This window comes from Gossypium hirsutum, chromosome D11 (assembly GCF_007990345.1).
Source record: "Gossypium hirsutum isolate 1008001.06 chromosome D11, Gossypium_hirsutum_v2.1, whole genome shotgun sequence".
Lineage (NCBI taxonomy): Eukaryota > Viridiplantae > Streptophyta > Magnoliopsida > Malvales > Malvaceae > Gossypium > Gossypium hirsutum.
In genome coordinates, this window is record NC_053447.1 from 15,078,453 (window position 1) to 15,144,879 (window position 66,427).

General features: G+C 33.2%; 5 protein-coding genes, 1 long non-coding RNA gene and 2 other non-coding genes across 9 annotated transcripts; 6 read left to right on the plus strand and 2 right to left on the minus strand.

The window, feature by feature from the left end:
- Positions 1–4,270: 4,270 nt before the first annotated feature.
- Positions 4,271–4,377, plus strand: LOC121223983 (small nucleolar RNA R71). Its single transcript, XR_005921447.1, has one exon. It is a non-coding gene; the product is annotated as a small nucleolar RNA R71 (small nucleolar RNA).
- Positions 4,378–9,266: 4,889 nt separating this feature from the next.
- On the plus strand, positions 9,267–11,772 carry LOC107912523 (dCTP pyrophosphatase 1). Its single transcript, XM_016840732.2, has 3 exons — positions 9,267–9,655; positions 10,269–10,524; positions 11,325–11,772. Exons 1-3 carry the CDS (start codon positions 9,527–9,529, stop codon positions 11,402–11,404), a joined length of 465 nt encoding a protein of 154 aa, XP_016696221.1. The 5' UTR covers positions 9,267–9,526; the 3' UTR covers positions 11,405–11,772.
- Positions 11,773–22,708: 10,936 nt separating this feature from the next.
- LOC107912522 (ylmG homolog protein 1-2, chloroplastic) lies at positions 22,709–23,656 on the plus strand. Its single transcript, XM_016840731.2, has one exon. The coding sequence runs from the start codon at positions 22,815–22,817 to the stop codon at positions 23,496–23,498; it is 684 nt and encodes a 227-aa protein (XP_016696220.1). The 5' UTR covers positions 22,709–22,814; the 3' UTR covers positions 23,499–23,656.
- A 6,462-nt stretch (positions 23,657–30,118) lies between these two features.
- On the plus strand, positions 30,119–33,953 carry LOC107912521 (uncharacterized). Of its 2 annotated transcripts, XR_005921137.1 has the most exons (6): positions 30,147–30,619; positions 30,734–30,894; positions 31,218–31,248; positions 31,410–31,512; positions 32,648–33,011; positions 33,159–33,953. XR_005921137.1 is itself a non-coding variant. In XM_016840730.2 (5 exons), exons 1-5 carry the CDS (start codon positions 30,308–30,310, stop codon positions 32,746–32,748), a joined length of 708 nt encoding a protein of 235 aa, XP_016696219.1. In that variant the 5' UTR covers positions 30,119–30,307; the 3' UTR covers positions 32,749–33,038. The 2 variants fall into 2 exon arrangements, 1 of the variants encoding a protein (XP_016696219.1); XM_016840730.2 differs by lacking the exon at positions 33,159–33,953 and having other exon boundaries at positions 30,119–30,619; positions 32,648–33,038.
- Positions 33,954–35,833: 1,880 nt separating this feature from the next.
- On the minus strand, positions 35,834–37,609 carry LOC107912520 (uncharacterized). The gene is made up of 4 exons (XM_016840728.2): positions 37,385–37,609; positions 37,025–37,228; positions 36,283–36,450; positions 35,834–36,201 (listed from the first exon to the last, which is right to left on the minus strand). The coding sequence occupies exons 1-4, from the start codon at positions 37,388–37,390 to the stop codon at positions 36,148–36,150; spliced, it is 432 nt and encodes a 143-aa protein (XP_016696217.1). The 5' UTR covers positions 37,391–37,609; the 3' UTR covers positions 35,834–36,147.
- An 11,367-nt stretch (positions 37,610–48,976) lies between these two features.
- Positions 48,977–49,897, plus strand: LOC107912519 (uncharacterized). Its single transcript, XR_001688195.2, has 2 exons — positions 48,977–49,591; positions 49,668–49,897. It is a non-coding gene; the product is annotated as an uncharacterized lncRNA (long non-coding RNA).
- Positions 49,898–59,933: 10,036 nt separating this feature from the next.
- LOC107912518 (uncharacterized protein At5g48480) lies at positions 59,934–61,440 on the minus strand. Its single transcript, XM_016840727.2, has 2 exons — positions 60,949–61,440; positions 59,934–60,351 (listed from the first exon to the last, which is right to left on the minus strand). Exons 1-2 carry the CDS (start codon positions 61,212–61,214, stop codon positions 60,132–60,134), a joined length of 486 nt encoding a protein of 161 aa, XP_016696216.2. The 5' UTR covers positions 61,215–61,440; the 3' UTR covers positions 59,934–60,131.
- Positions 61,441–62,885: 1,445 nt separating this feature from the next.
- Positions 62,886–62,958, plus strand: TRNAK-UUU (transfer RNA lysine (anticodon UUU)). Its single transcript has one exon. It is a non-coding gene; the product is annotated as a tRNA-Lys (tRNA).
- Positions 62,959–66,427: the final 3,469 nt, after the last annotated feature.

Here is a 66,427-nt window from a genome sequence, read left to right on the forward strand (position 1 = left end):
AATTATAGTGTGGAAGATCTCGTGGAATTTCTTAGCTACACGAGTTAATTTGGTATTTAAAAAGCTAGCGAATACAACAGTGTGTCCCCGGTGTGGCTTAAGGCCTGAGAATACGAATCATCTCTTCCGGGAGTGTCCTGTGTCAGAAGATGTATGGAGAGAATTATCATACCATCAGTGTTTAAATGCTAATCAGATGGAGTTTTCTTAATGGCTAACCTGGGTATTTTTGCAGAGCTCGACTTCCCAATGTAGAATATTTTGCTATACTTTATGGGCTATATGGGGAGATAGAAATTCTAGGGTACATAAGACAGGGAGCAAATCTGGAAAAGAAATAGGGAGATATGTTCAAAGATACATAATAGAGTTAAACGAGATTGATAAAAAAAGACCAAAAGCCCCCATAACTGTCAAGAAATGGAGAAAGCCACCTGACCGGATGATTAAGATCAACTTTGATGCAGCATATGATGGAAGAAAAAATAGATCGGCAGTGGGAATAGTAGCCAGAGATAGTGAGGGCTCAGTTCTCCTTTCATGCTCGGAGATACATCACCGAATAACTTCAGTTTTTACGGCGGAGGCAGTAGCATGTTGGAAAGCTCTCCAAACAGGCATTGGCATGAAATGGGAAAGTATTATTTTAGAAGGTGATTTATTATCAATAATAAGAAAATGCAAGAAAAAGAACCCAGACGAGTCTTGGGTAAGTGCGTATATCAATGATATTCATCAGTTACGGCAAAAATTAAAAGAGTGCAGTTTCGAACATGTACCAAGATCAGCGAATAATCTTGCTCATATCATTGTGAAGGAAACATTGAGAAGAAATGAAGGAATTTACCTGGTCGGGAAGGTCCCTGAAGCAGCAGAAGCTCAAGCGGCATGTGAAAGGGAGAGGGAACCCGATTGAACCAGAAATGGGAAGAAGCGGAAGGAGGGGAGTCTGAGATGGTGGAGAGAACATTGATTAAAGAATGCCATTGGAAGGATGGAAAACGTCTTGGAGAAGAAAAGGCAGATTTGAAATGAAAAGACGGTAAAGGATTTGACGCTGATTGGGCAGGTAGAACGGCAGCATTTAACTGCTTCAAATTTTAGTTTCCTCTTTTACGTTGTTAGGAGATTATGTTTTTTTATTATTTTATCCAAGTTTATTTAGGACGGGCCAAGTTTGATAACTAGTGTCCTTTTCTTTAGGTTTAAATAATTGTTTGTGTAAGTGTGAATTATAATAAAAGCCCAATCTGAAGTTTATTTCAAAAAAAAATTACTTAAACACAAGACATAATTCAGGGATTTTATAATAATTATATAAATAACCTCCCCACACTTAAGATGTACATTGTCCTCAATGTACAAACATATATAATCACAGTATAAACAGAATATCATAAGAGAGGTAGAAAATTGAAACTGCCCTGAATATTGGATGAAATCCCCAGAATAGTGAAAAGCAGAATTGTAGTCAAATCTAAATGTAACGCATGATTCCGAGTAAACTAATAAAAAAATAAACACAAATAATAGAGAAGATTAAGGGGTTATAACTCGATTAGAAACAACCATAAAAATATATTTCAAAAGATAGTAATTAAAATAAGTTTAAGAAAATAAAAAAAAGCAACTAAAACAAAATAAATAATAAAGATAAATAAATAATAAAATAAAAATAAAACGAAAAAAATAAATAATAATAAACTTAATGATACCAATAAACTTAAAGGTAATTGTAATAATAATAGTAAAAATACTAAAAATAATAGAAATAGCTATTAAGTTAAAATAAATTTAAAATCTAAGTATAAGAATAATAAAATAAAAAATAGTAAAATAAAAATAAATAATATAACAAATAATAAAAAATAAAATAAAATAAATTGGGTGGCTTGGTTGGGGAAGAAGAAAAAGACAAATTGAGAAAGAAATTCTAAGGTTTAGGCCACATAGTCGTGTGTCAGGCCATGTGTGTTTTCCTTCGCTTCTCGCACGCCCATGTGAGATCCCACACGCCTGTGTATCCTGATGTGTGTTTTCCTTCGCTTCTCCCACACCCAAGTGGGATCCCGCATGCCCGTGTAGCCAGGCCGTGTAACTCACTGTTGATTACTCCATTTCACACACGGCCTGCTACACGCCCATATGTCCAAGCCGTGTGGGTCAAAAACACACCCTTTTTTTATTTTGAAAATTAATTAGTTTTAAACATAACATGAAATAAAATTAAAAGAATTAGCAGTGTTAACACTCGGGTTGCCTCTCGAGAAGTGATTATTTAAAGTCTAAACTCGACTTACCTCGCTTTCGTACGGTCACGATGGTTCACGGAGTCGAAACTTCTCTTTCTCGTAATTAATTTTATTATCAATATAAGGTTTAAGTCCAGTACTATTTAACTTAAATGTGCCAAATTTAAAATGAGTTACCTCAACTGTACCGTATAGGAGGACATTCAATACCGTAAAAGGATTTGATCCGTTTGCATCAAGCTCCGAAGTGGCAATTCGAGGATCCGTTTTATCTAGAAGTACCTTGTCTCCAACCTTAAATTGTTTCGTTCCATCCACATGCTTATCATGATGTCTCATTAACTCTTCATCGTGCTTTTTTAGTTTCTTCCTAACATGTGTTCGCCATTCATCTAGTTCATCGATTTGCAACATTCGTTCATCATGAATCGTTCTGTTTCTGTCGCATGGATTGGAACGTGGCTCCATCACGTTTTTTCAAAGGGTATCCTGCAAAGAAGTTTGAGTCACATGATTACTCATATTAACAGAACTTGTAAAATCATCTCGATCATTAGATGTCTTAACAGAATCACGAGCTTGGAGAGTAATCGTTTCGTCACCTACACTAAGTACTAACTCACCTGTACCAACATCAATAATAGTTCTAGCAGTTGCTAAAAAGGGTCTTCCTAAAATTAAAGGTATTCATTACTCTCATCCATTTCTAAAACAACAAAATCAATTGGGAATATGAATTTATCAATTTTTACAATAACATTTTCAATAATACCCTTAAGAAATCTAATGGTTCTATCTGCTAATTGAATACCCATCCTAGTTTGTTTGGGTTTCTCAAGACCTAATTGTTTAAACATATTATAGGGCATGACATTAATACTCGCCCCTAAATCAGCCAAAGCATTATTAATATTCAAACTACCAATTAAATAAGGAATAGTAAAACTCCCTGGATCTTTCAATTTGTTGGGTATTTTATTGCGACGAATCATCTAACTTTCTCTTGTTCGCCAAAAGCTCCTTTAAAAGTTTAACGGAATTAGGCATCTGCGAAAGTGCTTCAATAAACGGTAAGTTAATATATAATTTTTCAGAAGTTTAAGAAATTTACCAAAATTTCCATTCGTGTGATCTCTCTTCGTCGCGTTAAGATAAGACACTCGAGGTTTATATTCTTTACCAACCGATTTTTGCTCATTCTAGCTTACCTCAACCTTACCGTTACTTACCACACTTTCTTACCTCGGTTCTGATTTAGATTCAACTAACCCTTCTTCATTTCAAACAGTAATTGCATGAAGCTGCTCTCTTGGGTTAGTTTCAGTATTGCTAGGCAAACTACCTTGTGGTCTTTCTCAGATTAGCTTAGCAAGCTGACCTATTTGGTTATCGAGCCCTTGAATTGACGCTTGCTAATTTTTAAGTGCTACTTCAGTGTTTTGAAAGTGGGTTTCTGACACCGAGATAAACTTCGTCAACATGTCCTCAAGGTTCGATCTCTTCTCTTGCTAGTAAGGTTGTTGTTGGAAGCTTGGAGGGGATTGTGCTCTCTGATTTCCTTGACCATCCCAAGAGAAATTGGGATGGTTCCTCCATCCTACATTATAGTTATTACTATAAGAGTTATTTTCAGGTCTAGAATTATTACCCATATAATTTATTTACTTATTCTCCATTCTAGGATCGAAGGGTAAATATTCTAGATTATTTATTCCACCTCCATTTACATCGTATTGCATCACTAGATGTACCTATGTAGAAATAATAAACCACCAATTTTCTTATTTAAAAGTTCTACCTGATTTGATAACATTGTGACTACATCCAAGTTGAAAACACCGGTTGCTTTCATCAACTTTGTCCTCATGACTTGCCACTGATAATTATTCAGTGACATCTACTCATAAGCTGCTTCAGGTGTTTTATTGTTCAGAGTACCACCAACTGCTGCATCGATTAACTATCTAGTTGAGGGATTCAAACCATTGTAGAAGGTTTGAACCTGTAGCTATAGAGCTAACCCATGGTAAGGGCAATATCTCAATAAGTTCTTATACCTCTCTTATGCATCATATAAAGTCTCTAAGTCGATCTGAACAAAGGAAGAGATACGATTCCTCAACTTGGCTGTCTTAGTCGGTGGGAAGTACTTAAATAGAAATTTCTCAGTCATTTGATCCCATGTAGTGATAGAACCTCGTGGTAAAGAATTCAACCATTGTTTAGCTTTGTTCCTCAACGATAAAAGAAAGAACCGTAAGCGAATGGTGTCGTTAGAAATGCCATTTATCTTGAAAGTATCACAGACTTCCAGAAAATTAGCCAAATGAGTATTTAGATCTTCGTTTTGCAAACCATTGAACTGAACAAATTGTTGTACCATTTGAATAGTGTTCGGCTTTAGTTTGAAATTGTTTGTAGCAATAGTGGGTTTCACAATACTCGATTCAGCCCTAGTTAGAGTGAGCTTGGCATAATTGTACATAGTACGATAAACATGATCTGGATTTGCAACAACTGCATGAGGTAGCTGATTATTCTGATTATCACTCATCTCCTCAGTAATAATAATAACATCATCTTTGCTCGTTTACTATACTCTATTGACTTTGCCTTGCTTCTCTACGATTTCTGCGAGCTTTACTTTCAATCTAACTGTCAAATAATAATGGTCTTGATGGGTTTCTTCTAGTCATAAACTAAAAGAACCTGCCAGAAGCAAATAAAAGAAAATTTAGAAAACAAAAATTAAACTAAAAACAAAAATAAAGTGCAATAAAAATAAATGGCTAAATTAATAAAAATCAAGTGTTCCTAATATTTTAGTCCCCAGCAACGGCACTAAAAACTTGATGGTCACTAAACTAACTATAAATATGACTAAGGCAAGCGCACCTATCGAACAATAATATAGTTATGGTGAGTAGGGAATATCATATCCATGAGAACTAAAAGTACTAATAATTACCGTTTTTCTATTATTTAGCCAACAAGTTGGAATGATTGTTTTTAATCTAAAATTACAAAATTAATTTAACTAAGAACGCAACAGAGAATGAAATAGGAAAATAATCTAAAATAACCAATAAGATAGACAATACCAAGGAAATAATCCACCTAGACTTCACCTATTATTATGAATCTAAATTAAACAATTTATTCACTTATGTCTTGATCCGTAGAAATCCCTAAATTATGTTAATATCTCTTTCGAGAGTAATAACAACTGACTCTAGGTCGATTAATTGAAATCTCTTTCTAATTAAAACCCATATTGTCGCATTAACTCGATCTATGGATTCCCCTATTAGATTTGACTCTAATCCGGTAGATTTATGACGTCCTATTTCTAGGATTGCATGCAACTCCACTCAATTATGCTAGATCTACTCTTAAACATGGATATTTGCTCCACTAAAATAAGTACATTAAACTTGAATTAATATCTCAGAAATATTAAAATAAGAAATAAGCACACATAATTGAGAGCAAAAATCAAGTATTTATCGTGTAAATCAGAAATCAAATAATAAGATTCATCATAGGTTTCATCTTCCCTAGGTATTTAGGGAATTTAGTTCATAATACTAAATGAAAACATCTCAAAGTCAGAATAACTACAAGACTTAAAGAAACTCAATAAAACTTCGAAAGAAATTAAATTGAGATCTTCGATCTTGAGGGAGATCCGCTTTTGAGTTGAATCTGATGGCGTTCTTCTAGTGCTTTCTTCGATCTTCTCTAAGTGTCCCCTTAGGTCTTTTTCTAATTGGTATTTATAGACTTTAGAATGCTCAAAAAGCCTAAAAATTGGGTTTTTCCACGTATTTGGGAAACAGGGTGCCATATCGACACGGGCTAGCACACAGGCGTGTGGCCAGCCCGTGTGAAATTGCCCAAGCCATGTGGATCCTGAAAACAGCTCTATTTGTCCGATTTTGGCTCGCTTTTTCACCCCTTTCGCTCCCAAATGCTCTCCTGAGTATAGAGACATGAATTTAACTGATTAGGAGCATCAAATTTACTAATTTACATAATTAATAATCCAAAAACGCATTAAGAATAAAATTAAAACATGTTACTTTTACAGCTTATCAAGCTGCAAGATATATGTGGAATTACCTCCATGAACAAATAATACAAATTACTACCAAAATCAAATTGCGGTTAAACCGCCAGATTCGCAGATTGTAGTCTGCCTGAACTTTCTCCATATTATACATATCCCAACCCCAATGCACATACACAAATCAGACATGCTCAAATACAAGTATAACAAATTAGAATCATGCCATTAGCATATATAGTTTAACATATTAGAAGCATGCTCATTGACATATTTGACCAACAAAAATATGGAAATAACACATTTAGCAACATAGTTAGGGGCACACATGCATTCGACTAACCCATACTAAGGCATACTCACCTTTGATCATGACACCCAACTCACTTGTCCATATTCGGCCATAACAGAAACACACCCATAGTCAATCGGCTAACACTCAGATTCATAGTTAGGGGATACTTACATTTAGCCACCGCCGGAAAAACACTGATCACAATCGAACGATTCCAAATAAATCACAAAAACATTCAGTTATCATCATACACACACAAGTCACGTAGGGTTAGGACACACACCTGATTGCTTTGGAAATGTCAGCACTACAATAACAACCTAAGCTCTGCACACGACAACAAACCTCAACCCATTAGAACCCACACACAACCCGAGCTAGGGCATTTGACCCTTTGCTCTCTCTTAAAGCATTCGGCCAATGTATGGCTAAAACCAACCAGCCCTTAAAACTAAGGCATTTTGTTACTTACCCTTAAAGAGAAGATTGTCGAAAACTCAATTCGCAAGAGGGAACTTACACCACTTCTTAACAACTAGGCCAAAGCCTCATACATGATAACAAACATACAAAATTTAAAGAAAAACTAGGTATGGCAAGCTAGATTTTGGGCCAAAATTAATGAAAATTTTAAGGGAAAGGAATTGAATACAAAACCTCAAGCGCATCACCAAAATACTTAACCACTAAATCAGATCAATTTTATTAACATAATTAACACTTAATAATTAAGAAATTTAGAGTATTACAACCAGAATTCTTAAGAAAATAAAAAATAAAAATCATAAAACCCTTTTTCCCACATTAGTTTTATTGAGTAAATAGTGTATAAAAACAAATGGAGTTTTATTTTAATTTTTATACAATAATTTACATGTGCTTTCACGTAGTCAAGTCCACGGAATCATTAGTGGACAAAAGAAAATTGTGGGACTTGAAACTTGAAATAAGTGAGTTGCTTATAACATCACCATTTGGAAGATCTTTAAAAGACATACAAGATAAGCCTACTTTTGCTCCTATAAGGATCCATTCAAATCACCATCATAACAATACAATTTCAATAATAAGATACCAGTGGAGGAAAAAATTGCGGAGTTTGGAACTCTATTTAGATTTCTTGGATATTATATTTTAAACATTAGTTAATTTAACTTTTCCTTAGTGCAGTTTAGGGATGTGAACTACATATTTGTCCAAATTAAATTATTCGGGTTTAATTTAAAAAAAAAATAATTTCAATTTAATTATTATAAAGTTGAATAAATCCAACTACCAATCAAATCAAATTGAAATAAATTCAAAATTAGGAATTTTATATTTGCATATCTCTATCCTAATTAGATGAAACATGTCACATTAAAAGAATTTTTTTTAAATTATTTAAAACATGTTATACGTCAATAACTTGAGACCTGAGTCTTAGAAATGATTCGAGCCTCTGACCCACGACCCGACCACGAGAAGACAACAAGGCAAACCAGCTCGCGGGAACTTTGCGCGAGCTCACAAGGCAAGGTTGTAGGACCAACGTCCGCGAGTCCAGCTCACAAGGCAAAGTTTTAGACCCAGCTCGCAGGAACCTAGGGAAGATCGCAATCTCACTTCGCATACACCCAAGGAACTCATTGAAAGGACCACGTACTCTACAAGCCATCCAGACACGTGTCCAGTAAGTACGGAGCCATCCCAGAGCGCCAGTCCCAAGAGCAGAAAGGACCGCGTGTTCCGTAGACACGTGCCTAACAAACTTGGAGTTTGCAAAGAATATCAGTATTAGGGGCAGCGGAGTCAAGACAAATATTGGAACTCTATCATAAGCTGTAATAATATCTGTAACAATATATATAAATACCTTAATATTTATATCAATAAGACACAAGAGAAATATTACTCGAGTTTTTTTTTTCTTTATATAAAAAAATCAAAATCTTTCAATGGCGCATAAACAATAAAAACAAAATAATTTAAATTAATGAGATTACCAGAAAAAAATAAAAAATAAAAGGAAAGGACACTTGAGTTAAAAGTTTTATATGAACTTAGTTGGCATCATGATCAGCTTGCAATTGTAAGTAAAGTGGTTTCCATTATAACAAAGATATTATAAACATATTTAAGTGCAATTATCCTTAATTATATAAACTTCACTTGTACTTGCTATTCTATTTGTTCTTCTTTCTCTCATTCAGTCATTGGCGTAAATGGAAATTACCTTAAAAATTTGCAGGTGGAGCTGCCACCCACTCAACGCTTGATTTTTGATATGGGATTTTAATTGTAAGTTTATGGTAATAAATTCAATTCCACCAGGCCTACTCCTGGATTTTGATTCTACATCCTTGGTGCCGGTGCCGGTGCCGGCGAGGGGCAGATATATTAGCATTGCCAAAACAAACAAGCCCCAGGAAAGTAATGAGGAAGAAAAACACGTGGTCCCTACAAATACATGCGGTGGCCCAAAGATTGAGGCGGGATTCCATGTGGGAAAATGACACGTGGTATCACGAATTGTCAGTACTCGGTATAGGTCGTAGCTGTACCCCTGTAGGCTCAGCCCTGCTAACTCTGTCTTGTATTTAGACATTGTACGAGTAGAAAGATACATGTATGTGGTTATGTACCCACCCTATATATATTTAGTGAATTAAATTCATCAACGCTTTTACACAATAGAACATCCCTTTGTTTTCTGGTTTCCTTCCCCCACTCTATTTTTTCCCCTTATATTAGCTTTATTGCCCTTTTCCAAGAAAACTGCACTTGCACTTGTCGCTCTACTCTTTACCCTTATCTCTCAAGCATCATTTTCATCCATTTATCAGTCTATCTTTAGCTTCTTTTTCTTAGTCCTTTCTTCTTTTTCTTTTTCCGCTTAGACAAAGGGACTAAAATTTTCAGGCTAGAAAAAAGATGACTGGGGGAGTTGAGGAACGTGATCAAAGCGTGAGTCTCGATCTTCTTAAGCAGAAAATGGCTAACTTTGCCAAAGAACGGGACTGGGATCAGTTTCACAGCCCTAGAAATCTCCTTTTGGCCCTGGTACATATCTCAACCTAACCTTCATGAGGCTTGCTCTTGCTCTTTCTCTTTATTATTTTTCGGGGTTTTTATTATTATTAAGTTTTGTCTTTGAATATTTGATGGTTTCCATTTCTATGGGACATGAAAGATGGAAGGGTTAGCTCTTACAAGCTTTTTTTTGGGGGGGGGGGGGCTAGTTTCTTTGATTTTCTGTATGGGAAGATTTGAGTTTGACCAAGCAAAATACAGCCTATACCAGTTGGATTATTAGATATATTAATTGTTTTGTCGTCAAGCCATGTTTTCCTTAAACCACAACACTTACTTGCAGTGGCCCTTTTCCGGAATTTTCTCTTATTACTTAAGTACCTTTCTTGACGTCCAAGTTAGGGTTTTTAACTTTTTCCAACTTGGCCTGCCTGAAATGCTTCTTGCGCAGAGTCAAACTTGACAAACTGTCCCTGCAAAGTTCAAACAAGTTTTTCCCTTTTTATTTTCTGAATCACAGGAAATCCTTACCCTTTTCTCTTTTGTTGCTATTATTATATACATGTCATAAAGTAGATTCATGATTATTGTTCACTGTAAAAGTTCAAACTCTTGACACTTTTTTGGTGAAAATTCATGTAAGGTGGGTGAAGTGGGAGAATTGTCGGAGATATTTCAGTGGAAAGGGGAGGTCCCAAAAGGGTTGCCTGATTGGAAAGAAGAAGAAAAAGTTCACCTTGGTGAAGAACTCTCAGATGTTCTACTCTACCTTGTAAGGCTGTCTGATATATGTGGCATTGATCTGGGCAAAGCTGCTCTGCGCAAAGTTGAACTTAATGCCATCAAGTATCCAGCTTCAAAGAAAAACTTCAATACCAGCAATGGCACTGCACACACTGGTTGATCATCTTTTCCAGAAAAAAGTTTGCTAAACCTTTTAGTTTTTTTTTTCTTAAGAACTTGTATTTATATTCCCCTCACAGGTCATAGTCATAGCTGGTGGCTACTTTAGGTGCATTTATTCCCCTAGATTTTCTTTCTATTTCAGCAGCTGAATCCAATCTTTCCGATATATATATAGATATGATAAAAAAAATTGTTCGCTTTTTTTGAGTATCTAATTGAAAGTTGAAACCTCGAAACGAAAGGCAAGGTAAAACGAATATGTTAAAAAGAGAAAGCTAATTATTTTTAAGCGATAGAATATTTCGTTCTTTGAATTGGGTTTTGGATGAACTGGTTGGTAAAATTATTATATAAAGATTTGATTCAAGTTTGGCGGAAACCTTTTCAAGTAAAGACTTGAAAAGACGAGGCAATGTGGCTTTTCGTTGGGGGTTGCATCATAAACCACCACTCACTTGACTTTAAACATGCTTAAAGAGGCTTTTTTTAAGTGTTTTGGCAAGAGGGATGAGTACGTAAAGCCAAATCCTGCAAGAATATTTACCAGTACTTGATACGTCTTGATGATGTATTGATGATCTTTATTAGCCAAAACATGATGCTTACATCAGAAGTCTCACCTATTTCTCCATGGGATTTTTTTCTTTTCACAAAGATTTCTTCAGCTAATCTTTAAATTTTAATTTACATTAATCTCGAATTTAATTTCTAAATAACCTCTTACCTTTTAGGATGTCCTATGCAGAGTATGATCTTTGTGTCGTATCTAATATTCAAAGTTTGTCTGGGTTAGGTACCACTGCCGTGGAGCGCACAAAAACAGTGGTTCATCCCTTTAACGTCCAATCAGTTGCAGCACCTAAGCCTATTTAGGGAAGAACAAGATAACTGTGGTTCGAGTGGCATTTCATCTCGTAACTTTTATACAGACAGGGTAATAGTAGCATAGGTAAAGATGTGTTCCTCGTCATCAATAATATTTTTGCTTGCAATAATTATGTCCTTTTAGCAGCATCGATGATAGCTACTATGAGGCATTTGTTTAGTACTTTCAAAGGTCGAGAATGAAGTTTGTTTCTTTTCACAACGGGTGTGTGGGAATAAAATAATTGTAAAAAATATGGGGTTAATTAGCTAAAAAAGTCGATTTTAGAAGTTAATGAGGGATTGGGTTTTTTTTTTCTAAATTTAAATAAATAGGTCGATTTTAGAGACAGAAATAAAAAACGTGTCTTGTTGGACGCATTCTTCTTTCCAAAAATTATTTATTTTAGTTGGAAATTTGAGGAGAAGGATTTATTTGTATTTGTGTTTCAGGGAGAAATTGTAATAGTTTTAATGTATGTTTAAGTTCATGGTGATGCGGTGGCGCTCTTAAATCCACACATTTCATTTCCCATGTGGGGAGTGGGGATATGGCGAAATTGGTAAACGCTACAGACTTAATTGGATTGAGTCTTGGTATGGAAACCTACTAAGTGACAACTTTCAAATTCAGAGAAACCCTAGAATGAAAAATGGGCAATCCTGAATCAAATCCTATTATTTTATTATTTTACGAAAATAAACATGAACAAAGGTTCAGCAAGCGAGAATAAAAAAAAAAGATAGGTGTAGAGACTCAATGGAAACTATTCTAACAAATGGGATTGACTGTTGGTAAAGGAATCACCTTAGAAAATGTCGCATTGGAACTCAGGCTCCTGGTTCATGGTGGTTATACAATCACGGGTTTAAGTATAACTAGGGCTCCCAGTTGACGGTAGTTATGCGTCCACGGGTTCAAGTATAACTTGGGCCCTTAGTTGGTGGTGGTTATGCGGTCATGGGTTCAAGTTTCATGCTCCCAAAAGAGAATGCTTTATAAATTCCATACATAAGTTTGAGATCATAATCATAGGGAAAAGGGGCTCACCAGTATTATCAACTTATTCTTTTTCTCTATCTATGTAGTATCATTAACCTCATTGTCCGAAACTTTTGTCGGAGATGGGGGCAAGAAGACTTTTAAGGGGGAGTGACTGTGACAGTGGAGAAAAAGCTAAAGCACGAGTCAGGGCGATAGCGGTTGTAGTTATTAATAAGTTATATAATCATAGCAACTATTGCCGCCCCGAGTCATGTTTCAGCTTTTCTCCACCATCATAGTCACTCTTCTCCCTGAAAGTCTTTTTGCCCCAACTCTGTCACAAATTTCAAACAAGAAGGTTAAGGATACTACTTTGATGGAGAAAAAATAAGTTAATTATACTGGTGAGCCTTTTTTTCCCTATGATTATGATCCTAAACTTATGTATGGGGTTTTTAAAGTATCCTCTTCTGGTGGAATGAAACTAGAACCCATGACCGCAAAACCACTGCAAACTAAGAGCTCGTATTCCAAATACGTAATGTGTGTTCCAACGTGTAAATTTTGTCGACATGTTGTGTACAATCGACCTGGGCAAATGTACATACCGCAATGATGTGTGTACATGAGTACCAAAGAGTTTGGAACCACTCACGGTTGCACCCCCTATTAAAGAAATCAACTCCGTATAACCTAGCCGAGATACCTACTCACTAGCCGACGAACTCTATCACTTGGAAAGTTTCTAGTTGCCGATAATATAGTTGTACATACATCGACCTCATCTTTCATGTGTTGACTGCCACCGCTTTCTTCATCCCCTCGTAGTAGACGTATCCCGCCACCATTTGCTTTGTTTGTACCCCCTCCCCAATTTTTAGCTTCAAGGTTGCTAGCTTGTAGAACGTAACTAAGAAAACAATTAAAATGGGCAAATGTCATGTACACTTCAAGATGACATTAACAGACTCTACGTACGTATTTTCACAAGTCGTGTTATCATTTCTTTGTGTTTCTAATGTATTCAAAAGATAAAAAAAAATAAGACTATTGAATTACCAATGTTCACAACTTGTTTACGCGAATCTGTATTCTTAAAGTCCTTATGAAAGTTAACTGCAATGTTGCAGATGCAGTATACAAATTTCCACTGTGACACCCCACACCTAATCTAGTCGTTGAATCCGAATGTGTGACATCACATTACGTTGCCGAAGCAACTCAGACTATTACAAATAAATAAATCAAAAAATTTGTCATTAATTCATAATAATTTATATACAATCACAATTATACGCATAAACACGATAAAGTAATGATAAACAATCTCATGTAAAATGTTTCCGGTTCAAGCAGGGTCAAACACGGAGTTAGGATTCAAATCCAAATTCAAAGAGCCAAATTTAACAATATGTCTCGAGACACTAAAGTTCATGTTGTAACGCCCCTAACCTATATTCGTCGCTGGAATAGGGTTACGGAGCATTACCTGAGTTTACAGAACAAGTATAATTAATTTATGTTATTTACTATTCATATCCGAAACCAATCATATTCAACCAAACTATCTCTTAAATGAATCCTTGAGGTCCAATTTATGCATTTGAAACAAGTCGGGACTAAATCGATAACTCGAGAAAATTTTACGCAAAAAATTTCAAAATTTTTCCAAGGTACAGGGGACACACGCCCATGTGGTCAGGCCGTGTAAGCATTCGATGTGAGGCACACGACCGTATCCTAGTTCGTGTCCACACCTGTGTAACTCTCTGACTTGGGTCACACGACCAGCCACACGCCCGTGTGTTAGGCCGTGTGTATAATTTAATTTTTGAAAATTAAGTGCAGGGGTCACACAGCCAAGCCACACGCTCGTGTGCTAGGCCGTGTGTCACATACGGCTGAGACACATGCCCGTGGCTCTGCCCGTGTGAGTAATCCGAAGCATTCTATTTCTCAAATTTTTAAGTTGCATCGGACACACGGCCAAACCACACGCCCGAGCGCATGGCCGTGTGTCACACACGAGTCAGACACACACCCGTGTGGACAAAATAAGGCCATTTTTAAGCCTTATTTCTCACCCAAATTTACCTTGCACATACATTAACATTTTAACACATTCCCAAGCCAATTCAGAACAATTAAATCAAGCCAAAACCAATTTTTATGCATGACATATCATCACATATTTTCAAGCGTTCAAACTTACCAAATACACATATATGCATTTGGGCACATTTTACCAATTATGCTATCACAACCCATTCATCAATAGGCCTACATGCTTTCCATCTTTAACCATTTCAAACACACATATCAAACATGTTTAGGTCATAATTATGTATACATACTAAAATATACCAAACACAAGCCATACCAATAGCTAATTCCAACCAAGCATGTACATGCCATCATTTGGCCAATTTAACTTATACATGTCATTATAATATCGAAATTAACTTGATTTATATACTGAGAAGTCCAAGGGATAGTGTGATGTGGCTCCGACCTAGTTTCAACCTTTACGAGCTTCTGAGTACTATAAAACAGAGGAAATAAAATAAAGTAAGATATTATGCTTAGTAAGTTCGTATAATGGAAAAATCCACTTACCAATCATTTATATTTAAGATAAGTATACAAAATTCATCCAAAGAAATTTGGCAATTTTCCTAAACACATATAATCTCAATAAACTTGTTAGTCATATATTACATGTAAACATCAAGAATCAAAGATGAGCTCATCATGTAATAACTTTCATATACATATGTTTTTCATATCATATTTCCATATAACATGTGCATTCCCATGACTAATCATCTTAAACTCAGTTTAACGATGTCAGAACTTTGCTCGTTGAATTTATTTGAAATATCGATGGATACACATGTAATACATTCGAAGTGTACAAAACTGTAATCCGTCAACTCATATTCAAGGGTACCCATTGGGGCACATAATCAAGAAGCACTCTCTCTCGCCATATAATAGGATGCTCATGTGAGCCATATAACAGGAAGCTTATTCGGGCTATAACAGGAAACTCATAAGAGTTTAAAACAGGAAGCTCATTTAGCTTAATAGGTGACTCCGAAGAGTTATTATTAAGGAACTCCAGATAGCTATATAACAGGAAGTTCAAGCGAGCCACATGAGGAAGCTCACAAAGAGCTTATATCAAGATGCTCATAAAGAGTTGCGGTACGTCCACAATACATGTAGGATCAATACCGATCATATAACAGGGCGCTCACAAAGAGTTACGGTATGTCCGCAACACATGCAGGATCAATATCGATCAGGATGCTCGCAGGAACCATGTAACGGGAAACTCGAGAGGGCTTATAACAAGATGCTCGTAAGAGCTATGGTGTGTTCGCAACATATGCAGGACCACAACCAATATGGGAAATCCTGTATCCATCAATTTTCACTTATTCAAACAAGACTTAGCACTTGTCAAACATTATCGGATATATGATTAATGTTTATAAAGGGCAATAATGCATTTCACAATCATAACATTCAATTTAAACATATCAACATACATTTTAATTACACGAACTTACCTCGCCACTTGCTCGTATATAGAGATCTACTAATCCGATACTTTTTCTTTTCCTCGATCTAACTCTTTATTTGATCTTTTTGGATCTATATAAATGAATTTAACATCCATTTAACACATTTCATATTCAATTCAATCCAACTTACATCTTATGCAAATGTACCATTTTTCCCTATACTTTTAATTAATTCTAATTTCATCCCTAGGCTCGAAAAATGAAATTCATGCAATTTAATCCTTATTCCAAGCCTAGCCAAAATTTTCATATAACATTTACAGCCCATTTAACTTATAAAATTTAGAATTTTTTCATGAATTTTACACCTTTACAATTTAGTCCCTAAATCATTATTTCATAAAAAAATACTTTTTATAAAAATTTCAAAATTTTCAAAAAACTTTCATTTTCTACCATAAATTTCAAAATTTCAGCATACTCATCCATGGCAAACTTTTAATACTTTGATAAATTTACAAATTAATCCCCAAAATAGATATATTAGGTTACTATGATCTTGGAAATATAAAAAATACTAAAAACGGGACAAGAATTCATACCTAATTGAACCAAAACAACTTGCTTGAGCTCACTTTCTCTTAGCTAGGGTTTCCATGTATTTTAATTTGGGGAAGATGATGAAATAAGATTATATTAGTTTATTATCATCTTTAATTATTTCAATTTCCAATTTAGTCATTTTCTTTTTCTAATTTTCCATGGATGAATCATCATAAATATCTACTAACTACTCTTAATGGTCTACTTTTCCTTATAAGGACCTCAAATTTTGAATTCCATAGCTATTTAATCCCTCTAGCTACTAGAATTCAACTTTTGCATTTTATACAATTTGGTCCTTTCTATAGAATTAAACATATAATCGATAAAATTTTCATAACAAAATTTTCATATGTCTTTCCTATCATAATGCAGACCATGGAAAAATATTAAAATAATTTTTCGTTTGTGCTCGGATTTGTGGTCCCGAAACTACTGTTCTAATTTCACTAAAAACGAGTTGGTACACATGTTTTTGAGACTTGGTCACTTATGTCTCGAGATAGGTCTCGAGACACAAATCCCCTGTTTCACATTTAGCTTTGATGTTTGGATATCTCGAGACAAAAAGGTCTTTGTCTCAAGATTTGTCTCGAGATTGAAAACAAGAAAAAATCTAATTTAGGTTCGATGTTTAGTAGTCTCGAGACAAAGTATTGATTGTCTTGAGACCTAGCCATGTATGTCTCGAACATGGCCAGCCTGTCTAGAAATGGATTTGCACAAATTTGACGAAACTGGAAATTTGTATAATAGTTTGGACATCCTCCTCCCACAACGTCGAACGATTTTCGTACCAATCTTTTGTTTGATTTCATCAAGTTTTACACTATTATTAAACCTTATTCCTATTTGATGGTGCAATTCAAATATACAACCAACTTCCGTATGACAAATTACCCTATCTAAATGAACATATACGAAGAATTGATTATTCATCTTTTATACAAAACCTATAAAAATAAATTAAAACATATATATTAATTGCTATTAAAACAATTTATACCATATTAAAGCAATGAAAAAACTTTGTATCAAACAAAATAATTTGCATGTCATACTAAAAATTATTATCACTACATGGTCACATAATTATACATAATAGTAAAATAAAATGAAATAACATAAAAATAATTAAAATCTAACCTCGTCAACTCAAACTTGATTTCTGAAATGATAAAAAATTATTCTTGATCTTCAATCTTGATTTCTAATAGTTGTAAGGACCCAAGTGTGAGACTTTTACAACTATTTAGAACTTAAGATTTCTCCAGTTTAACTTTAACAATTCAATTTTTTTCTCCCTTAGTTTGTTTCAATAAAAAACCCAAGCAGACGTACAAGTGACAGAAACTGGTGTTGCCACCTTATATGGTGACACCAATATTTTTATACCAAAATATAGCATCAGCAAAAATGGGAAATTAGGGAAAAAAATTAAAAATTTCGGTGTCACTAATTAGGATGACAACACCAGTTAAAAAATAATTTTTTTCAGCTAGAATCATTGGGTAATGATGAGTGTACTTTTGGGGGTGTTGTTGTCTGACAACATGGTAACTCCGTGTTTCACTGTTCAAAACAATTCATTCTTGTAAATAATTTACAAAGCACCCCATCTTCATAATTTTTTTTTCGTATTATTAATGTAAAAAACTCTTTTTATGTATTTGGTTAATAAAGTGTGGTTATAGTTTTTCTAATTGGGGGATTTCACTTGCACTGGTGTAAAACTTAATTGGTTTTAGACCGTTTCATAACTTTTTATATGTTTTATATTATAACAACCCAACTGTCATATTTCATGATTCATTCATGTAGATCATGCTTCATTCATTTTATGTAAACAAGTTTTAATCATTAAACATATATTAATATAGATAATATTTTCGATCAATATGATAGGTATATTGGATCGATTAAAAATTTTATACACATGACAAGTACAAATATATATACACAAATTCAACAGTTGGACTATTAAAATATTAAATATAAAAAAATTATGGAGGAGCATACCGATGTAAGCAGATCCCTCCTTTTTAAAAAAAAATTATAAAATAAAATAAAAAAATTGAAAATCACCATGACTAATTGCCTTGTGTAATTTCCCTACTCAATCCCTTCAATAAATTTCCTACTAAATTCAATGAGAACTATTGATTACAATAATTACTTAAACATAACATGAAGGTAAAATTTCAAATAATTACTGAAAGTTTATTGATTTTGCTTTCCAATTGCATGTCTAGATGCAACTAGCTTTATTACCTAAGAGATGGTTATAGAAGTTTAGTTAGGAAGTTTGAAAATTTTATTTATTTGTGAGACTTTGATTAAAAAATAATTCACTATAAATTTACTTGTCCAAGTAGGGGTGTGCATAGTTGGATTAAAATCAATTTAATAGACTGAAACAAATTAATTTGATTAATTGGTCAAGGTGAATTAAAAGTGTTGTAAAAATTTAATTGTGGATTAATTCAATTTGAAAGCAATTAATTAACAAATTAATCAAAATTAATAATAATAATAATAATAAATACTATATATAATATAAAAACTTAACATATATTAACCGAATAGACCCAATAAAATGTGATCTAATGAGTCAAAGAAAAAAAATATTATAAGTTAAATTAAAATTAAAATATAATTGATGGAATATGCCATACATACATAATTGTATCCAAATTCAAGTATCAAATCACTTTAAATTATGAGTGACAACAAAAACAGAAAAAGGCCCAAGAAAAGGTCAAGTATTCAAGGCTGCAAAGTCATCTAAAAGCCCACTACTCCCATAGCCCAAATGGGAATTTGATAAAATACCATTGAATTACTTTACAAAAAGAAACCACAAAATAAGATTAAAAAAGAAAAGATGCAAATTGATGAATTAAGCTATGATTTGGGCACAATAATGATAGAAGATGAAATTAAAGTTTTAAGTACCCAAAGTGAAAAGTTGAACAAAAAGGAAATTAAAGAAATAAGAAGACCCTATCCTATACTTGTGATAAGGCATAATTGGATTCCTCAATGATTGGTACCTCTCACCTACTGGGTTTTCTTTGAACTCATTTTGAAGCTTTGATCAATAAATCCCCATCTCTTCTAATCATGACCACCACAAGCCTCAATTTTTATAAGAGAAGGAATGAAGACAATTTTTTATTCTACTTATTTTAGCATCAGGCTTCGAGTATGATGATTATTATAATTGCCAGCCATTATGACCATCATGATTAATCAGACCCTTCTCCATCTTTACAATCGCTATATAAGGAATGGAGATGCAAGTTGACTACAACACACTTGAGCATTAGCAACCAAGAGGCCCCTTTTTTTTAGAAAAAGGATGCTGAAAAGAGGTTCCATAACCGTATCGATGATTCCAAACTCGACACTGTTGATGGGATGGTGCCGGGGAAGGAAGCGGGTGAAGAGGAGGCGCAGAAGCACCGTACGGCTGGGGAATAAGGCTAAACGTCGAGGGTTCTGGCTAGGGTCACGTTCAGTGGTTCAATGGGGGGTCATGGTTGGTCCTCTCAGAATGCTGAAGAAGATCATTACGGAAATCACAGTGAAGGAAAAGTTCATAGAGGCATATTATATGTACTTACCTTTATTACGCCCTCAATTATTTCCCTTATGTTGATATATAATTTGGATACTTTCTTTTCTTCTGTTAATAATGTACTCTTTAAAAAGTACATGACACTCTTAACCACCGGTTCTTATAATGTTTAAGACAGAACATCCTTCCATAAATGCTTTATGTAAGAACTTTAAAATATAGCAAATATTCTTCCTCCCTCTTGCACCTCTTTTGCCTTTTGGTTCTATATCCATTGTGGTGTTAGTCGATTCTTGTTAATTATGTACCTGGTTGGTTGAAAAGAGATAGCTGTTGGGAAGATTGTTCGATGACTTTGTTCCTTTCTCAATGTGTTTGAATTCAGGCATGAATATTTGATATGATCCTTATAACGTTAACATTGGAGACCTGAATCTAAAAACTAAATCCGAAGTTAAAAAAACAAACGTTTCTATTTTCTCTTTTAGGTAAAGCAACTTAGATCCAAACTTGAGAATGCTTCGTCTCTTAGAAAAAACTCAAAACAATGATATTTTACATTTATATATATGTCTAAGGGGAGAAACGATGACATTGATTAGTCAAGAATTAAAGTACGATTAAAACAATCATATTCTTTTATAAGATGTTTTTTCCAAAAACAGACAAATATGTAAAGACGATTTTGAGATAAATAAGTGATGATAATTCATTACTTGTGATATTATTCAAAGGTTTTGAGATAAATTTAATTATTTATTTCATCTTAGGGTGGGTTTGGATGGGCAGTGAATTTACTTGCAGTTAGTGTAAAAACAGTAGTGGCGGTGAGATTAGATACTGTAGCGATACTATAGAGTGAGACAAAAAGTAAGCTAAACGCACTGCACCCAATCGCCCATCCAAACTCACCATTAACCTTTATTTTATGTTTTACTACGTCATCATATTCTAAACTTTCATAATAAAAAAACACTTACGAATAAATCGTAAGCAAAGGTAATATTTTATTTTCATATACAATCATTAAAATGTAAAATTTGGATTCATTATATTTTTATAATATCTATTCATTAATTTAAGTTTAATGAACTAAGCATACTTCACCACTTATTTAAACAAATTCTTATTGTCGTTCATTAAAGTCCTAAATTTTAATTGAAGTAACAATTTTCTTTTTCTTTTTAAGCATTTAACATTTCAGTCGGAGATTGACATGCAAAATGATGTGATAAAAACTTGCTTATTTGAAGAAATTATTTTTATAAATTAAAAAATATATAATATATTTAATGTAAGTAATATTTAAAATAATTAATATTTTATAAATAAAAAATTAAGAATAATAAAAATTTAGAACTATACTATAAAATAAATTATATTATTAAAATAAAATAAAATAAAATAAAGGTAAAACAAATAACATGCATCAATTATAATAATGATTTATGATAACTACAAAAAAATATTTACATTAATTTGATTAAATATGAAAAGATATATTTACGTTAAATTAATAAATATTTTTAATATTGATGATTAAAAATAATGATGATTCATTATAAGTACTTGCTTTGCAAGTAATAAACAATTTATATATATTTTTAAAATAACATAATTCTAGATTAATTTCTAAATATTTTTATAAAAAAATCTAAAATTACTCATAACCCTCTCTCAACTCTTAAATAGGAGAATAAAAACATTTCAGCACACTCGAACTCAGGGGCTGGCAGGGGCTCTGGCCCCCCTAAAATGGAAAATTTATATTTAGGCCCTTAAATTTTTTTTAAAATTTTAAATTAGTAAAGGTAAAATTGTACTTTGACCCTCCTAAAATTATAAAAATTCGATTTAATCTTTTAAAAATTATAAAGATATAGACTATAAAAAATTAAAATTTCATTCGATTTGTTCTGGCTTCACCCCTGCTTGAACCCACACCCTCCTATATTAACAACAATAACGATGCCAATTGAGCTAAGACTCAATTGACAAATTATAAAATATTTTTAAATGTCAATTCAGTAGTATGATAGAAAATAAATAGTATTCTTATAGATTCAATGCAAAAAATTCAAACTCATGCTTATATATATTACAGATTATAGATATTTTTTACTTTTACTCGAGATTTTATTTGCTATAACAAAGTTAATTTAAATTTACCTATGAGGTCATGATTTGTTGATTAAGGAGGAAGCTCTATGTCTTTTGAATCTCACCATTTGTAAATGTGATATGTAGGCCTTACTCTCATCATATGCTTGTCTTCTTTTCACATTGGTTTGTAATATGCGAGACCTACCCCCACAATGTGTGTATGCCATTGCCATGTGGATTTTGTCATTGATTTTTCTTGTTTGCTTGGGTTTTATTTGTTGGATTTTATATTAAACTTGGTTAGACATATATTTGTGCAATGTGCATGTATTGTACTTAGATAGAAAATTAGATTTTTTATTTTATAAAATGGATATTTTATTTTGTAATTATTTTCAGATTTTACATTGTGATCAATTAAGAAAAATTAAAAAGTTTATCACTTAAAGATTAAGATAAGGAATGATAAAAAATAATATAAAAGGTTTATTTAACTAAAAAAAAATTATTAGGCTTAAGTTAACCACTTTTCTTCCTCAAAACATAACCTCTCAAATCTTTATCCTTTCTCTTCCCTTTGTTTGTCGAGGAAAACGAAGAACGAAAATTTTCCCAAACATGTCGTTACTCAGCAGCCATACCATCCTTCCCCGACCTTTACTCCACCTTCCTCCCCGAAACCCTAACTTCCCAATCTTCACCTTCAAACCCATCTTCCTTCCCCTTTCTCCTCCCATTAAACCCTCAAACTCCGTCTCCAAACCCCCCAAATTTATCCCTTTAGCTTCCATTTCTGCACCCCCGGCAACACCCTGCAAATCTCCCGAAATCCCAGCTCTGTCCCCACTCAACGGTTCAACTCGAACCCTCAAAACCCTTTTCTCCTTGGCCCTCTCCGCCACCATCGTCTTCACCAAAATGATCCAAAATTATGCTCTCAAAACAATCTCCCAGAACCCCAACGCACTTTCCACCGTGGGCCCTCTCTTCTTCGCTTCCTTAAAGGACCGCCCTAGCGGATACCTCAACACGCCTTTGACTGTGGTTGCGGCGGGATTAGCTAAGTGGCTTGACATTTACAGTGGGGTTTTGATGGTTAGGGTTTTACTCAGTTGGTTCCCTAACATTCCCTGGGACCGGCAGCCCCTTTCGGCTATTAGGGATCTATGTGATCCTTATTTGAATCTCTTTAGGAATATAATTCCGCCGATTTTCGACACCTTGGATGTTAGCCCGCTTCTAGCTTTCGCCGTGTTGGGGACTCTCGGCTCGATTCTCAATAACAGTAGAGGAATGTATTGATTGCTTGCGCCGAGGGAGAGTGAGTAAAGAAAATGATAATTCAAGTTTTAGCATTAGATTATTTATTTTGACTATTTAAAACTTTTATTCTCGATTATCTTACGGTATAATTCGGAATTCTTGAGCATGGTTCCTATATTAAAATTTTGGTTGATTTATTGGAATGCTTTGTTTTTGTTCTGTTTTATTGAATTTATATGGAGGAATGCAATAGAGCTGCTGTTTTTATTGAACTCTAGGATTGTTAGAATGAATGATCTCTGTATTCAGTTTTCGTATCGGAGTAAAACGCCACATCCTGACGATAGCAGCTAGCGTATAATTTTAAACCTTGCCAATTGTTTCATCAGTTCCATCCTAAGTGTAGATGTCGAGATTCAAATCTCACCGGATATCACAAAAATGATTTTATGTTTACATTGGGTCACTTTTGAATGTTGTTATCAACATTTAGATGAGTTGAACTCTACATCTGTGATACAAAGAGTTCAAATGTGCCAACACCAAGCCAAGGAGCTCTACCAACAAATGCAAAATGCAGGGTACTGTTTGCTCCGGAAATCATACATGTAGACCCTGCCTACCCTTCAAAATACATCCTCCGCCATAGTTAAATCGTTCATTGGACCCAAGCTACATTTGGAACCAAAATCCAAAAACTATCACTTTTAGGTTACCAAGCAATGGATAGAAATGAGTAATGATAGAAAACTCGTTTATCGTTTCATAACTATTATTCTATTTTATAGCTTAAATATTTGGTAAAAAAATATAGCTATATAATTTGTGCTCCAATTACTTGGGTTTTCAGAATTGTTGCCGGTTCCATTTGGTGCCGCTTGGTACGCTTCATTTTGGTCATAAAAATGGAATCATAAAGCTTATGTTTTGCTTCATTTTGGTCATAAAATTGGAACCATAAAGCTTAGGTTTGGCGGTAACTCATTCAAATTGTGATTTGTTTTTGTTAGTTCAACCTATATTGGTTTGTATTGATTTGTATGGGTCCATATATATTTTTGATATTTTAAATTTTTTTTTTTGTAATTATTCATATTTTACCAATAAGTGTTTGGTATAGTGATAAGGTACATTGTACTTTCAAAAAAAAAAACTGTGGAAACAATATTGTTAGGATGGATAGTCATGAATCTCAAATATGTCATAACCATAAAATAAGTTTAGCTCAGATGAGTAACAAGATGTGTTGTTATAAAGGTTTAGCTCGAATGGATATCCTGATATATATATTTAGTTCGGACAAACAACTGGTGTGGTGTAGTTACTTGTGTATCCGAGTCTGTTTATTAGGGTTCATCATGCGAAACGATTTATATGAAATTGGGAATTTGAAATGGGACGAAATGAATTTGTTATCCAAATGGAAGGTCATTGAATATGAGTCTATTTGATCTTGGTATATTAAAGAAATGAGGTAAGTAAAATGACAAAGTTGGTGCATAACTAGAAATGGTATATTTGATTGTCTTGCTTGAGTTATGCATTTTGATTGATTTGGTTTTTTAGGGTCATGTAGGTTTTTTTGATAATTGAATTGTATATGTATGTATCCATGGAGCTTGAATGAACATGGTTGACATAGTTTGAATTGGATTAAATAGACTTAAATGATTAATAGTTGAGTTGTAAAGTATTAAATGAATTGGTGAAATGAATTCATACTTGAATTGAGTTAGTTTGGCTTGGTAAAATAACTTTTTATTTGGTGAGTGATTGTGTGGTAGCAATTAAAGTTGATTTAAAGGTAATTGGATTGGGTTCAAATGTGCAAATTTGCCAAAACATGGGCAAGTCTCGACAACCAACTTCTTTCGTCGCAACGATGGTCAACAGTGACATCGCGATGTTAAAAGATATGAAGTCGTGACGTGACATACTGGTTGGCATCATCACGACGTGAAATTATTGAAGTTGTAACCTCAGCTCTAATTTTTCAAAACTTAGCAATTTAATCCTATTTCATGTTCAGGTTAATAGAATGGCTTTCGTAAGCTCGTATAAGATTTGGAAATGATTGTATAACATAATTTGAATATTATTGACATTTGATTACTTGTATGATTAAATATTGCCTAACTGATTATAGTTGCTTCGACAATGAATGTAGCATATTGTAGTTCGGACTTGGCGGTCGAGTTGAGTAAGTGGTGTTGCATTATTTAACTCTCTGATTAGAGTATGACATCCATTCAAACAGTAGTATAAAATTATAAATTTCATTACGTACTTAATATTAAATTTCAAATCTTTACGCAATTATTATCTAATAATATTTTTAAAAATTAGCCTTGACTTTTGAATGTTGGTATAACAATAACCAAATATTTTCAAGCTTATTTGGTATACTTACATGACTAGCATCATTATTCCACCTGTTCAAATAATATGTTATTCTAAAAATAATAATAATAAATATGATAATTATATTATTAAATGATTTTATCTTAGTACGAGTGGAAATTGATAAGGGAAGTTTACTCAAAGACATAAAAATGGTAAGCGATATTATGTCTATGATTAAAAGAGGAGTATATATCCATCAATTTTAATTTTTTTTATGCTTCAGTTGCCCAACTCATCTCTTGGTACAATGTAGCCAAGATAGTTTATCCCTAACTAAGTCATTCAACTTCTTTTAGGTCAATTAGTTGTAGGAGCCATTTTAAATGTATCAATTTCGAGATTTGTTTGGCATTAGAAAACCCCCGATCAACCTTATTATGAATGTTTGAGTGAATTGTTGTCTTTCAACTGCATTAGAAGAGTTGTCAAAATGTGAGAAATTATCTTCTAACCATTTCATATCTATTCGGTTACTACTAAACTTATTCAGCATATTGCCTAATAGTCGGTGGCAAATTGGCCTTCAATCCCCATTGTGCAATGCTCCCGTAACGACTACCACATTTGTCACGCCCTAAAGGCGATAAATCCAAAAAGGGTGAGTAAGGTATGTATGTAAACTATTTTGGCGCACTATACTAGTATAATATGCCACCCTAACTTGCCAACAAATTAGAGTATTGGTGTGTTCCAGCGTTAATCTACCCGTTAAAGGTATCTAAGGATTTAATTATATGGCCTCTTCAAGTGAAGAAAAAGTACGCCTAAGGGAGAGTACGCCCCAAATTTTTAGCTGAGCACTAAAAGCCTACCAACTGTATGAGAAAGCTATAAGTGACTTAATTCTCTTTAAGATCACGCCAATCATCTCTAAAGTATAATATGCTTGGTTTGCATGAGCATTGTTCAAGTTGGTTCTTGTAATGAGATTAGTTGGAAGTCAATTGGATTGTTTTGACCCTTCCCATGACTAGTTAATAGTAGAGTAAATCTTCACTGGATTTTTTTTTTGCCTACCCCTGGATTTGGTGGGGAAATTTGGGGACCAAGAGTATATTTATTGAAGGGAGGGGAACATTCCAATAGTTTTTCCTTCTACTCAATTTTCAATTTCTTCTTTCTAACCTAAATGTTCACTTCTTCTTCGTTAAGATAGAGCTAAGACCTCGTGTAATCAGTGGATGATTCAACCTTTTGGTAAGTCATATGGCTCTGTATATTACGATTGTTGATGAGTAAGGATGTTAAAATGTGTAAAAATAATAGGGCGTAAGTGAAAGACCCTATATAAGAGTTGCACGTAGTTGAAACATTAACAAACCATCTGTAAATGAAAATTCTAATAAAAATTCCATGATCTTGTAAGCAGTTGTTGCTGTTGGATTGGAAAGGATAATCGAAACAAAAGTTTCAAGTTGAGGTAAAGTTAGATCTTTCGTTAGTTTCTAAACCCGACTTCTGCATGATATTTTATGATGATTCCGTGTACGGTCGATGTTCATATAGATGCACATATCTTAAAGAGTTGTATTTATGTGTGCATGTGTGTGTGTGTCTGTGTGTGTTCTCTGTGAATCATTTGTATGTATGTACTAAAGTGTACGATGTGCTATATGAAAATAACGATGTGTGGTAAGCATGTATGAGAAGTATGATTCTGTTAAGGGTATTAGTGAAGTCTATGTAAATGTGTCCAATATGTTATTAGAGTGATGTATATCAAAATTTGGTTGGTGACAAGGGGGTTCGGGCGGAGTGTCTGAAAAATATGCGATATGACAATGAACCCCGCAGTAGTGTTTTGATGATGTTCGCCGGGACAATAAACACAAATGCCAATATGACAAGACTGTAGTCCACCGAGACCGTAAACACGAGGTCCATCGACACAGTAAACATGAGAAAATGCCATTATGACATATATGTGGAAAGACCATGGTCATGGCACATTCTGGAAATGATGGATGAGTCGCATTTGTCTACTAAGGTTTTTGTGTGCCTTAGGGTGATGATGGGCAAACCTCAGACAATGCTAAGTTTCGGTAAATCTATATCGTCAAACACGATAATTTATGTGGTGTCTTGGTGGCAAGCCAAACCAAACCAAACTAGGCCTTTTTGGCAAATTATCTGAAAGCGTATTATTCGAAAAACCTTAGTGGCAAATTATCTAAAAGGCCTTTATGGCGTATCATTCAGAAAGCCTTAGTGGAAAAGTTATCTAAGAAACTTTTATAGCGAATTATCTAAAAAGCTTTTGTGGCATATTATTCGAAAAGCCTTAGTGGCGAAGTTATCTGGGAAGCCCTTGTGGCGAATTATCTGAAATGCCTTTGTGGCGAGATCTGGGTATGCCTTTGTGGCATTTTTTAAAAGAGTTTTTGGCAGTATACATGACTAATGAATATGCTATAGTAACTCGCCAGGATAAGGAGCTTGGCATATTTGGAATTATCGGTGGGGTAAGTGCCCGCCAAACCTAGAAGTTCTCACGTTATGTATCGAAGCCATCTGGGATTCTATTGGATGATCTAAAACATTGCATTCAACGAAATAAGTTCGCTATCTAGATTGACTTAAAAATGCGGTATGACTGGAATTTTTTCAGCTACTAGAGCCAACGTAAGAATCTTCCAAGAGCAGTATCTGCATGTATAGCATTCCGAGAAATGTATCCAAATTTTATTTTCAAAAGGGATTATGAAATAAGATCCACATTAAAGTGTGAAGCTTGTGATCCAATGATGAGACAAAATGTGTATAAAGTGGTTAAGTATAGAGATTGGCGTATAATTATCCGCCAAGGTCTAAAAAGAAGCCCAAAGTCCTTAAGTCGAAGAATTTAACAACATCGTTTAAAGGTAATATTGGTTGAGATTGACTAAGTTCCATTGAACTTACAGGCGTCTATTTGTTATGCAGGATCTTGAAATTGAACGAGTGCACCAGGAGGGACCAAGCCAAGAGTGCGCCAAAGTGGCGGTTCATAGAGCGATATTATGCATACATAAGGGCATTTTTAGATATTTGGCGTACAATACTCTACGTCGTGATTAAATGGGTTTTAACAAAATTTTAAGTGGTAATATATTAAAGTAGTTTTGAAAATCTGTTGTATTTAGTAAACGCCTCTTTTAAAATCTTTTGATTTAGGAAGAATCTAAAGAAATGAGAAGTGTGTTCAGTATGATTTTCTCCTATTGAAAAATTTTGCTAATTAGTTTATTTTGGTGGCATCCTGTATCCCGATCCGGTAAATCGTGTCGAATAGAGTGTTACAACATCAATCGGTAGACCAAGTTATTATGCCACATCCTTGAGTGTAATCTTACACTTACCGCATGGAAGATGAAATGAGTGTTTCAGATCGTCATTTCTCTAGCAAAACACTGATAAGTGGCGGGCTCCAATTTAGTCCTGCCTCTTCTAAGTATTGTTTAATAACATGTGGTGCTCTTGCACTTAAATTGTGTATATATATATATATTTCAATAATTCGATCTTCGTCTTGATTATATAAATATAAAAGATTTTAAAATATAATTATTAAGTATGACTCCTATTTCAGTCAAATTTGAGAAATAATCTTCTAGTTAAACTCTGTTTATTTGTTTCAATCAAACACTGATTAGTTTAGATTATTTTATTATTATTTGACATATGAATTTATCCTATAAATAAGCTCTTTTACAACCTTAGAAAATACACCCATTAGAGATTAGAACTCATAACACATTTAAAGAATTCTGTGTTTACGTTTTGAGGGTTCATTGTTTTCGAGTTTTTGGGATTTAGTTTTATCTCCATCTTTTGTACTATTCATTCTTTTTCCATTATTGTAAAATTATCATTGCCCGTGATTTTTTATCCTCTTTGGAGTGGTTTTTCCACGTTAAATTTGTGTGTTCAATTTCTCAATTTATTCCGTTATCTTTTGTTACTTGTTGCTTAATCGGGTCGGTCCCTAACAATAATAATATTAACAACTTAATAATGATATTAATTAGAATAAAAATATAATAATATTTTCTTACCATTTGTAAATGAAAGTTGAATACGTGTTTGTGATCCAAACGAATTAGAAATGTTTGACATTTTTAAAATTTGTAACGTTTATCAAATTAAATAAAAATTATTTAATTTAGATAATGAAGTAAATGTTATTAATAATTTATTTAACATTAAAAAAATATGGTTAAACTTATTAAAAAATAAATTACCTTATTTCTCTAAATTTTGGGAAAAAAAATCTCTTTAAATCAGCTACTTTTTTCAGTCTTAATTGATATTTGGTGTATAAAATTATCTGGGAAAAATGGGTTTCGGAATTTGGAGAACCAGGAGCAGTCCAGAGTCTGGACTCCAGACTCTAGAGAGTAGACCTAAAGGGTAAAGACTTAACATAGCGAAGATACCCCAGCGCTTGTTTCCCTAATTATATCTCCATGCTCTCCTTTTCAAAGCGACTCCCCACTCTAACCCAATGCCTCCGCTCCACCACCCACCAGCTCCGCTTCGCTAGAACCGACCCCGCTTCCTCCAAGCGGCGCTCCAAGCCCTCTGGTTCTGGGTTCTCCTTCAACAAAACCGGAGACATATCTGAGTGGTGGGTCGTGGACGGCGAGATGCATGAGATCGGCGATCATGTGCCCCCACGTGAGCGCTTCGTCATCCCCAGAGACAACATCCCTAACAAGCGTCGTAAGCAGCTCAGGGAACAGTTCATGCGCCGCACTCGCCTCGTTATTAAGGAATCGGTTAGCGCTATAACATAACTACAACCACAATTATATTTTTAATAACCTAAAATATACGGAAAACTGCTGCTAATAGTATACTCTCTTTCTGGGTTTTGTTTTGTGTTACTGAAGGAGCATGAACCGTGGTGCAAAAGGTACATGGAACTGTACAATGAGCTTAGAGAAAACTGGGAGAGGTTGTATTGGGATGAGGGTTACTCTAAAAAAATCGCTAAAGATCATGCCAAGTATGAGTCTGCTGAGGACGATGATCAAGATTTTAACCCTTACAGGTTTCTCCTTGCTGGTTTCTTCATATTCCTATGTTATCTAATCATGACAATAGAATACTTAGAAAGACATATATATTTATAGTACCTCCCTTGCCATTTGTAAATGCTAGATATCTTGATTGAGGAAGTATTCATTTGGCATCACTTGTTATTGTTATGCCAAATTGAACACCCATAAACAGCCTTACAGAATCAAGAAGAGTTTATGTTCAGTTATTACCTTTTTTTTCTTTGGTTTCTATTATTCGAGCCTTGATTTGTCTGCCTAAGGATTCAACTAGAAATGTGATGCCTAATCATACTCCCTTTGTTTTGCCTTATAGGAGCAGGGGAACCCGTGCTGATCTCACTAAGGTGTGACTTTTTTACACGACTTGTTGGTGGCTTAATTTCAGCAGAATTTGGCCATTCCATGTTGTGTGCATGGAACTTTCTCTTTTTATCATTATTATTGTTATTATTTTGGAACATATCTTCCTGTGGATACTACATTGAATTATGCATTCTAACTGCAGGACCAAGGTTTTGGGAGGACTAGGCAAGCTGATAACTCTGGGAAAGTCAATCAACTTCGGGATAAGTTTGAATATGATAGAGAGAACAGAATGAGAGAGAAAGGTATGCTCAGTTCTTTCAACTTTCAAGCTAATTTATGCTTTATACAGATCATGCTGTGCGTGCTTCATTCTATAGATCTAGGGCAGCAAAAGCTGAATTGCGGCAATCAACTTGTGCAGCATGTATAAAATGAAACGGAATTTACTACTAGGACAGTGTCTTGACTGTCATGCCCTGACTGAAAACTTTAAATGATATGAATCCAAACGTGATCAATACATGTGTGTTGTGGATTAAAATGCATCAAGTGTTTTTCCAAACTCAAAATGTCAATCTTATATGTCTACAAGCCAACCTGGAATGACTTATAAGCTAGCTACCAAGACTCTACCAGAAACAACCCAAATGCCAAGTTACTGCCCTAGATAGGTCCCTTGGTCTCAAGGCTGAAGGGTGCCCATATCAATTGAAGAAGGCAACTGGAATTATAACCATTGGTTGTTTGAGCTACATTGTTTGTTGCTTGTTAATGAGGTGATGAAAGATTTAGCCCATGTTCTTTACTAGCTAAATGAACTGAGATTGAGCATCTCATAATTTGGCTCTTGTAGACTTGTAAAACATTTTTATGCCACTGAAGAACGAAATTTTATTTTGGGTCCATCTCTGCGTTCTAAACTTTAACTGGAGTTTTGGGGCTTCTTAGGGTCAAAGTTTGGATTGTTATTTCACTTAACTGATGGAAATGCATTAAACTTGTTGCCAGTTGTTTTATGTGGAGTGTTAAACATAAGCTGCAATTTTTATCAATATGCACTTCCAACTCTCTGATAAATTGTACCTTGTGATTTATGAAGATTTTCATTTACGGTGTGAATATCTTTAATATACTGAAATTTGGAATCCTTTCATTGTATTTTCTTAAATGTTGGAATGGTTAGGCTTACATGAGTAAACTGGAGCCTAAAATGTATCCATGAAATCCCCATATGGCTTATACTCATCAATAAAGTTAAACAAATATTTTTCACATCATGTCATGTAAAATGCATGAGAATTTCATGAATGAATTACATACAGATATCATCTCCAATGGATTATTTTGCTCACTTCTCTGTTGTATAATTATAGTTTAAAATATGTAAAATCATTATGTTGTCTTTACATGGAACACTCACATGTATGTATTATGCAGCATTTGCTCCAATAAATGGACAAGATACCTCGAGCAGCTACAATACAAACTCTAAGAATCAGCCGTTTGACACTCAGAGATACTTTTCTGATAGTGACTAACAGTAAGATGAAAGAAAGGGAAGTAGGAAGTGATAACATCAGAAATCTTTAGCTAACTGCAAAGAATCAGTTTTACTGTTTGCTTTGGTCACCGTTGTTAGGCATGCTGCTTCAGATTCCGACTACTACCCTCAAGCAGCCGTTGCCTGTCAGATAAGGATGCAAAGGTTTTTCGTATTCACGTTGCGGAATGTTGTATTCGTTAGCAAGCTGGATATTAAGTTACGATTTTGTTGATCTTATAGTCTGACTATTAAAGAAAGGTATGGGAGACATTCAAGATTTGCTGATTTTCATTTTTGAACCAATTGAGTGAAGACTCGAGTTCCTTTTTTTTTTTTGAAAATTTTGTATACATGATGTGGTTGTTTTGTTCAAAGCTAATGGTGGATTGGGAAATGCTTGCTTAGGAATGGCCTGAAATCTCACCAATTTGCTGCGTTCATCAACTGAGCTGCCATTTGATGAAAGCTTTAATTCCGGTCAAACAAGGTCCAAGGACAGGGTGTAGAGCTGTCTGTGTACTGTTCGGGTGTTCTGAAAATTTTTTAAAATTGTTTGAAGAACTTATTTTATTATTTAAAAAATATAAGAATATTTTTGTAACAAAAAATAGTAAAAATATTATTTTAATAATTAAATGGTAATTTAAGTCAGGTTGAGGTGGCTAGAATAAAAAATTACTGGTAAATTATTGATTTTGTTTTATTTTGTTAACTCAACTATTAATTTTTCGGATTTAGTCAATTAAATATTTTTGTCACCTTTCCTTTAGTTGCTGTGAGTGACAAAAAGTTAATTTAGATTTTTTTTATTGGTTTAATAACAAATTTAGCCCTTTAATGTTATTAATTTGTTTAAAAATTTTAAAATTTAATAAATTTAGTTCTAATTTTAAAATTTTTAAAAATTATATATATATATTTAAAATATATATTTTTAATCTTTTACCTCATCCCTTGAAGTATTCTATTACTTTTACGAAACAGTTAAGCGGACTGTCCTACCATTTGGATGGAATATTGCTAATGAAGAACAGATGTAGTGTTTTCTTTCATTTATTTGGGGGTTATTTCCTCATATAGTTATGTCATAGATCAAGAGTACAAGTTCCCCTAAATTTGCTTCTTCCTTTTTGTTGGTTAACTTATGAGTACTTTGTGGAACTACAATTTAGAGCCATGGCAAAACATAGTGTTTTTCTATTTAATTATTGCTTTTTAAAATTTGTTTATTGAAATGTGGTTGTTTTGGAATTAGATTCTATGCAATTTTTTATTTAAATAATATAAATATAGTAAAATGTTACCAAAATAACATGTGTTACAAGACATCATAAAGGACAACGCCATACAGGAAAAAGAATGAGACGATATGATGAGGGCACACAGTAGGCGCAGTGAGTTGGATTGGTTTTTATGAAGTAAATTCAGTCCAAATATTTGAGAAAAACCTCTTTCAACTATTTATTTATAACCATTTTCACTTCATTAAATTATAAAATTTGAGGTATTCTCAGTGCATGTGTAGATTTAAGTCCAAATCATCCTTGATTCTATTTTATAATTGTTATTATATGAAGAACATGCAAGATGGGAAATCAATTAAAAGCATTGCAGAATGAATGGAGCACCCGTTTTACATATTTACAACCTGGAATGTTGCAGATCACAGGCATTAATGTTAGTCAGACTAGCTTGAGGGAGGAATGGATTCCAGTTTCATGTAAGGACTGCCCTACACAACAGGGACAGATCAATTGGCTCATTGACTGTACCCCAATAAAAGACTGGGAATTTATAACATACTGATAGAGATTGATTGCAACTGTTGGTACTGATACACAGTTCATTATTTATTTTTAACTTTTTGACTTTTTTGAGTTGCAGCGGTACTGGCTCGATTATGGTGTCACCTGCAGCAAACAGAACGGCAGCCTTCCTTTGTTGCACAATACGTAATGTAATGCAATTAGCTTAACCCACCATCATAATAAATATTCTAATACAAACCACACCATCCTGAATTTGAGATCACCAAACCAAAGATATACTGTGAGTGAGTAACCATATCAATCCTTTCAATGAAAGAAGTTGAAGCAAAAAAATTAAAATCTGCTTTGGAAAAGAAGATTGGGCTATCTCTGGACCCTATATACAGTGGTAATGCTTCATGAAAAGAACAAATGTGTGGGTTTTTTTTTAAATTAGCACGTCCATCGCATATGTTGAAGTGATTTATCTTTAAATCATGATTAGAGTCTCACTTTTTTCCATTCCTTTCCACAGTTTCTTTCTCTTTTTCCTCTTTAATGCAATGGCACGTACCTAATTGGTTTTATTGATTTATTCAACTTTTGTATCCACTAACCCCCGTTGCTTTCCTTTAATAAAAAATGTATTATTCAATGAAAATCAATTAATTGATTTAAATTTTAAAAAATATAATTATTAAGAATAGTTGAATTAAAGAACATAGATAAATATAACTTTAGGCGCACAAGATAAAACGGGGTGTGTTAAAAGTTGTAATTTTTTAGAAGGCTTAGGCAACATGAAGGGGCGTTAGTGGCTGACATGTTGAAAATTTTTTGCAAGTGGTTAGTTGGGAAATTAATGATAAATCTGGTACATATCATCGATTTGATTTGGGGATATGGCCGTGTCCTTCATTCGGTTTTTGCTCTTTATTTTAACCTATGCGAGCTTCTTGTTCCTTGTTTTAGGGGACAAGTCGAGGTAATGTTGAATTTGTTGCAAGGTTATTGAAAGAAGGAAGACGGAGTAGAATAACAAAGTCAAATCTTATCTCAAATATAAAATTCACAGATTCAGACATAGCCCCTGATATTTGCAGAAACCAAAACTTTTAAACAAAGAACGTAGACGGCTCTCACCTCTCAAAAACTCCAAATGCTAATGCTCTTCTTTCTTCCATTTCATAATATAAAATTTTAAAGTGAACCCCTCATCTGAAAGGTCCAAAGCCAAATGAATTACCTCAATAGTTTGAATTTTGATTGCTCAAAAAGGCAGGTCACAACTCTTTTACACAATAGTTGAAACTTGAAAGGATCAATACACAATTTTACCGAACTTTTTTCATTCAAAAACCTCTAAAAGATAGCTTTCCAAAACAAGGAACTGTTAATAATAAAAAGAAGACTTCAAAAAACAAGATTCAGCCCACAATAACCCTCAACATACTAGAAAGTAAATAACTAAAATAATTCCTCCTCCAAACCCAATTATCCCCTTCATTCCTAAACCAACGAGAGGGAAACAGGTACATTCCCGTGCCTTTTTTTTTACCCATCTACTCTTTTCTGATGACCCTATTTACTTTATCCTATACATAAATAGCTTAAGCATGCACTTGGGCTGCGGCCAAATAGCAGCTTCACAACACACATGTAGGAACCATGCAGCTAGCAAAGAAGCTCAACCCTCTCTTCTGTAAAATAAAAACAATAAGGGTTGGAACATGGATGGGTGATTCGAATAAATGCATCAATGATGAGAATGTGGAATGTACCTTTCTGGGTTTAGCGTAAAGGAGGTGTGGGGAGATTTTATAGAGGTCTTCATCAACGGGTTTGGGTGTTGGGCGGTGCAGAGGAGTGGGGCTTGGTGATTCCTTCACGTCATTGATCTCCCAGTTTTGCCTTTTCCCTTCTTTGTCATTTGACTTTCGTCCTTTCTTCTGTAAAATTTTAAATTTATCATTTATACCAAAAACAACGCATTTTTTTTTCCAACATTTGATCATACAATGCAAGTTTATCAATTCACCGTCGTCATTATTTTCATCACAATACCATTTTAGATGGTTACTTGACTTTTAGAAATAACTAAAAGCTTTTGCCTTTGAGGCATGAACCATTGAAAAAAGCAATTTGCTATGTTTTGTAGTTTAAGCTAGTAGTCACATGTCTGTTCGTAGCCCTTTCATTTTTTGAGTTTCGCACTTTGTTTGGTGAGCTTTTTTCTTGATTTTAATACATAACATACATAAAGTAAGCTTCTTTCCATGAAATTTTGTTTCACTTTTTTGACATCTTTTACCCTTTGCTGTAATCAGGAACAACTTTTCGTGAAAACCTTAATGTATTTCAAAGAAACCAAAGCTCTTCATATGCATCAAAACAAACAATTAACAAAAAATATGCCAATGCACATGCACAAGTTTTCTTTTTATAAAATGCTTGTAAGAAATATGGTTCAAACAGGAAAGGAAGATTAGGGTTTTAAGGAGTGTTTTTGCATTAGATTATTACCCTTCTGCGAGGAACAACGATCATGGCAGGAGTAACAACATCCTTATCATAAAGATCACCGGCAACATACAAATCACGATCCTCAGAGTAACTGTAACGAAGCAACCCCGCTTGTCTAGCTGATTCAAAACACTGAGTGAAAGGGAGGTCGTTGTTCCAATCCCAGCTCCCAAAAGCCGGAACATGATTCCTTGTGTAGTGATCCTATAAGTAACACATATGTCATCAGCAAAACAACAACGCATGAACAAAAACCAAGCACAACAACAACAACAATCATTATTAACCAAAAAACAAGAAGAGTACATGAAACAGATGAATTTGAAACATAGAGAGGAAAAAGGGTAGGGCTTTACTTACATCCATATTGTGACAAAAAAGTGTTGGAATGTTTTAGGGATTGACTTGACTTTATCAAGAAGCTGGACTGCACGAGCAAGAGAGTGCAAAACTTGTGTTCTTTTGGTGTTATTTCGTAGTTGGAGTGGGATGGGAATTCTAGCAATATAAAAGGGGAAGGGGGAGGCATGAAAGAGAAGGAAGGGAACAGGGTAAAGTAGGAGAAGGGGGGTAGGGATATAGGGGATCCTAAGCAATAAAACTTCTGTGAGTGTGAGGTAAAAGGAAAAGAACTTACAGTAACAGACAAAAGGACAAAGAGGTAAGGTAAAAAAGGGTGAAAACCAGAGAGACAGACAAATAAACAACTTAAAACATGGTTATTACCTTTGCCTTTGGTTTGGGTTTTTTAAAATATCCTCCGTGTCTTTAACTTGGCTTTATACCAGGTTGCCTAGGCCCTACTTTGTCGCTGATCAGAATGCATATTCCAATGCTTTGAAGCTCCTTGATTCTTGATTTCTCTTTTGTTTTTCCTTTTGGTTTTATTTTTTCCTCTCATATCTCGAAGCAAAGGCTACGGATTGGCCTTTTTCTTTTGGCTTTTTTTAACCCCACACGCATTACCCGGTAAAAACCTGGTGCTTTGTGCGCAAGACAATGGCTGAAATCGAAAAAGTTGAAATTTGAGTTTTAAAAAATGGTTATTTTAATTGGTTAATGAATGTGAAGTCAGTAGCAGGTCAACACCCAACAGTTTACACTGTTAATGGTACCCAAGGCAACAGTCTCGTAAAGTTGAAACTTGCGGAAGACAAAGGCTCCATCAGTGAAATAGAATAAATTAAGTTTTGCAGCCGATAAAAGGACATGCATGTGCACTATGCAGTATGCAGACAAGCTGTGGCATTTGCTTGCTCCCCTCTCCTCAGCTTTTAATATCTTATAATAATGTTTTTATTATAGTGTGAATTTTCAATTCAAATTTTATACTTGTTTAAGGGTGAGTTTGGATGGGCGATTGGGTACGGTACAGTGCGTTTAGCTTACTTTTTTGTCTCACGCTACAGTATCGCTACAGTATCTAATCTCACCGCCACCGCTGTTTTTATACTAATCGCAGGTAAACGCACCGCCCATCCAAACTCACTCTAAATCTTAATAATGTCCTATCAAATTTTATTTTATCTTAGGTTTGAATATTTTACAATTATTTTTTTGGTGATAATAACATAATAATACTATATCAAATTAAAGTGAACAAAAACACTTGAAGCGAGAGTGTCAATCCTTAAGCACATCTTCAATCATCTACATATCCTCTTTCCCAACAAAAGACATTTTGGCTATAAGATTAACAACTTGATTACTCTCTCTAGGCACAGATTTTTGCTTTATAGCATCGGTTGATTTCGCCGAAGCAAAGCCAAATTTGAGGACACAAAGTAACCTTCTTGGATAGTTTTGATCACCTCTAAGCAATCTGTTTGAATTAAAGCCCTATCATGCTCCCTTTTCTGTAACAAAAGTAAACCATCCTATATGCCCCATAACTCGACATCAAAAATTGAGCAATCACCCAAATCATGGTTAAACCCAACAATTCATTCCCCAGTCTCACACCACACCACCAGTAGAGGCTAATCTTGTATTCACATTCCTCACCCCATTAGTATGTAGATAAACAAAGTTACATGACAATGATTGATCTTGAGTACTAATACGCTTATCAGGTGGTCTATCCTTTTATTAAAACAAAAATTGTCTAACCCAACTTAATGAAACTTTAACAATCTCAGAAGCATTCCAAGACAAACATTGGAATATGAATAAATTTCTATGCTTCTATAGTCGCCACACAATTAGACAAAAAAGGCAAGACCATTTAACATCCGCAGAAATCAAATCCAATCTAGAAGGTAAATTAGAAATTAACCATTCAACAAGATTGATAGAGAAAAAAAAACTACTTTGACTTGCAGGCACCACTTGTAACTAGACCTCTTTCTTCATGGAGCAATCTCTAAGGACATGAAGAATGTCTTCTGATTCATAACCGTAAATTGGGAAAGAAGGATCTTGTCCAATTCCACACCTAACTTGTTCTAAGTTAATGAGTAGACGTCGCATGAAGACAAGCCATATAAAGAGACGAACTCTGTACGATCCTTGAATTTCCAAATAGTTTTCCAGAATTCATCTCTAGAGATCCAAGAATTCTACCAGAGCAAGTGATACGTACTTTTAATCGAGAATGATCCGTTAAAATTACAACTCCAAGCTATTCTATCTTGACCCGCGAAAGGGTGAGGAGGTGGGATACTCAATATGCACCTGACAATATCTTCAGACAGCCACACACGAAACAAATCTAGATTCCAAACACCTTCATTCATTACCATCTCATTAAGCCTACAATCAAATTCCAGGAGAGCATGCAAAGGTATGTGTCTTTTCAAAGGGCCTCCACTTGCAACCTAGAGATCCTTCCAACATCGAATCGATCTACCATCCCCCACAAACCGCACTAGATTATCCTTGAGTAAAGGCCAAACCTTAGAGAAGGCCCTTATCTTATGAGATACTTTCTAGTAATCGCTCCTTCATACCATACTTTGAACAGAGTACCCTAACCCATAAGGCCTTACCATTCGATGCCAAATTGAACCCCAATTTCATCAAGAAAGAATTATTTTGATCCTCCAAACGATGAAACGCAAGACCTCCACAAGAACGAGGTTGACAAACTAAATCCCAGTTAACTATAGTAAATTTCTTCCTTCCATTCAAAGAACCCCAAATAAATTGCCCAGCTGACCGTTCGATCTCTTAATAGATACCTCTGGGTATCATTAAAAACTGCATAAAAAAGTTTGATATGAATAGAAGCACAGATTGTGCTAAGGTGACTCTCCAGTGACAAGTTCCTGACATCCCAACTGACCAACCTTATCCACCAAATATTAGTCCATTCTTTTTTTTTTTTGTATATAATAGTTTAATTAGAATTATATATGGATGTATTTATTGTAATTGAATTTAATTCTAGTATAAAAAATAATGTATCAGATTATATTTATTTTATTTTATCCTAAAGGATGGTAATGATTCAATTCTGGTAAGATATTCAAAATACAAATCCTTTTATCTAAATTCAAAATTTTCCATCCAAATGTAAGATATTTATAGATGTATATGAGAGAAAATCTTTTTTTACTCTGACATATACCCGGGGTGAAGATAAATGTTTGATTTTCTTACATCATAAGGATGTAAAAGGCAAAAGGAAAGTATATAAAGCAGTGAGAGAGTGGGTTTGAAGTTTAAAAGTTTAACCCAATTACAGAGTTTTCTTCCTTGTTGACAAGATGCAATACATTGAAAGCTTTCCTTTCTAAGAATAAAATAAAATAATACTATAATCTATTAATTGAACTGTACTCTTACAATCTTAGATTGCACTAAAATAGCAAAAAAGAAAACAAAACAAAACAAAAAAATCCCCATTCTAAACATCATTCTTCTATTATAATAAAAGATTAATTATTGTAATTTAATCCTTATGCTTTATTAAAATTAAAAAATATCCAATTAATTAATACGGTTAAACCTTGTTGCTAAATTACAATTATACAATTTATATACAACAAAATAACAAATGTACTTACTTCTTAGTTTTGAAAAAGTATAAGGATCAAATTATGAAAAAAAAAATGAAATAGAGAGGCTAATGTCTTAGTTTTATTAAAATAGAGTGGTGAATTTTATAATTAGACAAAAAAAATTGAAATAAACACAAATAATACTTAGGTGGCAAAGGATCAAAGTTGGTTGCAAAATGTCAATAAAGAACATGTTTCCAGCAAGGTGCCAAGCAATGGGATTCAACATTCATTTTGAAAAAGAAAAATAAGGCATGGTAGTCTCATGCCAAATGTCATAAAGATTCTTGGCTTTCAGTTAGTTTGAAACCCAGAAAGAAGAAAGGTCCGAAAGAAGAGAGGGCCCCTCTCTTCTACCTGGTGTGCCACTGTGATGCATGATAGATACATATGCTTCTTTATTCCTTGTATTTTGTCTACTCTTATAGGCAGGAATCTTTTTAGAATATCTTCAACATTGCAGCAGCTTGCTCTTTTTTTTTAAAGAAATATTGTTTGTGTTGGGTAATTTACCAATAAAAGCTATTTTTTTCAAAATTTATTGAAATGGGCCAACTATTTAATTATTTATCGGAATGGTCTATTTTCCGCGAAATCGCTTCCACGTCAGCGCGATGTTAGGGTACGCGCCAGGAAATCGCATCCACGTCAGCGCGACTTGCTGATGTGGATGGAAATCGTGCCCTAGAGGACGCGATTTGCTGACGTGGCATGAACAGTTTATGTTTTTTAGCTTGAAAAACTTTGAAAGGCCATAACTTTTGACTCGATTGTCCAATTGAGACGATTTTTTTTATTTCGAATAAATTTTCGAGATCTACGCGCTGACAAACTGCTTAGAGATGAATAGGGACTAATTTGTAAATTATAATTTGTTAGTTATGAGTATAGGGACTAAAGTGTAATTATTTCAAAATTAGCATGAAATTTTTGTATTTAAGAATATTTGAATGTTATGGAAGGATGAATTTGAATTTGAATTGAAAAACGAAGCTTAGATTTGAAAATATGACTATTTAGGTTTTAGGGACTAAATTGAATAAAATGGAAAATTTTAGGGAACTTCTCAGAAGTGGAATGAGCTGATTTATACCTATAACAGGATGATATAAGACAATTCTGTAAAAAAAGATCCGGTGTTTGCTTCAAATAAATAAGGAAAATAATGATTTGAATGTTTCAAAATTCAATTTTAAACCGAAAAAATCAAAATTTAGGGGCAAAAAAGGATATTTTTTGACGAAAACTGCGGCAACCGAGTGAAAAGTTATTCGAAATAAAAAAATCGTCTCAATCGAACAACCGAGCGAAAAGTTATTACCTTTCAAAGTTTTCCAAGCTTAAAAACATAAACTGTTCATCCACGTCAGCAAATCGCGTCCTCGTAGGCGCGATTTCTGTCCACGTAAGCAAATCGCGTTGACATGGACGTGATCTCCTGACACGTACCCTGACATCGCGTTGACGTGGACGCGATTTTACGAAAAATGGCTCATTCCGATAAATAATAAAAAAATCGGCTCATTTCGATAAATTTTAAAAAAAACGACTTTTATTAGTAAATTATCCGTTTGTGTTTCATGTTTACATTTAATGCAGAGTCAGATGCAAATATGAGAATACAATAAAAAAATAAAATATATATCTTTAACATAAATTTATCATTAATTGCGACGATCACCATCCTTGCATTTTTCAAAGACATTTTTTTCTTATTTACGTCGCAATCTAATGATTTATTCGTGAATTTGGGTCAAAATAGCTAAATTATGGATTTTTCAGTTAACATTTGAAAAGACTTGAACAAAGTTGCTATTCTTGTTCAAAATATCGCTTAAATTTAGTTCCTAATATTTAAGATTTAACTTCGGTTCCATTAAATTTACTTTTTAATTTTATATAATATTTATTATATCAATTTATATATTTTATAATTTATTAGCAAAAGAATGTTAAATAAGTAAAATTATAATATAAATATTAATATATATATGTTAAGTAACTTATTAAAAAAAATTCAGTTATCCATATTAAAATAAAGAAATGAAATTATTGAATATTAAAAAAATAGTATTATTTTAAAAAATGTTAAAAAAATCGGAATGTTTGAGTAGGATAGCATTTGAGCTAAGTTGTTCATGGCGGAATATGTTCAAGTTTATAGAAAAAATTTTTAGCGGGTTTTAATATTTTCTCAACTCTAAAAATCTTTTCGGAGTATTAGCTCATTTCAAGTTTCTAGATTCAAATGGATGATAAAAGATAATTATTCTGTAAACTTTGAGAGAATTTCTCCAATGACCATTGCTAAAGAACAAGGAGCTCATGATTTTCAAATAAGTGTGTGATAAGTAGGAAGATCAAGGGCCTTCATGCTTTTCACTAAATTTCCCCGAAAATTGATTGATACATTCTTGAGTAACTCCATTTTGAATTTTCCCAATTATCTCAATACCCTATGCTAGGGATGCTCTACTGATGAGAATTTGACTATAGTAGTTGAGGCAAATCTTCAACAAGTATTATCAGCAGTAAAAGAATTTGTTGTCTATTCTTCTGTGATTCATCGTATTCCTCACCCACCTGTTACCCCGGCCTATTGGAAATCTTCTGACAGGATCCAGTCACTTAATAACAATGGATCGACTCTTATAGGCATATCCCATGTACTAGCAGTGTGCAAGTCGAAATGTGGGCACTCGGAGTTGGACTCCAACTAGCAAGATCTCCAAATTTTAATAACCTTGAGACTGAAGCTGATGCCATTAGAGATGGATCTAAGGGGGACGCGGGGGGCAGTCACTCCCCTTTGGAATTTTCAGATTTTTAAATTTTATATATAAATTATCATGTATTTTAGATTTGATGTCCACATTGTATAACATTCGCCCCCAGTGGCCAAATTATATTTCATACCATTCACCCGCTTAAGCCATAAGGTTATACTTTATATTAACAAAGTATTGTTTATTTTTTAATTATATCTGCAAGCTTATGAATGATTTTTATCCAAAGTATTTTATGGAGCACGGAGTTGCAGAAAACTTCTATAGTTGTCAAGTTGTGTCAAGTGCTAACTAAGATAAATAAGTCAAGTATTTATCCTCTTCTTGATAGAATTGTTAATCTTGTGCTAACTCTTCCCGTGTCTACTACAACAACCGAACAAGCATTTTCAGCCATGAAGATTGTGAAGACAAGGCTTCACAACAGAATGAACGATGATTTTCTTTTAATTTACTTGGTGGCATACATCGAAAAAGAAATAGCTCGAGAATTTTCTATAACACCCCGAACCCGTGTCCATCGCCGATTTAGGGTTACGAGGCATTATCGATCAAAACACAACTCAGAACAGTCTTTAATTATAAATTATGCACAAATTAGACTAAATCAATCACAAATTTTTTTTAAAGAAAATCGAATAGTAATTATCAGCCCAATCATATAAATCACATTCACACATGTAGATTACTTAATCAATTAAAACTAATCACGCTTTACAAGCCCATAGTTCAAACCTATTCACTATTAGATCCATACCATTCAAATATTCAATATATATATTCAAGCTTATATCATTACATCATATTCCCTAAGCTTATGTCAAATCATCCATTGTATATATTTATTTAAGTAGCAAACTTCTAGCCATGCCATTATAAAAAAAACTATGCACATATGCATACTAAGTAAGGACAATCCATATCTTTAACTAATTATCAAGCATATCATTTTATAAGATATATACATGCGCATAATATTCTAAAACAAAGCCAATTCTAAATTCAAATACCAAATCATAGCTAACTCAATTCATTAATAGTTTATAAAAAAAGTAATTTATATGTTTTGCATATGAGTAATTTAAGACGAAACATAGGTAACCTACACAATTTTGATTTGTACAAAAATTAAAAAGCATTTGAGCATTAATTCTGACAACATTAATATGCTCAAAAACGGATAGCAATTATCTAACATTCAGACAACATTTAATTAACATTTGGACAACATTTAATCAACAATTAGACAACATTCAATCAATATTTGGACAACATTCAATCAACAATTGGATAGCATTAAATCAACATTTGGACAGCATTTAATCAACAATTGGACAACATTCAATCAATATTTGGACAACATTTAATCAACAATTTTTACTTTAATTAAGCCAAATTATATAATCAATCATCACACAAATATGCTACAAATCATATCTCCAAAATGAGCTATTTCATGGCCGATTATACATTATCGTAGCATCATTAACAAAACACAACCAAAATAAATCATTCACCAACATGAACTAATCATACCAAATATATATATATATATATTTGCATCATACCAAATTCATATACTAAGTATTCCACACAAATATTCCATGTTCCAGAATTTCTTAAACATTACCATATTAGCATTAAACCAAGCCATTTTCGCATAGCTAAATATCTACAATTTTCAAGACCAACCAAAACAAATACTAGCCTGTACATGCCATATGTTCAAAATTTCGAGCTTTCAAAATACCGAGATAGAGGTCGATAGTGTGATGGACTTCGTTGAAGATCCCCGAGCTCGTAACTAGCTTCCAAAAATCTATAAAAGAAATAAATGAACAAACACATAGTAAGCTTAAATAGCTTAGTAAGTTGTAAGTATATAATTTTCAAAGAACTCATAAAAATTACACTAGTAGGCCGAGATCAACTAATCATGTACACATACATATATAATCATCTTTATACGATTAATTCATCTTTCATATTATACATATTCTTACCTTTACTTCTAATTTCGTATAACTTAAATGTACCTGAATTACTTAATTCAAACTCACATTTAGGTTTACCATATGATTTCCCGTTATACCTTGCGGATTCAAAGAAAAGATACTCGATCTACTTAAAAAGATTGTACAATGCCAACGTCTTAGACGTGGTCTTTCATGTAATCAAATAACGATGTCACTGTCTCAGACAGGATCTTACACGTAATCATATACAACGCCAATGTACCAGACATGGTCTTACACATAAATCTCAAATCGAGGCCAACGTCCCAGACGTGGTCTTACACGATGTCACATTTCAATATTTCTGTAGTTCGTATGACTTTCAGATGTCGTAAATCAAGCAATTAAAACTCATAATTAATCATCATTTGTCAAATACAATTCAGCATAATAGGGTACACATACACATTTGGATTCGGCTATACATAAAATAAATACAGTAAATTTAACTTCAATAATTTACTTACTAACTTACCTCGGAAGAGGACAAGTGGATGGAATCGACTACTCGACCACTTTCGACTTCCCCCGTTCTAATTCCGTTCTATTTTGTTCTTGATCTAAATAAATTCAAATTTAGCTATTTAATAACACATTTCATTCAAATTTATTTCAAAAACACATAAATGGGAAATTTTCATTTTAGCCCCTAACATTTCACATTTTTTCAATTTAGTCCCTATTTCAAAACAACTCAAAATATTCAAAAATTCAACCCACTCTAGTTAGGCCGAATCTATCCAAGGTCCCTAGCCACCCATTTCTATCATTATTTCATATGTTGACCCCTCAATTTACAAAATTCACAAGTAAATCCTTAGTACACATTTTTACTAAAAATCACTTAATTAAACATAATAATCTAACATCAAAAATTTATTTTTCATTATCAAACAACAGTTTCATCACATTATCAACAATGGCACTTCTCAAAATCATCATCAATTCCAAAAATTAAAACATGGACTAGGTAATATACAAATCAACGATCTCAAAAACGTAAAAATTATCACTGAACAAGAAACATACCTAATTTTGAGCTCCAAAGTGCCGAATACCTAAAAGCTCAAAAGCTTATTTTCTTTCTCAACATTCGGCCAAAAATAAAGAACATGCATGGCCATTTTCATGTTTTCTTTTATTTAATACATATTAACACATCAATTACCAATTTAGCCTTAGTCATATAACATTAAAATTCCACTAACTAATGTCCTTACTTGTCCATGCATTAATTCAATGGTCCAATTGCATCATAAGGACCTCATACTTAAAAAGTCATGTCAATTCGGCACTTTAACAAATGGCACATAACTTTTGCATTTTCTACAATTAAATCCTTTTTTCACAAATCGGCACACAAACGATAAAATTAATTCATGAAATTTTCACACATATAAATTAACATGCTATAGACACCAAAAATAATATAAATTTTTTTTTACTTGGATTTGTGGTCTCGAAACCACTGTTCCGATTAAACTAAAACCGAGCTGTTACATTTTCAACAAATTTTATCATTGATGAGTTCGATCTTATGAAAAAGCGGATGGTGCAAAGTTTTCTTAATTTCATTTTTGAAATTATAATAATATTTATGAAATTTTCAATACCGTATTAGTTATTATTTTTTGCATATTGGAAAGAAATATTTAATTTTATATAGTATTATTTTTTTCTTTTTAATTTTTTTGCAGTTAAATCATTTATACTTTTTTTAAAAAAAACATTAAATTAATTTATTTGATAAAAAATATCTAAAAAATTAACACTTTTTATATTGGAAAAAAGTCGTTTGAATTTAAAAATTTCACACCCCTTAAAATAAAATCCTAAATCCATCCCTTTCTTTTCCATTGCTGTCCTTCTATCATGTTGACTCCCGAACCATGGTCTCTTTCAATCATAGTCTATTCCTGTTTTCTCCGTTTGTTTTGCGAATGGGTTGACATACTTCAAGAGTTGGGCTGCGTTGCCCTCTATTTGCTTATTGTTTTGGGGTGAGGTTTTTCGTATACGTTGTTGGACCTTTATCCTACTTTTGTTTTGTCGTCAAAAAGAAAGAAAGAAAATTGATTGCAAAAGCCCAAAGCATTTTATGTATATAACTATAGCGTAAACTATAAAAATAGTCATTTTTATTTGTCTCAGATTACATTTTAGTCACTTATATTTGAAATGTTATGTTTTAGTCACTTATGTTATTGTTTTATTACGAAGTAGTCACTCTATCGTTAAACTCTGTTACCTCCCTAATGGCAGTCCAAATGAATTTTAAATGCCAACTTGGATGACTAGTAGCTTTGATGAAAATAGGCTTTTAATTAAATAAATTTAATTTGGACAGCCACATAGGACATCCAAGTTGGCATTTAAAACCCAGTTAGACTGTCACGTAGAACTGCCGTTAGGGAGGTAACAGAGTTTAACGGTAGAGTGACCACTTTCATGACAAAACGATAGCGCAAGTGACTAAAACGTAACATTTCAAACATAACTGACCAAAATGTAATCTGAGGCAAACAAAAGTGATTATTTTTGCAGTTTACCTTTCTTTTTCTTTAACCAAAAAAATATATACTTTCTTTTTCTTTTTTCCTTTTTGCATTATATAGAAAAAGGTTAAATTTCAAATTTAGTCTCTATGCTACAATTAAATTTAAGATTATATAATAGTGGTCAAATTTCAATTTCGATCCCTTTAATACACTTGAATCTAAAATTCGATCTTTGTACTTCAACTTTTTGACATAATTTGATACCTCAATTTTTTACAATGCCATTGATTAACCTACATACTTTATTTTGATCAAAATATTGATGTAAAATTCAAGTCAATTGCAATACCATTTTTTTTGTTATATATTTATTAAGTGAATTGTTTTTTATATTAAAATGTCACATCAATAAATTTGATAAAAAAATGAATAATTTTGTATTAACAATTAGATTTGAACTTTTAAATTCGAAAAAAAAAGAATAATTTGTAAAATTTAAACTACAAGTATATTTTAATATTCAAATATTTACTTGATTGAAAAAAATAAATATTAATTTAAGACGAAACATGGTAATTTTTAATAAATTGAATTTACGTAAATGAGTGTGAAAATTTATAATTCACAGAATCTAAAAAATATCAGATTCGGTGTCGCGGTTATATGAGTAGAAGTAGAACCCCACCTACGCTAAAAGCCAATGGCCAACCGACAATCCAACACACAAAACGAAAGGCAGTGGGCCGAGAAGCACCCGTGACTCCTCTTACCCACAATTCTCTCATTCACGGGTCCAAAATTCGTGATGCCAAATCCCATACTCATCACTTTTATAACTCCCCCCTAATAATTTCTGCAAACACAATCGCCATTGTTTACTGCTAGTAAAGACCCTAAGCCTAACCTAACCTAACCTAACCTAACCTGCAGACTGCTCGCAAAATCATTAGGTAGCAATGGGTACAGTTACAGTGAAGTTGGTTGTTGTGATTATGATAACGGTGGGTTTAATGGTGGAAGGGTCAAGAGCAATAAGCTTGTGTGACATGAACGATGAGGGTCTGGAAGCCTGCAAGCCATCAGTGACCCAGCCGGATCCTGTCGACCCAACACCTCAATGCTGCGAGGCTCTTAAAGGAGCTAACCTCACATGCTTGTGTTCTTATAAGAATTCAATGTTGCTGCCTTCTCTTGGGATCGATCCAACACTCGCCATGGGTTTACCAGCAAAGTGCAGTCTCGATATGCCTTCTGATTGTTGATTAAGGTAAATTAACCTTGTCTCTCTCCCCTTTCTTTTTTAATTAATTCAAAAGAAACATGTAATGTACATGATGTTTCAGGTATTTTCGGAGGAAAATGAACCATGAAGCGGCTTCCATGTTCGTCAGCCTTTCACAAGTTGTTTTTATTTATTTGTACGTGGAAAACTAAGTTCGCAAATCATCTAAATATGTGTGTATTAATTACTATTTGGTTATCTAAATTTGCATGAAAAAAGTGACTGGAATTGGCCTTCTAAATGTTTTTGGTTGTAAAAAAAACCAAACCAAATCCCAATAATTTGTATTGATTTGAATCTCTTATTAGTTTACCTTTACAATCATATTGCTTAAAACATGAAAATTTAGTCCCTAAAAATTAATCAAGACAATTTTATCATACTCAAAATTGAGTAAATAAAGATAGTTAGATACAACTTTAATTATTTACATTCTTAAATAAGAAGGAAAAAAACAACTACTATGTTAATTGAATTTTTTTTTTAAATTTGAAAAAAAAAACAACAAACATTCGTCATATGTAGTATTCGTCATATGTAGTAAAAGACAAGCTCCATCAATATAACAAAAGCTTCAACCTCAACATTAAATAAACTTTACGACAAGTTCCCAATTGATTCTATCACAACTTAAGTATGACACATTTGGTGTCGTTGCAAGCACTTAATACGATAAAAAATAATGCATTATATTTTCTTGGAGCTTGGAGAATGGTTGAAATTTTTTATTAAGATTTTTGTTGGGGGGGGGGGGGGGAGGGGATACACAACAAAGTCCTTAGAAGAGATCCTAAAATTAAAATTACAAAGCGAACTTGGATTGATGCCCTTTCTTGCCAGGGCATCATCGCAACTATTTTTCTCCCTGAAGATATGGAGTAGTCGGCTGTTCTGGAAGGTCTCCAATAAAGTCTTGCAATCATTCAAGTAAATTTGATCGACTGATAACATAAGTAATATCTACAATTAGATTTGGAAGGTTCAAACCACCCCTTGAAGCCCAGAACTCGGCAACAGTAATGTTTGAAGAATAACGGATAAATATGTGACAACCAGCCACCCATGCTGAACCAGGATTTCCAATCGAAGAACCATTACAGTTAAGCTTGAACCACCCTATATCTTCTTTCGAAGAATAGAGACTGTACTGCTTAACAAAAACTTGAGCATTCCAAGCCAGCCAAAGATTTCTCAAAAGATAGATGCAAGCCAAGTAGTAAGGAATTTTTGGCCTTAATCCACTCGTGAAAAGGGAGATTGAAGGTGGATAGTAACTGAGATGGAATTCCCAATCTTGACAGTCGAGAAATACATGGTCAAGTGCATTTGTGCCCGTTAGCTAAAAGGGCATTGGTCTTGCAAGTCTAGGCCACATTTACTGGGAAGGATGAGGTGAGAATCTCCTATAAGAAAGAGGAGATTTTGGGGATAAATGGAATTTTGCAATGAAGCTTCTTTTATATCGATCGAGTGCTAAGAGATAAGAAGACTCCAAGAAAAACATTCCAATAGAAGCTAAGTTCCAATCAAGAATATCCTTGTCTCCTTCAAAAACAGGCGTTAGTATACCATTAAACTATTTTCTTTTAAACATTTCACATAAACTATTACCCTTATAATAATATTTGTTAATAGCTTTAGAAAACATTATTTTAGTTATTTTTAATTAAATTATAATAATATTATTTGTTAAAGAATGATCTTTTAATTATTTTCAAATTAATTATTAAATTAGTGCTGATTAATTGGTCACATTAATTCAATCATAAGTTTTATTATGAAAAAAAAATCAATCAAAATAAAATAACTTTTATTAATTTGTGTGGCATGCCACATGTAAATTTTTAAGGGATTATCCCTTAATCGGTCTTTTTAATTTTCACTAATGTATTTTTTAATCTTTAAACCTTTAATATTTATGAATTTTTAATATATATTTTTTAGTGAATTACAATAATAGGGTAGAATTTATACAACAAACGCGACTAGCACGACTCAAACCTAGACCACACCTAGGGCGGCGAACACCCTTAACCATTAGCATAACAGCCCGATTTTGGATCTAGTCGGAATAGTGATTTTTGGACCACAAATCCGACGAGGAAAAATGTAATGGCCTGAATTTTCAGAGGTGCCGGAACGGTGATTCGAGATCACTAAATTCGACAAATGAGTAGAAAATATTATTAATTTATTGAGTATAAGTTAAATGTGAAGTTCAGAAAATTTTTGAAATAGTGAATAGTGCACTAGAAATAAATATTAAAATAATTAGAATCAAAAACGAGGTATCGAGACCTCAGAGATTTTAAACCGAGCCATAAATATTTTTATAAGTATTTATGGAGTGTTAAAAAGTTAGTATTAAAGTTTCGTTAAGAAATTTTAAAGTTCCGGTAATTAATTGAACAAAAAGGACTAAATTGTAATAAATGCAAGATTATGATAAATGATTAAATAGCTTAAATGATAAAAGGAAGGGGGCTTAAAAGGAAAATAGATCCAAGGTCTATTTGGGCTGGACGGCAAAGGTACAAAATCAGCAAGAAAATAAGGAGAATTAAGGATAAAATTGGAATATTACAAAATTTACTTAATAAAGTTAGGATTGAAGTGGAATTATCTAGATTTCTCTTTATTTTTCTGCATTATCATCAGCTAAAACACCATAGAAGGGTTTCCTTAAGCTGGTTCTTCATATTTTTACTGCAAGTAAGTTCAATTCTTGATAATTTCTTGAAATTTTTATGTTTTTGTGACTTTTATAACTAGGCCCGCTTGTTGTATTCATTAGTGTTTGATTCTATGAAAGAAGTTGAAAGTTGCTATGAATACATGCTGGAAGTATATGATGATTTAGCATGGAATTAGAGCTTTAAATTTCTCATATGTTGATTTTATTGAAAGAATTGAATAGAAAGTGAACGTTTGAGACCTAAGAGTAAAAGAGTTTGAAGTTAGGGTTATATGTGGAAATTCTGAATTTCAATAGTTGTGAAATAACTTATAATGTCTAGGTAAAGTACTAATTGAGAAAAATTAGCTTAATTGAGGAGTTAATTGAGCAAGGACTGAATTTTATGAACTGTGAAATTTGGGGCAAAATGGAAATCAACATTTTGCACTAAAACAGTTTTAAACAGCAGCAGTGGTTTAACTTTGAAAAATCACAAAAAATTGTGGGAATTGAATTAGAAGGTGAATAAAATATGAAATTTAACATTGTTGAGTCTAGTTCTTATAGAAAAAAAAAACGGTGTAAGTAATGGAATTGCAAATTATGAGATATAATAAATTTTGTGAGACAATGTTAGAATGATTTCAGGTTCCCCTGTTCTGACTTTGGAAAATCATAAAAAAATTGAAGAAAAATAATTGTGAGTTAAAATTCATATGCTTAGAATCTTTAATGAATCTATTTTCAAATGAAACAAATGGAAACATCATCTGAATTATGTACAATTAGATAATTCATTTTTAGTGAAGAGTAGTCGGAACTGTTAGATAGCGAAACAGGGGAAACTTTAAAGAATAAACTGTACTATTTGGCTAAACCAAAAATTCTAAAAATTTTATGGTAAGAATATATTTGAGTCTAGTTTCAGGGAAAATTAACGGATCTTAATTTGGAGCTCTGTAGCTCCGGATAAAAATAATTTAGTGACTCTGACTTGTATAAATAGCTTTGAATATACATGTGAGTGAATAGTGAAATTATAGTTAATGTTGTTTAAGTGTGTTATACACATGAAGGATGTGGAATGGAGAGGAGGAGGAAAATTGGAAAATATATGAATGATTTGTGTATATTTGGTTATATGCTTGATTATAATTGATAAACGATGAAATAGAAATGATACTATTTGTGCATTATTGGTCATGGTTTAAGCTCATCATGTGTGAAAATAAAGTTTCATAGTATGTGTGTATGGTATATTCGGTATATGCCTTGGCATGAAATAATGTCATGAATGGTTTATGAATTAACACATGTTGGTAAGCGTGATACATGAATAAATGTTGTGCTCATCCATGCTTATAATGCTTATGCTATATGTGTATTTGGCTAACATATTTGGTGTACATGCTTAGGCTTTGGCTAAGTAGTGGCTAGATTATGCCACGTTAAATTTATAAGTTATGCATTGAAATGGTAAGTGCCTAATTGAAAATATGCTTGTGATCATGAAAAGGGTGGTAAGGTTTAAATTATGTAATCTCTAGTGAAATGGTTTATCATGTGGTTGTACATATTTGGTGTATGTGTATGTGTATTTGGCTAACATATTTGGTGTACATGCTTAGGCTTTGGCCAAGTAGTGGCTAGATTATGCCACGTTAAATTTATAAGTTATGCATTGAAATGGTAAGTGCCTAATTGAAAATATGCTTGTGATCATGAAAAGGGTGGTAAGGTTTAAATTATGTAATCTCTAGTAAAATGGTTTATCATGTGGTTGTTCAAAAAAAGAGTTATGTTTAAATACACTAGCTTGCGACTATGATTGAATGATATGTTTATATCTTGTGTGATGTGCATAAGAAACGAGTGTGGAAAGGTAATGAAATAGTAAGTTCATATGGTTGAAATTTAATGATTAAATGTTAATTTCATGAATTATATAGTATATGATGATATATATTTGTTGATGGATTGAGAATAAAATAACAATATGAAAAACCGAATAAATGATCAAATTGAGCGGAACGTCGGATTTGAGTACTTCTAATCAGTGACAAGTGATAAGTGGTAGCTTTAGCTACACTTATCTGATCAGTGACAAGTGACAAGTGGTGGCTTTAGCTACACTTATCTGATCAGTGACAAGTAACAAGTGATAAGTGATAGCTTTAGCTACACTTATCTGATCGGGGACAAGTGACAAGTGATAAATGTGATCTGTGTAAGACCGTGGCAGAGCTATGGCTTCGGAAAGTGATAAGTGATCATATGCAAGACCATAGTTATACTATGGCAAAGTGGAAGTGAAGTACTCAATTTTCCATAACCGTTCCCTAATTTGATTAAGGATGGTAAGTGACAAATGGACCCAAAAGAATTAAAGTAAATGGATAAGTGGTAGTGTATTTATACCAGGATGATGTTGTTATTTAAGCTAAAGTGATATTTCCATTACAAAATTGAGAATTTCATAAATGTGTTAATGAATGGTATAATCGATAAACGTTGAGTTAAATGGTAAATACGTATTAGTGTTAAACTTAGTGACATTGAATTGTACGTGAATTAAATGGAAATTGCTAGTGATATGATTTAAATTGTGAGCATGAGAAATTGTGAATTGAATGAAATAGAAATGAAGCATTGAATTGCATGAGTATGTATCGGGTCTCGTAGGCCCTATTTATTAAGATTATAATATTTTGAGGATATATTGTGAAGAGTTATAAAAGCATGTTAATAATTTTGGAAGTTTTAATTTAGATGAAATTTTATAACTCGGTTAAATACGTTTACAAGTGTATGTGTTTTGGTAATGCCTCGTACCCTATTCCGGTGTTGGATACGGGTAAGGGGTGTTACATTTAGACCATCAGACGGGGTTCAATATTTTTATTTTTCAACCATTAGTTGAATAGAGAATTAGAGATTTGTGCTATACGATCATTAAAAAATGAATTTAGATAAAAAAAATTAGATCTATTTAAAATATGTATATGACGTTTAAGGTTCTAGTTTAGCTCAACCTAGCTTATTTTTTAATTATATTAGTTTTATAATAATTTTATATATTATGTCATTTATATTATATAAAAATTAAATCTTTAATAATATAATCTTATAATGTAAACATTAAAAAACATGTTAAGTTATGTATGTTAAATTTTTTAATAAAAATGTATTAAATTACTAAATACTAGATTAAAAATAGAATAAAATTTTGTAAAAAAAAAATTAAAAACAATATATTCAAGGCATAAAATGAACTTGGATTAGTCATTTGTAAATATAGCAATCTTAGACAAAAAATGAGACCTAAATTTCAGGTAGGGTCGAACTTAAGCAAACATAAAGTATTATAATCAAGTTAGTGAACATTGCACCAATGGATACATCATTTTTTACTGGTGGTGCTAACACCATAAACCAATGGATACATCATTTTTTACTGGTGGTGCTAACACCATACACCCAAACCAAATTTGGCCTAAACTCGATCTATGAACACTCACTGCACCAGTGGATACATTATTTTTTTACTGGTGGTGCTAACACCATACACCCAAACCCAATTTGGCCTAAACCCAATCTATGAACGCTCACGCACCCATTTAAACTACCACACAGGCATGTCTTGCAGATCGGACCCATTTAAAATACTTTTTATTCTATAATTTATTAAAATATACTTTGTTTAATTATTCCACTTTCAGAAATATAAAAACTAAATTCCACCATATTTGTTCTTTAAAAAAACTTAAATTATTTCTAATCCTATAATAAATCAACCTTCTAATTTATTTATTATTATTCTTGGTAAGTAACCTTCTAATTTATTTTACTATTCACAGATTCTACATAATCATGTAAAATTCCACCATTTTAAAGTATGCAGGAATTGTAAATAATATCATAAATAATCTGATAGAATAATTTAAAAATTAATCAAGCTTCATAAAAGATTAAGAAGACTGCGAGTGCCAAAATGGGGGGGGGGAGGCTCACCCACCACCCAGTTAGTCAAAATTATTCAAAGTATATATATTTCTTTAACAATTCAAAGCATGATTTTATTAATTTTATATAATTTTGTTTTGTTATTACTATTAATTTTATAAGACGATCAATTTTCTTTTTGAAAAAAAAAATAAAAGTCATTCAATTAAATCATTTCTTAGTAGGCGTAAAAGATTATCGGGAGGTTACGCAAAGGTTTGAAGAAGACCACTTGAAATTGTACGAGAGTCAGCCAATCTATCAACAATTTTATTCGCTAATTTACGTATAGTACTCCTTACTCGATCTGATTATTGGGTTTGAACTACATAACTAGTTATTGGAGCAACAACGATCAAATAAATATCCAATTCATGTCGTTATACATTTAAATACAAACAAAACAAACATATGATACGATATATAATTAATTTTAAGACTTATAAGGATTTATAAATATTTTTATATTAATCCGCACTCGAACTAAGACCAAATAAGTAGAAAAGTCCATAGTACATGGTTAAATTGTTAGATAATGTTCAAAAAAAAAAAAACTACCCAAAGTCCCTTCAATAAAACTTTAGAATAATTTTCTTCATGACAAAACTTTACTAAGAAGTAATCATTTTCAAGGTCTATCAATTTGAAGGCACTGGTTTTCCACAAAGACATGACTTTGCTTAGCGATTTCACAATCACCGCCCGAGCTATGCTTTTGCGAACAAGAGAACGCACCTTATAGAAAAGGATATGGAAAGAACCCCATTGGCCACTCCCTTGGTAACATCACCTTCTTCCAAGGCGATATCATCATTAATTTCCTCTTCATTTAACTATGATCTTAGGACCGCTGAAGAACCAAGAAATTTATCCCGGAAGGACTCCTTTCCTTCAGCCTGAGAATCCTCTACCATTCTACCGCCACCGAAGGGATCATCCTCTCTTTAATCTAATTTTATTGGAGCGTCACTTAGGGATATGCACATTTCGAGTAAAATTAAATTAATTCGGTTCACTGACCGAATTCGGTTAATTGATCGGTTAATAATTTTTTGGAAATTCAGTTAATAGTTAATTCGGCTTGAAATTGGCCGATTAACTGAATTAACTGAACTTAATAAATAATATTATAATATATAAGTATTTGGTTGGAGGTCGGCCGGTTCGGTTAATTTTTTAGAAGTATAAATTGATCGGTCGGTTAATTCGGTTAAGTTTTTTAACCAATATAAAAAATATAAATTTTGGTTAATTCGGTTAATTAACTGAAAAAGTTCGGTTTGATTAATTTTTTTTTTAAATTTGGTTCGGTTAACAATTAAGGGTTTAAAAGGGTTAATTAATTCGGTTAATAGTAGTTCGGGTCGGTTAACCGATTGAATACCCCTAACGTCACCCACTAGCATCCTTCGAACCAAACAACATTAACTTTTTCAGTTTCTTTTATATCAAAATAAATTATAAAATTAATTTCAGTTGCTAAATGAAATACGAGAGTAAATATATTCTCCTGTCATTTGTTGTTAGTAAAAGAAACATGCAATTGTTATGTACTTTCTCTCAACAAAAATAAATGAAAGAAAAAAGTGGAAACTTCCATGATAGATTCTCATCATGGGTTCTTTTGTCCATTTCAAGGGGGAAAAAAACCCTCACAGGCCCATAACATTCTGAAACCAGTTCTCTTCTCATGTCTATAACCAACAGTCATCCATACTATTATTTAATTACTTAATTAAATTAGTGTAACAAAACAATTTAATTCAATTAAAATAATACTGGAAAGGTAATGTTTAAAATAATTAACAAATATAGCAACGTAAAATGCTAAGATATAATCTACTTTTAAAGTGAAAATGTAAATTTAAATATTAGAGACGAGATTATTAACAGGGGTAGCCACAAATCCTGGATATAAATTATTAAACGAACATAGAGAAAATACTAAAAATAAAAAATAACTATAAAATATTATTATAAGTTTTTTTTTGTCTTTTTATAGTTTAATATAGAATCTATAAAAAAAACATTTTTTTTAAAATGTTACAATTTAAATTTAGATATCAAATTCTTTTTTGTGCTGTTACAATTTAGTTTTCAGCCACACTGTTGGTGTGCCTTATTATTTTCAAATTATCTTTTTGGTATCATATTATTATTTTATTTCATATTTTCTTTTCCATGCATGCATAACAGACGGTTCGTATGATTAAATTATGAAATTTTAGTAATTCTAGAAAGGAAGAATGAACGTAAAGAAAGAAAAAAAAAAGAAAGACTGGATACGTCCAAAGAATAGAGTATTTTAGACCGATACTTAACCTAGCTACATCCCTCTCACACGCACAATCGTAAAACAAAAAATGTCAAAATATATTTTGATAAATTCATTTGTAATTGAAATTTTTATTTTTTAAAAATTTAATCATTGATCATTTACTGTTTTCCCGTACATATATAAAATATGTAGCAATCAGAGCTCAGTTGGTTAGAGCACTCGTATAGTAATAAATAAATTTTAATTTTAACTATAACAAGTAAAATATCAAACTTTATTTTCTTCTAAACTTATCAAATTTGATAAGAGAAAATCCCAGCAGTTATACCTCAGGAATCTGAAAGGCCCGGTCAGTACGACAAGTTCCTTTTTACAGTATTTATAGCCACAAAATCGGCAGCTCTATTGCCCGCCCGATATCCAACTCATGAAGTAGTGTACTGAGATATTAGCCTCAACTAAATAATTAGAAAAAAAAAATTGATAAAAGATCTTTCGGAAGGAAAAACAAAAAAGCTAAAAGATTCGTAATTTTTTAAACTTTTCTTTACAAGCGGAGGTCGAAGTCGAACGCGCCTTCACCCATTCCCAGCATTACACACTCATCGGTAAAAAAATGAAAAAAAAATTATCACGAGAACCCCACCATCCCCTTCCTCGTTGGGGGGACCATAATAGACGACCCCCCTTATCCATTTGCCACGACATATACTAGGTGGACGCGTGGCGCCTCCTTATTAGCTTTCCTAATTATGCGCCAAAGTTAAATTTCTACTTTATTCCCCTACATATACCGCTGGCTAGCCCAAACCACACTTTCTCATTCCCCTCCCAAGTCTCGAAACCATTTATTACACACCTACGACATAAAAAAATATTTATATAAAACCACGCTTGCATTTAATATTAAGATTACGCTAACAAGTTAATAACACCTTCATTAAAAAATATATATCGCATAAAGAAAGATAACGGCTAACTGGTACCAATCTCGTTGACCGAGGCAGGGCACCAACGATAAACCACCACTGCAAAAGCACATCAATGATGAGGAAAAGACGTCCTTACCCTTCAAGGCTTCTTGCACTATATGTCCACGGTAGAAGGTTTAATATTATAAAATGTACCACAAAATAGTCACTTAAATTATAGATTGATCATCATATTTTTAATTTTTATAAAATAACTACATATGTTATCAAATTATTATAAAATAATCACTATACTATTAATTTAAAAGAATAATAATAACACAAATTAATATAGTTAATAAAACAAAATTTAAACCGACTATTTTTTAGTTTACTCAATATTAAAATTATAGTACTTGCACCACTACTAATATATTATTATAATAAGAATAAAAATAGTAGAGAGATAAAAACGCTAGTAAAATTCATTTAACTGCAACTGACAACTGTAGGTTCATGAAGAACAGTATCAAAAGAGTCAATACCAAAGAGTCTATCACTGTTGATCACCTAATCCTACCGGCTAGAAGCCATTTTTTTTACTGACAAATTAAAGCTCAGAGATTAACAGAAAGTAGATCAAAGATCGAACGGCATCTAAGCCTCCGCGTCACCGCACTTCTTCGCAGGAGAGCAGATAAGCCAAACGTATCCATATGGATCCTTCACCTTGCCCACGCGACCACCACAGCACGCGCCATCGCCCTCAGTTACCTCACCCTCCGCAACGCCTCCAGCGCTGACAGCCTTGGCAATTGCAGCTTCGACGTCCTCAGTCTCCAGGCAGAGCACACATCCAGTCCCCTCGGTTTTCACCCTGCTTGATCGACGACACGCAAAAAGCCAAACGAGTCGCTTATCACACTCCATACAGAGGAACGAGCCAACCGGCAAGAAAAGTTTCAAACAATGGTATAATAAAAAGAAATTCGATAACGAGCTTTAACAACGCTTGAACATTTTCATAATCCCCATGGAAATTGTTTTGGCCAAAAAAAAGGAAATAAGCGGTTGGAGCCGAACAGGAAGCAAAAAAATATAAGATGGAAGTGCCAAAAGAAAGAAAACAAAGAAAATATCTCGTAACGATAACAGATCTAAGAAAAAGGAGGTCTAAATGACGAAACCATAAAAACAGGAGTCATATACCAAACAATAAACCCAAAAATGAGAAGGAAAAAAGGTTCCTACCAAAGAGGTACAAGATCTAAACAGGCTATCCAAACAAGAAATTATTGTTCAACAATGACGGATGTGAACAGTAACAAACAAGGGAGGAAACAGCTGAAAAGAGATTTTGAAGCACCAAAGCCATCTTGATACGCTATTAAAACAAAACATCAAAGGTAAAAAAGAGTGTGCAACAGCCATAACAACGAAAACTACAAAACAGAGAGAAGATGAAGGAACGTACGGAGTAGAGTTATCAGCGATGTCAGAAACGAGAATGGTAGAGCCAGCAAGCTCAAGTTGAGCGGAGAGGACGTGAGGCTGCTCCTGCTCAGCCTTGCGCTTAGGGTACACGGTACGGCCAGCCTCAACAGCGCCAAACGCGGTCTTGTAGAACTGCACCGCATCAGCTGCCTTGGGTGCTTCGACCATGAGCTGCGGTTTCAGCGCCGTGAAGCTCACCTCCGCTACTTTCTCCGGTCCTCCGTTCTGAACCTCCTCCTGTGCCATTGATGAAGCTAAACGAAAGCCTTTGGCTGAGAAAACCGAAAACCTAGGAAAGAGAAAAAGGACAAAAGGAAAATGAAAACAAAAAGAGAGAGAAAGCAATGAAGAAGGTGAGAGGATGCAAGAGTTGGGTGTACTTATAGAAGCGGGGATCAGGAAACGTTTGAGGATAAGATCGGGATTTTAATAAATTTGGGATTCCGGTTTTGTCCTGTTGTCTTTGTTTTATATTTTTCAAGTCCAAAAAGGCCCTTGGCGTGTAATATACTCAAGCTAAGTGAGAGTAGAGTTTTATACTCCGGTTCCGCTTCCTACAGAACTTCCGTTGGACTTGAAGCTTGTTATGAGCTTTCAAGTGTGAAATGGGCATGCAATCCATAAATTTAGAAAAGCCCATTCAATTTTGCAATTTTACTTCAATGGAAATCTTTTATCACTACAATTAATGAATATTGATTTTTAAAGGTAATTTTGTAAATCAAGTAAATTAAAATTAAAGTTTGAATATTTGAAGTAATGTATGTATCTTCTTGTTGATAAAAATAATAATAAATTTTGAATGATTTTATTTGAATATGACAGGTGGGAAAATATTCAAAAATAGGTTAAATTAATAATAATAATAAAATTTTGAAATGAAGGTTTAGATGGACGGCTCAGATATCCTAATTATAAATCTACAATCGTGCAATTTAGGCATGCGGAATAAAACTGGTCATATGTGGTAATTGAATTGTTTTTTTTAAATAGTCAGTTCGTTTTTTATATTTTTGTGTTTTAGGCAAAACAATAAAATGAGATTTTATGTTCCTTAAAAGTTAGAGAAATTTTGTTTAGGTCCCTTAGAAATTAAAAAATAATATTTTGAATCTCTTTCAACCTTAGGTTTTGAATGGCCGCACCTCTAAACGACTCCCACAATCGGGTATGAGAATATTGATTGGAATTGTTTATTATTATTATTTGAATTCATTGTGGGAGAGTGTTGGTTCTAATTATGAGGTGAAGTAGAAAATCGCCAAGTAATTGTGTAATTAATGGCAATGTTAGATTTTGGTTTTATCCATCATATAACAGTGATGGCTAAAATATCCGAATAGGAATGATAATTGTGGTGTCGCATCATCCTGGTTCAGCGGATTTTGAAGTCCGTTTAAGGGAGTAGGGACGAGGGAGAGGAGAGGTGGCCGCTGGGGAGGTTTTAAGCTGTCACCGTCTGCCCTTCTTTTTTAAGCCACCCATATGCCTTTTTCTTTGGGTTAGGAATTAGGATATATGTGTTAAAGTTCAACTAAAAATTTCTTTTTCACGCTTCTGTCTGGCTCTGTCGTGCTGTTATTGGGGGGTGAAAACACTTTTTACTTTCCACAGTAATTTAACTTTACCCAATAGCAAAAATGATTCCGCTTTTTGGGTCAATGGACTACACTGAACCATGATATACATAAAACCATCTTTTTGGGCTCCTGAATTTTGGGCTTAATTGCTTCACCACTATGATTGTGGTCAGAACCCCAGCCCCAGCTAGTTAGGCGGCTCCAGTCTCCATTTGCAGAATGCACCCAAAGACAAAAAAATTCACTATTAAGTTATCTCAGGATTGGAAAATGAGAAGCTGTGTTAGATTTTTTCCGCTTATAATAAGTGTTAATATGAGCATTCCTGCTCTCATCAGCCGTCTTAGCTCAGCCGGTAGAGCGCATGGCTTTTAACCATGTGGTCGTGGGTTCGATTCCCACAGACGGCGTTTTATATCATCTTGTAATGCCAACTTTCATTGCTTGCTTAATTGTTCAAGATTCGGAAAACTTTGTTTTTTTTCCCTTTTCTTCTCCAAAACCAGAAATGTTGCAGTACAGTGTTATCTTCTTCCCTAGTGGTTTAACTCCAATTCTGGTGTTCGATTTTCTAAGAAATGATAAAAACTTTTATTGCTTGGAAAGATGAAGGTGAAGAATAAGTTATTGCTGGTAGGGTTCAGTTTTAGATTCATATATGTTCTATTTTCTTTATCGATTTTGGCGAAATTCTAATGCTTTCACTCCCTTCTTGTCATCCGTTGACTGTTTAACTGAAGAGCATTCGCTGACTTTGATTTTTTGAGGGTAAATCCAACATATTCTCGAGTAAATTGGACTTCAAATTAATCCATGTCAAGTAGAGATAGTTTAAGCCTTTACGGTAAGCAGCACACACATTTCTTTAGATTCAAACATGTATTCTATCTATAATCTTTTAGAGAGACGTGACTGTTATCACCTTAACTAACAGTTTATTGTACATAATTTTTTATGGATCATTCTCAAAATGTACAAGCAAAAATATCAGTCACTTAAATAAAAAAAAGTACATTATCATTACTCTTCTAAATGATTTTAGTCTTTGCTTTATCTCATCAATCACAATGTGCAATTAAGCTTGTTTGACTGTCTTTAAGATTTAACTTGTCATATTCATCACTGTTTGTTTGTCTGTCTGTCGGTTTCATTTTATTTATCTTCAAATCCGGGACCACACTTTCAAGTTCCTTGAGACCAGAAGTTGAATTGCATCATAAATCCAATTTGCATCATCCCACAAGGGAGAGTCCTTTGTTAAATAGAATTGCTCCCAACTATGAAATATATATGACATTAACATTAGTAGCCTTTGCAGCCAAAAATTCGGGTAGATTCATGTTGTCTTTGTGAACAAAAATATATCTGTCATGAACACAAGAAAACTCCCATTGATATGCATATATTTCCAACATCATAAAAAGCATTTTCCATGTTTTTTTGTCACATTATTTGTGTTACAGAAAGCAAATCCGGGTTACATTTTTTCCCTTCCCTTTGTAAGATCTTCATTGTAGTTCTTTCAAATTGTTTAATAAAAGAAAAAAAAACAAATCAAACACATTTGCAAAACCCAAACTCATAATAGGCTTCATCCCCGGATCAGCTAACAATGATGAAGATTTGAGAATCCAGTTAGCAATGGCGGATTGCCATGTGTGGAAAGGTCCCACTTCATAACCATTGCTATAACACAAGAATCAGGAAAGAACTTCGGTAATGATTTGAATGTTGTGAGAAGTAGAAGCAAACACAGCAAGGATGGCTACTTATTCCTTCAATAATATACGAAACTTTTTTCCCCACTAAACACCCCCCTCGCTTTAATTTTTTGCCTTTCTCGTGAAGCAAATATATAGTATATGAATGAAGTCCAACGATATTAGGATTCGCGCACCACGCCTTTTCTCCTATAGAAATGGTCGCTCCCACATTGGCCTACCTCAGCTGTCTTCTCGCGCCACCCCCCTGTTTCTTTGCCCCTCTTGTTATTCTTCCCCAACCTTCTTTCAATCAACCAATTAAATAAATATATATATATATAAAAGAAAGTTGAAATCACCCAAACTGAGCCATTTGTTCAAATTTGTTGTGAAAAGTTACGCAACACTTTTTTTTTTTCATAAAAAGATAATTTTATTTAGTTGAAAAGAGTGCGAGAGCATGCATAGCACAATATTATAAAAATCGTGAAAGGTTCTAATATGAGACAAAAGGTTAAGATTGTCGTAACTTCTAACTTTACTTAAAGTTATGCAACACTTGGTACTTGTTAAGCTCGTAAAAACTTCGATTTTTTTTCTCAATTACAAAGAACCATTGCTAACTTAATAATCTGGATAAACTGTAATAGTTTTTCTAACCATGGATGGATATAGGGCGACATTAGAGGGGCAGTCAAGGTGGTTGAAAAGGAAAGAAGTGGGAGAAGTTTAGTTTTGATAAAAGGAGATGGAATGTTCCGCATTCACTTTGGCAATTCTATTGGGTATTGTAGATACTGAATTTCAGTGTTTACCACCTTTCTTTATTTATATTTGCATTTGACATGCAGGTGATGTTTCTTATGTTATAAATTAATTGTACGACTACCAGTCTAATATTTTTCACTTTGTTTCTTTTGGTCTGTTTTTCTCCCTTGGAGTGGAAATTTCTTTTTTCTAGTTGATTCGTTTGTTCGAAAATGAGATTCAGCCTCTAACCTTTTAGCTCACAAGCTTTCATAGATATTAATATGAGATTCATAATCATTTCATTTATATGACACTTTTATGGAACAAAAAAGGAAGCAGAAAAGTAATAACTTCTTAATTATTTCATATAATAAGAAATTGAATTCCCATAACATGTTAAATATATAATAATAAATAAATTTAAAAGTTAACGCAGGATTATTATTACACAGGGTACGATTATTGAAACCTTTGTTCAATGGTCCCACAATCACATGACGAGGCTCATTTTGTCCTCCAATAGGGTTGTTGTATTTTAAGAATAAGATAAAATTAGTTATTAAATGAATCAATATAGTTTTTATATTATTAAAAAGTATAAATAAATTTAAATTATAAACAAAATAAAAATTTTAAAAATATTAATTATATTAAACAATAAATCATATTTTTTAAACCGTAAAATGTTAACTCTATTCTAACTTGATTTTATTTGATTTCTTTTAATTGTACAGAGACTAATTTGATCAAGTCCCTGTAATAAAGGGACCTCTCAAATACATTTGCTGCTAAAATAGACATAGAAACACCAAGGTTTTGAATTTAAGCTTGAGTCTTGCAGATAACATTATTGAAAAGAACAATTACAAACTCCAAAAAAATTAGAGGATACCTTTATTGTTTCAAAAAACATAGACATGTAAATATCAAAATGATAGGTTCAACTTTAGCATCTTTGGAATCATCAAATTCGAGTCTCACCATCGTTTGATAGGTGATTTATATATAATATTTTCAATCATCTATAAAATCGATAGCACTTCTATATGGGTTAGATTTTGTTTACGATTTGTACAGTGATAACAGTGAGTCATTAGATAGTAATAATATTTTATCATTTTAGATATATCAATTTAAAAGATTGATTTTTAAAACTCTTAAAGCTAAATTCTAAACTTGATTGAAAATATGAATGACTGAAGTTATTATTTTCCATACCTAAACCTTAGACCGAATAACCTCCCTCATCTAAACTTTTCGTGATTAAGGGTGGGTCTGAATGGGCGGTGCGGTGCGGTGCGGTGCGTTTAGTGTACTTTTTGTCTCACGCTACAGTGTCGCTACAGTATCTAATCTCACCGCCACCGCTGTTTTTCCACTAACCGCAGGTAAACGCACCGCCCATCCAAACTCACCCTAAGAAAAG

Excerpts from the sequence above, each read along its gene's own strand:
- LOC107912522 (XM_016840731.2), top strand. The coding sequence starts at position 22,815 with ATGTCGTTACTCAGCAGCCATACCATCCTTCCCCGACCTTTACTCCAC.
- LOC107912520 (XM_016840728.2), bottom strand. Across the intron at positions 36,451-37,024 it reads TCGTTGTTCCTCGCAGAAGG|AAGAAAGGACGAAAGTCAAA; the intron begins GTAATAATCTAA and ends AAAATTTTACAG. Across the intron at positions 36,202-36,282 it reads TTTACGCTAAACCCAGAAAG|AAGAGAGGGTTGAGCTTCTT; the intron begins GTACATTCCACA and ends TTTATTTTACAG.
- LOC107912521 (XM_016840730.2), top strand. The coding sequence starts at position 30,308 with ATGCTCTCCTTTTCAAAGCGACTCCCCACTCTAACCCAATGCCTCCGC. Across the intron at positions 30,895-31,217 it reads CAAGATTTTAACCCTTACAG|GAGCAGGGGAACCCGTGCTG; the intron begins GTTTCTCCTTGC and ends TTTGCCTTATAG. Across the intron at positions 31,513-32,647 it reads GAACAGAATGAGAGAGAAAG|CATTTGCTCCAATAAATGGA; the intron begins GTATGCTCAGTT and ends TGTATTATGCAG.
- LOC107912518 (XM_016840727.2), bottom strand. The coding sequence starts at position 61,214 with ATGGCACAGGAGGAGGTTCAGAACGGAGGACCGGAGAAAGTAGCGGAG. Across the intron at positions 60,352-60,948 it reads ATCGCTGATAACTCTACTCC|GGTGAAAACCGAGGGGACTG; the intron begins GTACGTTCCTTC and ends TCGATCAAGCAG.
- LOC107912523 (XM_016840732.2), top strand. The coding sequence starts at position 9,527 with ATGACTGGGGGAGTTGAGGAACGTGATCAAAGCGTGAGTCTCGATCTT. Across the intron at positions 9,656-10,268 it reads GAAATCTCCTTTTGGCCCTG|GTGGGTGAAGTGGGAGAATT; the intron begins GTACATATCTCA and ends AATTCATGTAAG. Across the intron at positions 10,525-11,324 it reads CAATGGCACTGCACACACTG|GTACCACTGCCGTGGAGCGC; the intron begins GTTGATCATCTT and ends TGTCTGGGTTAG.